This window comes from Phaseolus vulgaris, chromosome 3 (assembly GCF_000499845.2).
Source record: "Phaseolus vulgaris cultivar G19833 chromosome 3, P. vulgaris v2.0, whole genome shotgun sequence".
NCBI classification, from domain to species: domain Eukaryota; kingdom Viridiplantae; phylum Streptophyta; class Magnoliopsida; order Fabales; family Fabaceae; genus Phaseolus; species Phaseolus vulgaris.
Window position 1 is genome coordinate 5,841,888 of NC_023757.2, and position 69,783 is coordinate 5,911,670.

General features: G+C 33.0%; 5 protein-coding genes and 1 long non-coding RNA gene across 8 annotated transcripts in view; 1 reads left to right on the forward strand and 5 right to left on the reverse strand.

Annotated features, from left to right (window-relative positions):
- Window positions 1–3,775, reverse strand: part of LOC137806422 (CBS domain-containing protein CBSX1, chloroplastic-like) — a 4,804-nt gene extending 1,029 nt beyond the window's left edge. Inside the window, exons 1-6 of the mRNA XM_068606541.1 lie at window positions 3,390–3,775; window positions 3,209–3,296; window positions 3,061–3,125; window positions 2,872–2,920; window positions 1,928–1,980; window positions 26–141 (exon numbers count right to left, since the gene is read on the reverse strand). Of these exons, the coding sequence (XP_068462642.1) occupies window positions 26–141; window positions 1,928–1,980; window positions 2,872–2,920; window positions 3,061–3,125; window positions 3,209–3,296; window positions 3,390–3,566 (548 nt within the window). The 5' untranslated portion in view covers window positions 3,567–3,775. The remainder of the gene's footprint in view (window positions 1–25; window positions 142–1,927; window positions 1,981–2,871; window positions 2,921–3,060; window positions 3,126–3,208; window positions 3,297–3,389) is intronic.
- A 6,967-nt stretch (window positions 3,776–10,742) lies between these two features.
- LOC137806423 (polyadenylate-binding protein 2-like) lies at window positions 10,743–20,807 on the reverse strand. The gene is made up of 9 exons (XM_068606542.1): window positions 19,965–20,807; window positions 13,707–13,825; window positions 12,923–13,579; window positions 12,768–12,845; window positions 12,594–12,683; window positions 12,068–12,202; window positions 11,764–11,931; window positions 11,480–11,683; window positions 10,743–11,344 (listed from the first exon to the last, which is right to left on the reverse strand). Exons 1-9 carry the CDS (start codon window positions 20,218–20,220, stop codon window positions 11,105–11,107), a joined length of 1,947 nt encoding a protein of 648 aa, XP_068462643.1. The 5' UTR covers window positions 20,221–20,807; the 3' UTR covers window positions 10,743–11,104.
- An 11,673-nt stretch (window positions 20,808–32,480) lies between these two features.
- On the reverse strand, window positions 32,481–32,834 carry LOC137806425 (uncharacterized). Its single transcript, XR_011080343.1, has 2 exons — window positions 32,760–32,834; window positions 32,481–32,638 (listed from the first exon to the last, which is right to left on the reverse strand). It is a non-coding gene; the product is annotated as an uncharacterized lncRNA (long non-coding RNA).
- A 285-nt stretch (window positions 32,835–33,119) lies between these two features.
- On the reverse strand, window positions 33,120–40,283 carry LOC137806424 (probable E3 ubiquitin ligase SUD1). Of its 2 annotated transcripts, none has more exons than XM_068606544.1 (9): window positions 39,712–40,283; window positions 38,383–39,075; window positions 36,485–37,249; window positions 36,185–36,396; window positions 35,738–36,100; window positions 35,390–35,547; window positions 35,145–35,308; window positions 34,893–35,039; window positions 33,120–33,851 (listed from the first exon to the last, which is right to left on the reverse strand). In XM_068606544.1, the coding sequence occupies exons 1-9, from the start codon at window positions 40,072–40,074 to the stop codon at window positions 33,345–33,347; spliced, it is 3,372 nt and encodes a 1,123-aa protein (XP_068462645.1). In that variant the 5' UTR covers window positions 40,075–40,283; the 3' UTR covers window positions 33,120–33,344. The 2 variants fall into 2 exon arrangements, with proteins under 2 accessions (XP_068462645.1, XP_068462644.1); XM_068606543.1 differs by having other exon boundaries at window positions 35,390–35,550.
- A 17,102-nt stretch (window positions 40,284–57,385) lies between these two features.
- Window positions 57,386–62,443, forward strand: LOC137806420 (filament-like plant protein 7). Of its 2 annotated transcripts, none has more exons than XM_068606537.1 (6): window positions 57,386–57,604; window positions 58,405–58,514; window positions 58,675–58,822; window positions 58,995–61,212; window positions 61,332–61,392; window positions 61,700–62,443. In XM_068606537.1, the coding sequence occupies exons 2-6, from the start codon at window positions 58,416–58,418 to the stop codon at window positions 62,204–62,206; spliced, it is 3,033 nt and encodes a 1,010-aa protein (XP_068462638.1). In that variant the 5' UTR covers window positions 57,386–57,604; window positions 58,405–58,415; the 3' UTR covers window positions 62,207–62,443. The 2 variants fall into 2 exon arrangements, with proteins under 2 accessions (XP_068462638.1, XP_068462639.1); XM_068606538.1 differs by having other exon boundaries at window positions 57,432–57,604; window positions 59,076–61,212.
- Window positions 62,444–67,096: 4,653 nt separating this feature from the next.
- On the reverse strand, window positions 67,097–67,844 carry LOC137806421 (small ribosomal subunit protein uS9-like). The gene has a single exon (XM_068606540.1). It carries the CDS (start codon window positions 67,778–67,780, stop codon window positions 67,340–67,342), a length of 441 nt encoding a protein of 146 aa, XP_068462641.1. The 5' UTR covers window positions 67,781–67,844; the 3' UTR covers window positions 67,097–67,339.
- Window positions 67,845–69,783: the final 1,939 nt, after the last annotated feature.

A 69,783-nucleotide genomic window follows, 5' to 3' on the forward strand; every position in this document is an offset into this window, starting at 1 on the left:
TTGGATATGTATGAAAAGTCAGTACCTAGCAGCTTCCTCTAGACTTGTCGATTCATGGACAACGAGTGGAGTTGGAGTCATCAAGTCACCAACAACTTGGCCATTAGTCTTACTAAGCAGCTTTTGTATCTCATTGAATGTCTGTCATTCAAAAACTGATTAGAGCTACAGAAGGGTAACCATTCAATAGAATAACAGCTCTTGCTAAACAATTACAATTCCCCTTCTTTTTGAGGGAAAATGAAGAAAAGAAAACAATCTGCACATATCCTTTATTGTATGGAAGAATATTATTATAGTGACACCCAACATCGTGAGTGGTTTGAGTTTCATGTGCACAGATTCATTAAAAAAATCATACGAAGATATTGCAAACCAATTTAAGAATAAACTATAAAGGGAACTGTCCCTTTCAAGTGGAACAAAAGAGGAATGCTGGTAAGACAGACACCGCGGGTATCAGCACAGGGATGAAGAAGATAAACTATATTACATAGTTTTACTATTTGCTGGTAAAAAAAATATAGTTTTACTATAAAATGAAAGAAAACTATAGTTTTGCTATAAAATGAAAGAAAACTATATTCAAGTCACAGGCTGACTTGAATATGGATTCCTAATATGAAGCAAACCCACACCAAGGATAAAGCCATTCGACCACTACCTGCCTCCTCCCTACCTCTACACTACAAGGAAATGACCCCTATCTCTCCCCACACTCCCCAATTTTCAACTATCACTTGTTATGCAACGATTTAACTGCTGATATCTCATTTTGTGCACTCACTCTTTCTGATCTATTATTTTCTTCAGATTGGACTGATACAGCAAATCAATCCCTTTGCTTACTTTCTCAACTCATCTTCCCCTTCTAGGTTTCTATTAACTTTGTTGTAATGGGTCTATCATACAGTTATTTCTCAACTACCTCAATCCTCCTCTCCTAATAGCCTAAAAATGGCTTCTTCCACATGACGTGGGAGTTCATGCTTCAAGCTTCTTCTCCTTCATGACTTTGCCGAGTTTGACTATGTACCCTAGGGTTTTGACCATCCAATCAAGGCCCAATTAAGGTCCAAAGCTAGTCCACATATATTTCTACAAAATAGACAACCCAAATATACAGAAAGGAACTAATGCATAAGTTCAAGATTGGAACTTTTCAAGAAGTTGACTTTCACAATGTGTTTAAAGCTTTGTCACGAAAGCACCATATAAGTAGAATATAGCCGCTTCAAGGTTGACTCTGGCATACTAAATGTGGATATAAAGGGATGCAAAAGCCAAAATTATACTTCACACAGAATTTTTCTTCTATCCTATAAAACCGAGGCACAAGGAAGTGCGATAAGCATGGAACGTCGATATTATTTGTTTCCCTTTCAAATCTTACATGTTTTGAGAAATATGATCTATTTGCACATCAAGAAACAGGTAATGCAATTTTGACAAGGTAAAGGGGATGGATGAAGACTCACTCTACCAATGAATATTGATCGAACATGAAAATCCAAACTCATAAAACACATGCAGACCATGAACAAATTATATGAATCAGATATAAACTGCTATATCAAAAAGGAATTGTAAACAGAGGTTTGGTATCAATTATCTAAGTATTCAATAATCCAACCAAAACGTTGCCAAATGAGAAGTGGGCTCAGCTTATGTTCGTAACTGACTTGTGTTGGGGCAGTTGAATTATTCATTATTGCATTAAAAACTATGTCCAAACATTAGTTTTTGAATTCTTTCATCATTACCACATTAGCATCTAATAGCACCATTTGGCCTCAGTTTCAGAGGAGTTATATGCAATTACCGGTAAATGATAAATCTATTCCATATAATTAGAATTCATAAGGCAGCATAGTAAATGCTAACAGAAAATCACACTGAATAAGTAGAACATAAAAAGGTCACTTACTTTCCAAGTACTATCAACGTTGGGGAACAGGTTTGCATCAGTCTGAGAACCTCCTAAAAGCCAAACATAACAATCAGCAAAATCTTAGCAGCAGCATGCAGAGAACTTATTGACAAGATTAAGCACAACAATGGGACTCCAATATTGCTGTTACAGACTTGGCAAAAAAGTTAAATACTCTCTTCATTTCAAATTATTTGTCATAATTGGTAATGCACATATCATAAGAGTTGTTCATTGCACACATCATAAGAGTTGTTCATTGCACCAATTATTATGATAAAAAGTTTTTGACTAAAATGCCCTTCCAAAATTGTGGGACCGTAGTTGTGAATTAATTAAAGAGAAATGCTAGCAACAAAATTTACTATTAGCTGAAATTCTATGGAAATTACAAATTTTTATAGCCCCTCTTATTTATAATGAGTATCTTATTATTTTGTAGTATAAATTTTAACCAAAAGTAGGGAATATGTTAGAAGCGTATTAGAAAGTGAGTTACTAACTTACTACTAATAGCAGTCATCTCAATTAAATACATTAAATATTTAGATAAGTTACCAACAAGTGAGGGAGGAGTTTGAGAAAAAAAATTAATACTTTCTTGATTTTATAAAGTTAGAAATTTAGAAATAAAAACTCGCAGATAATTTGAAATAGAGGGAGTACAATTAGCCTCGTTACTCACCAACCAAAACAGAAATTACTAACTCTCCGACTAAAGCATGTTAAAACATACGGTATCTTCAATCTCACACCCATAAATCAGTAACAACACACAAACATTGAAAAAAATATGAAGTATAATCACTCCCATCGACCATTCAACCTATATAAACATTGATTTGACTTTGTAGATAGCAGAAACTTTGCTACTCTAAATGTAAAACAAAAGTAGTACAACATGACATTTTTAAATTCTGCATCCTTGATATGCATAGTACCTGATATCGAATCAATAGCTAATAAATCGTAATCTGAAACAACTCCAACCTGCAGCGTCACAAGAAGTAGAAAAGGTTCAAGGAGGAATTGAATCCAGTCCAAAATAGAAACCTTTAATTTTCTTTAAGCATTAAATTACACAATAGGGCAAAACAAAAAGAAAATAGTGAGGGGAACTAGAAAATTACCAAATTCCAGTTATCATCAATTACCGGAAGACCACTGATTCTGTTGTTTACCAGAGCCTCCAGAGCTGTAATAAAATAAATAAAGATATATAAATAAATAGAGTAAATTCAGATGATAAAAGTGCATACAACATTGAGGTAGAGGTACCTTCATCAACGGTGGTGGTGGTTTTCACAACATACAAATCTTGCTTCTTTGTCATGAAATCAGCAACGGTATAGGTTCCATTCCCACGCTGAGAAGGTAAAAGCGCAACCCGCAAAAGAAAAAGGGTTAAGGAACACGGTAGCGTAAGAATGACGGTTGATCCAAAGAGAAGAAGACTTACGGGAACCGAATTCACGGTTGGAGTTGAGGCGAGGCGGAACCCGGAGGAGTGAGAGAAACGACGCCGTTTGGGTACAGCGGAGGAACGGAGAGGATAATGGCATTGCGGAAAAAGGGACGGAGGAGAACAAGACCGAAACGGAGCAGCAAGAGTGTTTATGAGATGAATCGAATTCATTTCTCTCTCTTTTTTTTTCTTTTTTTTTTCTTTTTCTTTAATTTACTACGTAATGAAAACAATTTTTTTTTATTTGGATGATTTTCTTGTAGAGAGGTTGAAGGCTGAAGAGAGGGAGAATGAAAAGAGATCTAATGATGAAATGGTAAAGTAATGGTGGTGTGAGTAGCAGTTTCGAAGGGGGAATGATAAATAATTGAAAAAAAATTAATAGAAAGTGAATGAGTATTATAATAATAAAATAATAATAATAATAAAAAAAAGAAAAAAGAAAAAAAAGGAAAGTGTTTGAAGGAAAAAGAGACGTGAGTATCTTTACTTTTCCGTTGAAGGCGGTGGAATGCAAACAACGTTGACACTTGAACATAACAGTCGGCGTCGGATTCAGCAACGGCGTCGTTTGGTGTGAGACCATTGACATTTCCAATTTTCAAAGTTTGTTTGTTTTGTTTTTACGTCGCTTGTGTTTCCCTGTCCGTTGAAGAAGCACGTGGGAACCTTCCGTTTCTTTTGAACCAACTGTTCCGTTTCTTTTCAAGCAACTGTTCCGTTTCTAAATCTTCTTCCGTCTAATGTGTTCATGCCTTACAAGAAGAAAAAACCTCTAAAATTGTCTTATAATGTGTTTTAAACGCGTCTTATAACAAAATAGAAAATAATAAACAATTTAATTGATGAAAATAGTTTTATCATTCTATTCTATCCTTATTTTATTTCTCAAACTTTGTGACTGTGTTATTGAATACCCTAATTCCAAAACGGGATTGAATGAAAAACTTTATGAAAAATATTATTCAAATTTTAAAAAATGGTAAGTACTTTACATTGTTCTGGTTCAAAAAAAAAAGGGATTTTAGATAGAGTAAAGGGTTGAACTTTTTTCCATGAATCAGTCCAAAACAATTTTTCGATCATCTCCCTCTCTTTAGTTTTCTTCTTTATAAATTATTCTTCCAAAACAATATCCGAAAAACCAATGTTTCATAATAACAGATTAAATATTTGTTTTAAAAAAATTATTTCTATTTTTGGTTGAATAGGTCCTTTTTTTTAATGATGAAATCTTAGGGTGGATATTATTTTTTGTTTTATGGATTTTTGTAGCTCAATTTTCATAACCTAATGTTACACGTAATCGGAAACCGAGTCATTCCCTTGGGATTTTACCAAGGTAACTTTTTAAGTCATGGACCTTTTTAAAATTTCGAATAGGTCTAGGACAACAAATAGTCCCCAGTCTTAAGCCGAAGAGGTGAAGAGGCTTGCAAACGTGGAGGTCTTATTTTATTATGAACATGTGTTACCTACTAAGAAACAACACTCGGAATTGTGCTTGTTTATCAACTAGTGATCCCAAGATTTTTGAATTATACTCACTCGTCAACTGGTCATCCCAAGATTTTTTAGTCATAATTTATTGTAATCGTGATTTATTCATTGAAAGGCGACCTTCTTAAAAGGTATTGAGAAAAACTCAAGGAAGAGGAGTGTCGAACCACATCACAAAGTTCAATGAAATAAAGTGTTCAAAACATAAAAAATAATTTTAACTATAATAAAAACTTAAACTTCTCGTTCCAAGTCTGTGGCACTAATCCGCCATCGAGGGTCTCCAACTGATACGCTTCATTGTCGAGCACTTGCCATATCTTGAATGGTTTTGTCCATTTGGGAGATAATTTGTTCTCAAGTTGGTGTAGTTAAGTCTTCCGAAGCACTAGGTCTGAAACTTTAAATTGTCTGGGACGACCTTACTCTTATGTCTCATCTCCACTCGTCACTTGAGGGCCTCAAATTGCAATCGAGAATTTTCGCGAACTTCATCCAGTATGTCAAGCTTGAGTCAGATTCCCTCGTTGGATGCTTCAAGAGAAAAATTATGCATTCTATGGGACAGATCCATTATTTTGATGAGAATCATTGCATTTATTTTGTAGACCAAGCTGAAAGGTGTCTCCCACGTTGTTGAATGTGGGGTTGTATGGTAAGACCACAACACTCGGGGGAGTTCCTCTGGCCACTTGCCTTTAGCTTTCTGTAACCTTCTCTTTATTCCTCGGAGGATTATCCTATTTATCAGCTCGACTTGTCCATTTATTTGAGGATGTTCCACATATGAGAAGATTTTTCTAATGCCTATCTCTACACATTTGTCTCATCGGTTTGTTGGCGAATTAGGTGCCATTGTCTGAGATTTAGAGCTTAGGAACACCAAACCTGCAAATAATATTCTTCAACAATAAGATTTGGATTTGTTGAGCTGAGATGGTCGTCAGGGGCTCGATCACCAATATGACTTCCACACATTCCCAATGATAACTTTAAAGGCTTGGTCTTCGTTAATGCATTTGAGTAGTGGATGAGAAAAACTGTATCTGAACAAGTACCCATTGATTAGAGTAAATTTGTTGGGGTTTTGCTACAATTCTTTCGCAGTCAGTTTATGTATCGGTAATATACTGTCAGTTATAAAATAAAGGTATGAGGTCATCCACGTTTGCTTCCCCGATATCTGTAAAACTTCTAAACATTCTCTTTCAGGGTTGTTGCTTGCTTTGAAAGAAAATTATAGTGACTGCTTCAAAAGAACTTCATCGCGGCTCGTAGCAAATGTCAAATTTTGATAGCTCGATGGCCCACTTGATCATTCTTCTCGTGACATCTAGTTTTCATAGTACTTGCCTCGGTCATCACCACTACTGAGTAACTTTGAAAGTAATGTCTCAATAGCCTGGTATCAGATCTCTGTCGCTTGCAAAATCTTGCTCACATAATAGATCAATTTTTTCCCTTCTTTTGTATCTTGGACAACGAATGAACTGATAACTCGATCCATTGCCGAAAATATAGTCCAATGGGAATTCCAGGTTCAGGCTTGCTAAGAACTAGCGGATGGGATAGGTATTCTTTCCATTTGAGGAATACCTCCTCACATTGCTCTGTCTAGATGAAACAATCATTCTTTCATAGGCACTAAAAGTAGGAGAAACCCTTTCCCCTCCTTGCAACAAGAATCGTGACATGGCAACTATCTAGCCTGTTAGTGAATGTGCTTCTTTTACGCTTGTTGGCCTTCTTATATTGATGATCGTTGAACACTTGTTTGGATCTTGTCAGTAACTTCTCGATTGCTTAGAGGTCACCACCATGTTGTCGACATAGGTCCGCACATTCCTATCGATTATGAGATGAAGTATTTTATCCATTATGGTAGGTGGCTCTTGCATTCTTCAAGCCGAAGGCATAACCTTATAACAGTAATTGGTAGTCTCTGCCATAAAGTTATCTTTTCTTCATCCATCGGGTGCATCTTATCTAATTATATCCTGAAAAAGGCATTCATGAAATTGATGAGCCTGCACCCCAAAGCATTATCAACGAGCATGTCTATGTTGGGCAGGAGGTACAAATCTTTGGGACATGTGTTATTAAGATCTGTGAAATCGACAAACCTTCTTTTTTTGCTCGTTTTCTTAACCAAGACTACATTAGCTAGCCATTGAGGATACTGGATTTCTCTAATGTAATTAGATATCTCGAATTTCTGGGTTTCCTCCCAGATTGTGATGCATTTTTTATCACTAAACTTACTTCTTGGCTTGAGCGTCAAAATTCAATCGATGGCATAGGTAGTAGGGGTCGATGTCAGGCATGTCGATGGCTAACTAGGTGAAGGCTCTCATGTTTCTTATCAGGACTTCCCTCAATTCCTCTTCTATTCGACATTAAAAGATGTCTCAATGTGAAATTGTTTTTCATTCAGAACAAGTTCTCATGTATTCTCGACGGGTTCAGGATGTATGTCATTTCTCTCTTCCTGAGGATTTGCCTCTATACATATGCTCGATCCGACCTTTGCAATAGTGTATGTTCCTCAACAAGTTTTCAAACTATTATCGTAATACTTTTTGGTCATCTTTTTATCAACTTTTAATGTGACAATCCCCCCTTCTAGAGGGACCAACTTCATTTTCAAGTGTTGAGTCGACACAACTGGCCTGAGCTTGTTTACAGATGGTCGCCTCAATAACAAGTTATATGAAGAGGGGACGTCCACCAAAATGTATCTTAGCATGATTGTGTTCGTCGCCATGCCATTTGAGAAAATAGTTCGAAATTCTACATGGCCTCGAACTTTCACTTATTCTTGCGAGAATCCCAAGAGGGTTCCATCAAAGGGTTATAGTTGATCCTGTGGAATGTTTAAGCCCACAAGGTCTCCCAAAACATAACATCTACCAAAATTCCCTAATCAACTAAACTCAATGCACATTGCAGCCCATGAAGATTTCTGATACTACAATCAGGTCATTTTCATGAGGTGCTACATCATCCAGATCGATCACCGAGAAACAAATAGGGAGAGCTTGTGGTAGTCTCTGAGCTTTTAATGATAATACCGATTAGACGTATCTCTTTCGACTAGACGAGGTTACACCTCCTCCCAAGAATCCTCTAACTGTGGTGATGAAATCTCCGAGGATTGGGCTTCATGAGTGGCTCTCTAGGTGCAACACCTCTCGTCGATGTCGTCTACTTTCGTTTACCCGACACATATAAGTACCTCTATAGGGCGCCATGTGTCCGATGAAACTTACACCACACTTCTCGGTGATGGCCCACCAGTTCGCCTGGATAAATTTAGCTTGTTTGCAATCTCGGGATCCCTCGAAAGTTGATTCCAAGGGACACTCATCAGTGGACATTGAGGGCTTCTATTTATTCATTGTTCTGTCTGGTGACATATGACACATTCGGGCTTCCTCTCCCCTGAGTGTTTGCTACTATCTTGTTTTCATGTTCACTGAATTTGGAGCGTGCTCGCTTCTCCTCCTCCCTTTTTCTTCAAAGTGTTTTTTCGACTTCAATGTATGTTGAGTCACATTTTCAAACTTCCACCATTGACTCTGCTCGATTCTTGAGTAGCGATTCATTGAAAGGACTGGCTTGTAGTCCTTTTACAAACACATCTACACATCTACAACCATATCCTCATTTGGTTATTGAATATGTATTAACACCTCATAAAAGTGATTGAGATAGCTCTTCAAGGTCCCCCTCATCTTGCTTTATATAAAACAGATTTACCATCCATGGTGGCTTGATTTTATTTGCAACAAACTATTCTTCAATATTCTTACAAAAGTGTAGAATCAGGTGAAGGTGCCACCGAGAGTTATTCTGGTGAATGTGTCAACGAACATCTTGCTACGCATCGAGTTCAACCCCATGAAATCAACATCTGGGCTCGAAAGGCTTTGAGGTGATTCTCAAGCCCGAATGGACACCCTAAAATGTGAGGGCATCATCATGATTTACTTGGAGAATGGTTGGGGATCCTCTTAGTTTAATTGGGGTTTTCACCTCCTCTCCTACCTGTTAGATCATAAGTTATCTTCCTAAAGCTTCTTTCTCCCTTTGTATCTTTTTGGGCCTTGATAGCATCATCCATCAACTTTTGGGCCATTTCTACATCATCCTGAGTTTCGTTTATTCCTCGTGAGTTTCCTTCTATTGACACTCATCCTCTTCTTGTAACTTTAGGCGCATGCATTCTTGTGCAACGCTAGATTCCTCTTGTATACGCTCTTGCACCCCTTGAAATTCTTCTTGTTTTCTAGCCTCTGCATTGTTTTGTTGAAGTTCTCACACAGTTTTCATGAGTTGTTGGACGGATGACGTCTCATTCTCCATCTCTATCGTCACATTTGGTTTTGGGTGCCACATTACGTTGTAGAGTAATTTTACCTGCTTCACGATGAACATCACCAGGATCAAAAACTTTTTTGAGTTTTAGAGTGATTAAAGGGTTGAACTTTTTCCTAAACCCAAAATAATTTTTTGATCCTCTTCCTCTCTTCAGTTTTCTTCTTTATAAATTATTCCTCCAGAAAAATTCTGAAAAAACCTTCCACGATAACAGACTAAGTGTTTGTTTAAAAAAATTCTTTTCATTATATATATATATATATATATATATATATATCAGATTTATTTGGGTAAGCTAAAAGAAAATATTTCATTAAAAGATAAAACTATAAAAATGAATGTTAAAAGGTGAAATAGTTTTAATATATGGAATATATTTAACCAAATTTTTCTATAAGCACTTTAAAAAAATGAAAAAAATTATAAACTAAAATCATCACGAATTAAAATTAACTTTTAAAAGTTAACAATTTTATTTTATAGAAAATATTATTAAAAATTTAAATCATTTAAACTATTAAAATTATACTTTTGGACATTTAGTGGCGTCCATACTTAAAATATATAGTAATAAATGAATATTCTCAAAGACCAAATTTAATATATTTACTAATATAGATGAAAAGTAGCATAAAACTAAGAAAATCAAAAAACTAAAAATAAATATAAATATGAAAAACTAGACCAAACATGAAAAAAAAAAATTGATTGATAAAAGATCATCTTATTGGTTTGCTATTCACTTTGGAAGAACATTTACGTATCCTGGAGGTTTGAAGATTCATCATTTTCCATCTTTCCAATCCAAAACTTAACTCAAAACTTAAAGACCAAATTGGTTCCTTCTAAGAAACCAATTAAAGTTTTATCAAAATTAAACAACTATAGTAAGATTTAACAATTTATATTTTAATATATTTTAAAAGAATATATTAAGTTGATTTAATATGTCTTTTTAAATATCATCTACGTGAACAAAAAATTCACTAATAAACACTATATATACACACACACACCGTATCTAAATCTAATTCAGTTTAAATTAAACACCAGATAAAAGTTCAATTAGGGAAAACAAAAGGATTTTACCCAATTTCTGACTGATTGATCTTTATAACAAATCAATTCGACTTACTAGGCAATCCGAAATTTGTGAATACCCTCTTCACAGATACAACTGAACTTGGAAATGGTTGGTGAAACTATTCCTTAATTAGAACACGGGGGGAGAGAAGACAGGACCCACACGGCATCTCATCCAATATGATACTCAGTGCCATGAAAACGTAATAAATCCATAGTTTTTACCATCAGTGTACCAAGTACTCCAAACGATCTTGTATCTTAGGTTCGATAAACTAGCACATGTTTTCCACCACGTGAATTTTAGAAAATGATGCAATCTCTTCATAAAAGCATTGCAAGTAATCTTCTTGAGGGTTTTTTAATTGAGGAGAAAAAACAAGATTTGTCCCTAACCTGCACTTCTCCAATACATGGAGCAAAAACTTATTAATAAATCCATCATGAGTTCGACAAGAACAAGGACAAAAGACGAGGATTCACGTCCTCACAAAAACACAGGGCCACTGATAACCGGTAACCCATCATTTATCCAAAAATCAAAGTCCTTCCTCACCCAAACTCATGTAGTCAAAGATAAACCAACAAATGATTCCATGTACCAAATGCAAGACATAAATAAAATCAGTGTTGAAGTATCCTTCAACCAAAAGAAGGAGGTGCACAACAAACCAAAAGTGTCTAATCTAAAGAAACAAACTCAACCTGAAAACTGTATCAAAGCCAGTGCCGAAAATAACAATCCATCATGGGTTGTCATTAAGTGATAAAGAAGCCAGCTGATCAGCAGCACCACCAGCCTGCTGCTGCTGAGCAACATTCCTTAGGACATCCATCGCCTCAGCCACCTTCGCTTTCAGCGCTTCTGGTGACTCGAGCAAATGCAGAACTTCAGTCTGGTCCATCTCAAGAAGCATGCCTGTGACTTTTGCAGCATTATCAGGCTCTAACTGTTCCACAAGTGGGTAGAGATTCTCACCCAGCATCTACAAATATATAACAAACATAATAGTTAGTTACAAATTGGACAAGGCAGTAAATGATGTTCAGGCACACCCAAAACTTTACAACACTGATTCAAGTTTTAATTACATAAACATTAGAAGGAGTGAAAAGCTTACCGTCCTCTGCTGCTCTGGAGAAGCATTAGCCAGAGCCGATGCCAAAGCCCCAATAGGAATTTGCTGGGAGTGTGATGCATCACGCAGTGGCATCCCACCCACATCATATGGAACAGAAAACATACCTCCAGCAACCCCAGGCATAGGAACATCAGGAATACCCCTGCCGGGAGGATAACGATAGACACGTCCCCTAGGAAGCATCTGCCAATCTCAAAATTATCAGGTAAATGCTCTAAACAAGATAGATGACCCACAAATTATGAACAAAGAATTGCACCAACCTGCTGTGGCATCATTGGCACTGGCTGCTGAGACTGCTGGACTGCACGCCTTCCACCAGGGCGCTGACCCTGTTGTCCCTGCTGAACCATTGGCACAAAGAAATTTGGCACAGGAGCTGCACCTGGCCTCATACCAGGCACAAGTTGTTGTTGATAACCAAATCCAGGCTGAGAAAGATTTTCATGGTCAGATAGGAGAATGATCAAGAAATTACTCCATTGAGCAAAGTCAGTGTAATAACAAGCATAATTCAAGATATCACTAATTTAAATCCATGTAGATAGACAGATTAGAAGAGATTACCTGGGAAGGAATGATAGCAGGAGGGCCTTGATAAAATATTTGTTGACCAATACCTGGACCACCTGGAGGATACATTGGAACACGAGGACCAACAGATGGTGGCATTCCAACAGGCCGCATTTGAGCAAACTGAGCCTGCATAAAGAAATTATTCCAACATGAAAACATATTTACAGCCACAGATTCAATAATGAAATACAGTGCAAAGCTATCATAATTGAATTTATAATCATTAGCAAAGCACAGCAACATTGCTTGTGTTATTGATCTCATAACCTGAATTAGCCAAAGGAAATATATATAATTAACACAAAAAGAAAACAATTATTAAACAACCCATACTCTGCTCCAATTACAATTATCATTATTGTAAGATAGTTGAAAGAAATGGCAGAAAGACACTGGTATGTGCGTGCATGAGCTAGAGAAGACAGAATACATCAAAGATTTAATCCAGCATTGTTAATTCATAATTCCACCAACAGAGAAAAGTTGAGAAGAGATCAGCAATTAAAACAAGCCATACCTGCAGTCTAGCTCTTCTATCTTCTTTCCTTTGAGCTAGAGTCACATACAGAGGTTTACTTACCACCATTTTCCCATTCATCTCAGCGAGCTACCAAAAAATAGAGCAAACAAAATCATTTTCAAACTAAAAACCAAGTAATACTTTCACGATGAATATATCCCTACAACTTACAGCTCTAGATGCCTCCTCAGGAGTTGAGAATGCAACAAATCCTGATCCTCGACTTACGCCATTCGGGTCCCTCATAACCTTTCAAGTGTAGAGCACTTAATAAAGAGATATTACAACAAACAAAGATTTAGTGTCAGGCCAATTATACTACTTACCTTGCAAGAGGTAATGGTACCAAAAGGGGAGAACAGCTCCTTAAGTTTATCATCACCAATGCTATCATCTAAATTTTTGACATACAAGTTTGCCCCTTGATATTTATCAGCAGCTTCTTTCATGCTCTGCTCAAATCGTTGTTTCAATTCATTCTCCCTTTCAGATTTCTTCTGAGCTTTTCCAACATACCATTCCTTATCATCAAGTTTTTTGCCATTGAGAGCCTCAACAGCCCTAGCAGCATCATCAGCATTCTCAAAATTCACAAACCCAAAGCACTTTGATTTCCCATCTCCATCCCTCATCACTACAGCACTAGTAATAGTTCCAAATTCACCAAAAATCACCTTCAATTCATCATCAGTAGTTGATTCTGCTAGATTCTTGACAAAAACATTATTGAATTTTGCTTTGTCAATAGCACCTTCTCTCTCTTGCTTGCGAAGAAAGGGTCCCACATACACTTGCTTATCATTCAACAACATACCATTCAGCTTCTCTATGGCTTTTTGGGCAGATTCCTCATTATCAAATTGAACAAAGCCATATCCTTTTGATTGCCCAGATGAATCTGTAGCTACCTTGCATGAAAGGATATTTCCAAATGTAGAGAAGGTATCATGTAATGCCTTGTGGTCAATTGCCCTATCCAAATTCTGTAATAATCCACAAATTGAAAAGAAAACAAATGAAAAAGGGAGTACCAACTAGGGTATGCAATATAGAAGCTTGGCAAAAATCCTTCCACTACCAAACAATCAAGAAGCACCAAGATATTCATACCTTGATAAAAATATTTCCTGCCCCACTTTTCCGGATACTGGGATCACGATGTGAATACATAATCCGGATGGGCTTGTTATTGAGAGGAGTGAAATTCAGAACATCTAATGCTCTGGCAGCTGGCAGGCACGAAAAATGTTAGAAACAGCAAGAAAATAATCTATATAACAAACATGGGGGGTGAACTTATGGTTATCACAACATCAACAGCACAAGAGAAAGTATTATTTAAGCATAGAAAACTACAAGGACTGTAAAACGAAGATCAGATTTATGGGAAGAAAGAGTTAATAAGACAATTGAAGAATAAAATCATGATTTTTTATGATAGTGATCAATCACGAAAACAAACCCCCTAATGTAGAGTAGTCCTGGCCATTTTTCCAATAACACAAGGGAGTATCGTAACAATAGAACAGAAACCATCTCCCAGAATATTTAAATCATGCATCTGGCATAATAAAATGATCATAAACATATCTTATTTTGAATGAGCAGAGTCATCAAAAGACCAATTTTTAAGAAATGTATGATATGGCATGACTATGTTACCCAATCAAAAGAATAGCTAATTATTATACAGTATTGTGCTCTATGAAATACCAGAGATGCGCTACAAATTCTAGAAGCAGATTACTAGATATTTGGGATAATTCTAAAGGACTTGGTTAATTAAAGATGACAACGAATCCAAGATATGAATCAAAAGGCAGAGATCAACTACGAGAGATAATAGAAAGATTTAATATCAATGACGAGCATAAGAGAAATTCTAAATGCATCTTTTGCAGATCCATCAATTTACAACAACTAGAAACTATTCAAGTTCTCTACAATATCCTATCAATATGAACAAAGCATGCTAGAGAGTATGCTCTCCGTAGGTAAGATACACTTACATCCAGTCTCTTGCATTCTAAAACTTACAAGATTAAATATCAAAAAGCATTTATGAAACGGGCTTTAGATACTTCAAATAAGCAAAACAGTAACTAACAGAAATGGAGATATTCCAAAAACATTGAAGATAAATTCATAGAGTTTTAGCTAACGCAGGATTAATACTGCAATGCAACTATTAGATTAACTCATGTTTTCTAAAAAGCATCCATTCACGAAAGGAAAATATGTCAGGGTTATATTAAATTCATCCAGCGGGGCAAATGCCTTTTGACTGATACTTTCAATTACTATAGATAAAAGAATGCACCCAGTGGAAAGAAATAAGTGAAATATATTTCTGAGATATTTTACAAATGTGATTACAGTCTCTATTTATAGACTGTTTTACAACCTAATTAAAGAAAGAAATAATAGGCAATGAAAGCCAGAAATAATGAGTGTTTAAAGCTGTACAAATCAAATCAAATCACTAACAAATCTGTCCTAATAAATATAAAATAGAATCTGCACTTAATTATAACATAATTCTCCTGATTATGCAACACTCCCCCTCAAGTTGGTGAATGTATATCTATCATTCCCAACTTGCAAGTAAGATCTTCGAATTGTTTTGCGGGAAGTCCCTTAGTAAACATATCTGCCAATTGGAGTCTTGAAGGGATGTACTCAGTGGCTATAAGACCATCATCCAACTTTTCTTTAATAAAGTGTCGGTCTATCTCTACGTGCTTTGTTCGATCATGTTGAACCGGATTGTGTGCAATACTGATAGCGGACTTATTATCACATGCCAAACTCATAGGAGCTTCATATTTTATTTTTAGGTCATCAAGTATGATCTTCATCCATAAGAGTTCACACACCCCTTGAGCCATGGCTCTAAATTCTGCCTCTGCACTTGATCTTGCAACTACATTTTGCTTCTTGCTCCTCCATGTCACCAGATTTCCACCCAAGAACATGCAGTAGCCTGTGGTGGATCTCCTATCAACAATCGATCCTGCATAGTCAGCATCAGTATATACTTTCATGGATAAGTTTTCCCCCTTTTTGAATAGCAATCCTTTTCCTGGAGAGGCTTTTAAGTACTGAATAATTTTATCTACTGCTTGCAAGTGTCTTTCTCTTGGATCATGCATAAATTGACTAACCACACTAACTGCATAGGCTATATCTGGCCTAGTGTGTGAAAGATAAATGAGTTTTCCCACAAGTCTTTGATATTGTGTCTTCTCCACTTTTGGGTTTTCCTCATCATTCCCAATCCTATGATTTTGCTCTATTGGCACTCCAGTGGGCTTACAACCCAACTTACCAATCTCTTTGAGAAGATCAAGGATGTATTTCCTTTGAGAAATAAAGATGCCCTGTCTCGAGTAAGCAACCTCTATCCCAAGGAAGTACTTCAGCTTCCCAAGATCCTTCATTTCAAATTGAGCAGCTAGTCTCTCCCTCAAATTTTGTTTTTCAATCTCATCATCACCTGTAATAATCATATCATCTACATAGACCAAAAGTAGAGTGAGTTTACCATTCTGAGAATGTTTTATAAACAGAGTATGGTCACCTTGGCTTTGTCGGTACCCCAAAGATACCATAGCTTGAGTAAACCTTCCAAACCAAGCACGAGGTGATTGTTTAAGACCATATAGGGCCTTCTTAAGTCTGCACGCCTTATTCCCTTCATTAACAATACCATACCCAGGTGGAATCTCCATGTATACTTCTTCCTCCAAGCTTCCATGCAAGAAGGCATTTTTAACATCAAATTGATGCATTGCCCAACCAAAGTGTGCCGCCAGGGAGAGAATAATCCTGACGGTATTCATTTTTGCCACTGGAGCAAAAGTCTCCTCATAATCGATCCCATAGGTTTGAGTGTACCCTTTTGCAACCAACCTTGCTTTATACCGATCCAGTGTGCCATCAGACTTATACTTAACTGTGTATATCCACCTACAACCCACTGCTTTCTTATCTTTTGGTCTCTCTACAATCTCCCAAGTCTCATTCCTTTCTAACGCGCTCATTTCTTCATTCATGGCTCGAATCCAGTTATCATCTTTTAAGGCTTCTTGTACCGATGTAGGGATTTTGATAGAATCAATAGCTGAAAGAAAACTCTGGTGCTGCATAGAAAGTTTTTCTGTAGACACAAATTGGGATATAGGATATTTGGCACAAGATCTTTTTTCTTTTCTCAAGGCAATAGGTAAATCATTTAGGTTAGGTTCAAAAGCAGTATTTAAGGTGTCCTCAAGAGTCTCACTGGTATGAGTTCTTACCTCCGGTTCAGACAATTGAAGTTGCTGTTCGACCAGGACGGGTTCTTGTTGCCTTCGCTGATATTGTTTTCCAAAATATTTGTCTTCATTATTCTTCTCTGGTAATGATGTTGGTGCAGGGTCTTTGTCATCCTTCCTAAGAACGAAATCCTGTAACAAAGGAAAAGGTGGCAACTCAAGGTCCTCAGCTTCTTGAATACTCTCCCCCTGAAGCTGAGAACTAGGAAAGAAAGACTCTGTTTCATGGAAGGTGACATCTTTGGAAATATAAACTTTACGACTTTGAGGATGATAACATTTGTACCCCTTTTTGTAGGGGGCATAACCGATGAAGACACATTTGATGGCACGAGGATCTAACTTACCCCGATTAGGACTATGAACATGGACAAAAGCAGGACAACCAAAGACACGATTCTGAAGACTATTCAACATGGGAATAGAAGGATAGAATGTGGTCATAACCTGAATAGGAGTAACACCCTCTAGAACCCGAGAGGGTAATCTATTAATCAAATAAGTGGCAGTCAGGACTGCTTCCCCCCAGTAAGATCTAGGAACAGATGTTTGGAAAAGTAAAGCTCGAGTAACCTCAAGGAGATGACGATTTTTCCTTTCAGCAACCCCATTTTGTTGAGGAGTGTCCACACAGGTTAATTCATGAACAACTCCATTTTCCTCAAGGAACTTGGAAAGGTTTTGGTTCACATATTCTCTTCCATTATCAGAACGCAATCTCTTAATTGAACTTTCAAATTGTGTTTGAATCATTCTGTAAAACTTTACAAACAAGTGAAAAACTTCAGACTTATCTTTCATGAGAAATAACCAAGTAACCCGAGTACAATCATCAATAAATGAAACAAACCATTTTGTACCCGAGATATTAGGAATAGGTGAAGGTCCCCATACATCTGAATGAATAAGATCAAAAGGTTTAGAACTTTTATTACCATTGGGAGGAAAAGTTGTCCGATGGTGTTTAGCAAACTGACAAACATCACAATGAAATGACTCAGCAGACACTTTTGTAAATAAAACAGGAAATAAGGACTTTAGGGTACTAAATGGAGGATGACCAAGACGTCTGTGTTGAAGCCATATCTGAGAGGATGACCAAGATTCACGACCTTGCTGAAGATTAGAAGTGTGTGCCTGTAGTCTAGCACCCTTTTTACTTTCTTCATGCTGTAAATAATATAACCCGCCCTGCTCTTTAGCAATTCCAATAGTCTTCCCCGTGACAAGATCCTGAAAAACACAATGGGAAGGGAAAAATACCACTGTACAATTTAAATCTTGGGTAATCTTTTGAATAGACAAGAGGTTATTGGATAGTTTGGGAACATGAAGCACATTTTTTAAAGGAAATGAAGGTTGAAGGTGAATGTTACCACGACCATTAATGGGGGTAGTGGAACCATTAGCAATAGTAATATATGGCTTACCGGATAAAGTAGTGTAGGATGAAAAAGAAGAGGAATGAGGTGTCATATGATCAGTAGCACCAGAGTCTATAATCCAGATATTTTCAGTACTAGAAGCATTAAAGGATAAAAAACTAGAACTCTTACCACTCATAGTAAAGGAACAATAGCTAGATGGCTTACTAAGGGAGTCCATGAGAGTTCAAAACCAACTGAGTTTTTCAGATTGGCAAAATTTGATCCTGTTCACACACACAGGAAAAAAAATCTGCCGGAAAAATTTTCCGGTGGCGGTTTCAGGCGGCCAGCGGCGGTTTCCGGCGAGCAGTGGCAGTTCCGGCGAGCGGTGCAGTTTCCGGCGAGCGACGGCAGTGGTGGTCGGTGGTGGTCAATGGTGCAAGGTGGTGGTGGTGGTCAATGGAGAAAGGATAAGGAAAATAGAAAGTTGCAGCAATGAAGGCTGTCCAACAAATAATTGCAGCAATGAAGGCTGTCAAGGAAAATGATTACAGCAATGAAGGCTAAAAAAAAATTTGCGGAAGCAGAGTCTCCTAGATCAGGAGCTCTGATACCAAGTGGAAAGAAATAAGTGAAATATATTTCTGAGATATTTTACAAATGTGATTACAGTCTCTATTTATAGACTGTTTTACAACCTAATTAAAGAAAGAAATAATAGGCAATGAAAGCCAGAAATAATGAGTGTTTAAAGCTGTACAAATCAAATCAAATCACTAACAAATCTGTCCTAATAAATATAAAATAGAATCTGCACTTAATTATAACATAATTCTCCTGATTATGCAACACACCCTTTCCCCAAACAATTTGATACACAAAGATTTGCTTGTGACATAGCATGAAAAGTTTCTTTTCTCCGTGGAAGTTTGTCTAATTTATAAAATAAGATTCTATTAACAGTGCACCTATCAGCGTGCATACCATACCTTTGCAACATACATGATCAACATTAATAGAGTGATAATCTCACCACAAAAGTTACAACCATCAAAATAACAGACCTACTTCACAAGAAGCTCTTGCAATAAAAGAAATTAAAGGCATACCACATTAATTGATATAACAATAACAATTCTTCATAAAGCAAATAGAGTAATAAATTCCCCAGCTCCTTTCACGGTATTCAGTTTCGTCACTATTTATTAGGTTACACCAGAACAAAGCAGTATACATAAATAATAGCAGGAATCGATCTTTCCCCCCAGAGAACTAACACTGACACAGTTACAAGTCAAACAACAAATCAAAAAAAATTATTAGTGTCCAAAACAAGGTTATAAAGCAGTTTACAAAAAATCTGTTAGCTTTAATGAATCCTCCCCGAGAGAACTAACACCACAATATAAATCCAAAAATTAGGATCCAAAACAAGGTCTAAATGTTCCTGTGATAGTGCCGGAAATTGTGAACATATCCGGCTAATGTGACCACAATTGCGGCACTATTGAATATGAAATCAGGTGAAGGACGTATATTTAAAACCAATCCATTCATTCAGAAATAAGATTAAGCAAACAAATTTCATCATCAAACCACAAGGAAACGATAAAGTAAAATGGAAAAAAAAGGCACAATCCAATGCAAACACACCAGTAAAGAACTATACACAAAAATAAACTAACCATCTTGCGGGTTGCTATAGTTGACGTAACCGTAACCGAGCGATCTTCTGCTGGTCAAGTCCCTGCAAACCCTAACAGACACGACTTGGCCCAATTGATTGAACAGATCATACAGCTGTGAGTCCGTGACGTTCGGGTCGAGATCTCCGACGTAAAGCGACGTCGTCACAAACTGGTTTCCCCCACCACCAGCAGCAGCAGCAGCACCGTTGGGACCGGGCATCGCATTCTGAGGCTGAACCTGAACCTGAGCCATCTCAACCAAAAACAACAACTACACAAACAAACAAACAAAGAAACTGAATTTTCTTTTTTCCGAAAAGAAATCCCTAATTTCCCTTTTTTTCCTTTTTTTTTCTTTTTTTTCTCTTCCCCCTCCTCTTGTTATTGGTAACAATAAAACCCTAGGAAGAACAGAAAAGGTAGCTAGACTCGGGTAGATGCACGAACGATAACACAGACTTGAGAGAAAGTTCTAATTTTTTTTGTTTTGTGTGCGAGCAAGGTGAGGAGAGGGAAGGGAAAAGAGAAAAGGGGGGTGGATGCGCGGCGGATAAGGAGTGGCCGCCGGCGGAAATCACGGCGGCGCGTGAGGGAAGGGGGAGAATTGAAATAGTGAGGTAAATAGAGAGAGAAAGCGATAGAGCAGCAGATACTGCGCTGGGAAAAAGGAGTGAGAAAGGAAGAAGGTGAGAGGTTATAGGTAAAAGGTTTGGGTAAACCCTAGCACAATCCAGCCGAGAGATCTCGACCGTTGGATGAGAGAAGAGGTGGGGCCCAAGGAGTGATGCGAAGGTAGATAAGGATTGCGAAAGCACAAAGGAGAAGAATCTCAGTAACTGTAAAAACAAGAACTTCACACTGCCTTCTATTTAATCCTTATTTTTTTATTTTATTTTATTTATAAACAATTTAATTCAATTTTTTATTTTATTTACAGACTAATATCCAATACTCAATTAATCTGTAGGAGGTTACTTTTAGCTTGTTACTGCTCCTAAACTCATGTTTCTTTCTTGACCACAAATTTCTTTCATTAAATAAATTATACAGTTTCAATATATTTTACTAATTCTTTCTTTGAATGAGTAATAATACTCGTGGAAGGATATTTAGTATCTTTTATTAGCTTTCAATTCTTAAAACATATTGAATATCCTTTATGTTATTAATGTAACAAATGTTTTGAAACATATTTTTTATTTTTGCATGTTTAATTATTTTGTGAAGACTCCTTAACAATATCTGTTATTACTCGCCAGAAGTTTTTTCATTATTTAAAAATAACTTTAATTATTTTTATTATTATTAAATTTGTTCTGTATTTTAATAAATTGTTGTTTAGAATCTAAACAATAATTTTTCAGTTCAGAATCATAATAGAAGTGGAATCCTATTTAACCCAGACACTGACACGAACACTGATACGACACGGATACGGAGATACGTATAATCTCTAAAATGTAGGATACAGATCTATATATTATTTTTATGACTGGTCCACAATGATTTGTTTCTTATTTTTATAATCATAATAAAAATTTATACAATAAATTTAAGTTTTTAAAAATTAATGTATTTTTCTTTTTTAAAATTGTGTTAAAACTGTACTGGAATTATCAGAATTTCAACAAATATTTTTTGAATTTGACATTTCACAGATACGTGTCCTACAAGTGTCACACGAGTGTTGATATCCGATATAAGCATCTGACACCGACACGCCATTTAAGAGAAGTGTTTCAAGTACCTGGTTTAGCTTCACGTCAGATATGAAGCCATGCAATGGCTCCTTCATAGTTACAAAACTTCTGAATATTTTTCTACAAATGGTTACACGAGTGATAGAATCAAAACATGTTATAAACAGTCGAATAGCTTTTAAGGGTCATAATAGATTCTCCATAACTCAGCAGCAAAGAGAGTGCAAGTACTAATCATTTTGAGAAGTCCCATAAAAATTCTCCTTCACCACCCTTCACACTTGTTTTTGCTGAGAATAATGGATGACCAAATTAACCTCCATTTTCCTCTCATCATAAAACTTAAATTCACATTACTTATTTTCCTTAATCCCAATCCACCATAATCCTTACCACTCGTTACAACATCTCAAGATGTAAGGTGCAACTTCCTAACATCTTCCACTAAGAAAACATTTGTTGTGAAAACATTTGTGTTGATTAAGCGTCAAAGTCATTTTCGTCGACAAATCCACTCAAAGACGATACAAAATCATTTTTCATGAATTCTCATATAGATTTAGGACGCACAAAGAAAATAAATAAAAATAATAATAATCTTGTGTTGGTCTAACCAACGCATGATTTAATATATGTGTCGGTCTGGCCAACGATAAATTCTGAAAAAATTTATATGATGTGTTGGTTAGGTCGATGCATGGGTATATTTATTTAAAATATTTTTATTTTTTTAAAAGATTAGTTATTTTAAATTTATTTAATTTATAATATTTTAATTTTGAATAGTTTATTTATGTATATTTTATTACATGATTTATTTATTTTTAATTTTAATTTTTTTTAATATTGTAATAAATATTTTAATTTTGAATATTTTGTTTTTGAGTAAAATTTAAATTTTGATATAAGTTAGTTAAATTAAATTTATTTAGTTGATTAAGTATTTAATAATAAAATTATGTAGTGAAATTATCATTAGAAAGAATTGAAAAATGTAGAAAAATAATAACTGAATAAAAAAATTGTATTTAAATTTTGTAAATGTTATGTAAAATATAAAATATACATAAGTTTAGGAATATAAATATAACATGTAATAATTTTACTAGACTTAGTTCCTAATTATGCCATTATACTATTTTACATATGATTTCATATTTTGTTCAAAGCATTTCTATATGACACTCTCAATAAATTTTCTTTCCCAATAATAATAAATCTAACATATATAACCCCATTTTGATTGGATCCAGTATAAAATGAACTTAAAATCATGAAATGAAATTATAATCATCATATTTTTTGTTATAAGTTCATTACCCTAACTCATTGTCATTTTGGGTGAAGCATATGTACTAATTTTTTTATTGCAGTTACTAAGATAAGAGTTGAACTAAAAAAATAGATTGTAAAAGCTAAAAAAGGTATCCTGAGCAATTTCAATAACAGGTTCATTGATATAAATTAATTTTTTTATTTTTGTTGTATAAATTAAATTATTTTTTTAATTTTTATTTGACTTTATGAAGATTTAATTAAATGTTCCAAATATAATGAAAAGGGTAAATTAATATCTATTAAATTTAGTGATTTATGTATTTTTGAAAGAATTTATAAAAATATAAATTTATATATAATTTTTCTTAATTATATCTTGAATTTTAGAAATTTGTTTTTATTTATGTTGGGATTGGCGTCGTCCAGCCGACGCAAAATCCACGTCTTAGTGCATCAGTCGTGGTCGACGCATATTAGGTGCTATTTAAATAGCGCATTTTGCTGCCCCCACACTCAGTTCACTCACTTTCTCCAAATTGAGAAACCCTAATTCCTTTCACTTTCACACTTACTCTCCTCACTCTGCCCCTTTCACACTCACTCTCCGAATTTTAGTTCTATGTTGTTGTGTCATCTGTTGTTCATCGTCACTGCTCCGACCTGTCTTCACCATCGGTTTGCTCTTGTTTCTCTGTTTCTCTTCTCTTATTTTTGTTAACATTTCGTTCTTCTTCTTCATTTGAGCTCGAAGTCCGTCACGAGTCTCCCGCCCTCACTACCTCCGTTGTCGCACCTCCTAGTCTCGCTTCCATCACTATCGGTTGTCTCTTCTTTCTCCCTTTCTTTTCTCTTAACTTTTTCTTCTTCTTCCTCATTTCAACTCCAACGTGCCTTCATTACTGTTCCACCAGGTCCAACTCTACCTCCTGCTCGAAGTGGTCTTCCATCCTTCTTCCGAGGTTAATTTTTAAAATTTCTAAGTTTTTTTATAGTTGATTTGGATGGATGATATTATGTGAATGACTTTGTTTATCTATTTGGATGATTTTTTGTGAATGTGGTGTGAATGTTGATTGGGATTTGTTATTCTGAATTGTGAATGTGTTGTGAATGATAGTTTTCTGATTGGGGATTTGTTATCCTAAATGTTATAGGTAAAAATGGCTAGAAAGAAAAAATAAAATGTTTTAATTTTTGTTACCGCTTCCATATATGCGTGGGCCAAGCCCATGTAAGTTTTTTTTTTCCTTTTCCCTTAAGTTTTGCGTCGACCTGACCCACACATAACTCGACGATATTACTTCGGTTTTATGTCGAACTGGCCGATGACATTCACATCCCTTTTACGTCGTGGCTTGACCCACACAAATTGCATTGCTTGTGCTGTCTGACGAAAAAAGCACTTTGTTTCCACGTCTTTTTCGTCTGATGCTTGGCCAACATAAATTTGACATTTTTTTGTCAGTTTTGATTCATTTGCGTCCATTTTTGGCCGACGAAATACAATATTTTTTTTGTAGTGTTCCTTTTCACCCCCAACAAAATTTCCTACCAATTTTACTAATGTCATCGCAAAGGATACTTCTGATCGTTGTAGTTGTAAACATTTATCCTTCACTAAGAATGTATATACTTCTTATATATTCTTATTTGATTCATTTTGATTCATTCTACCAAATGTGTATTCTACTATTATATCTCATTTATTGATAATCAACTTATTATTGTTGTGTTTATCTTATGAACATTGTTTTAAGTTTTTCTTATGTATATCTTATGTTTCATATTATGCTTAAAACTCGCATAATGTTGTTATTAAATGTTTTCGATGTGATCTTGATGGTGAGTACACTTCTAATAAATCATGTGAATTACTTGTCACAGATGGTATCATTCATCAAATTTCTTCTACAAATAGTCATAACAAAATGGGGTTATTGAAAAAAAAAAACATCATCACATTCTTGAAACTACTGATTTTCTTTCATTGGTTGCTTCAAATCTCATTGAATTTTGGGGTAAAATTGTTCTTATTGTTGTCCATGTTATCAACCAAATTTCCTTTTCTCTTATACCAAGTATATTCCCCTTTCAAAAGATGTATGGTTGTGTTCCTGATTACTCTTCCTTGAAAGTTTTTTTGGTTTACTTACTTTATTCTTCGTCACAACACTACTAGAAAATCATTAAATAAACACCAAATCTAGAGACAAAAAATAAGTAGTTATTATATTGATTAAATTGAATACTATTTTAGAAATTAAAAAAATTATTGGTACATAAATTATATTATTGATAAATAGTTTCTAAATTGGTATCTAATTACAAAAATAAACATTTTTTGTGGTAGTCACCTAGAGGTTGTAAAGAGAGACTAACTCTAAGTAGACTACCAGGAAAGAGAGGTGAGTCACAAGGACGACTTAAGTACCAAGTCTTTCCTAACCAAAATGCTCCTTATATAGTCTGCACAAAAGACCCTTCAAGTAACTTCGAAAATAGTTTCCAAAAACTACTAAAAGTGTGTGTGTGGATATGCAAATGAACCTACAAAACCAAAGAAAGGTTTAAAGAATACTAAGAAAGGAAACTCTCCTAATACCATGGATACCTAAAACCAACAACAATTAATAAAGGAAACAATAGAAATAGTAAAAGAATTTAAAAGCAAGTGAAATGAAATTAGGTGTTTCCTAATAGAAGTGCAACTGACACTTTGAGCCAATTGACACACTTCTAGACTAAACATAACTACTAAGCAATTGTTCAATGAGATTTCCTAAAAGGCATTTGACTAACACTTTACAAGATATAAAATTAAATGCTCAAAAATATACTTAATTGTGTTAGAAAAGATGGCTTTAAACTAGAGGGGGGTGAATTGTTTAAAGGGGTTTTCACAAACTTTTCAAAGCTAGAATGAATTTATTTCAGAAACCAATTGATTCAGCAATTCAGTTAGCCAAAACAGCAAGCAAAAACTGTAATACTAGAAAAAACAATCGGTTGTTTATACCAGCAAACAACAAACAAACTGAAATTAAAGAGTTAGGGATAGAGAGATTGTACACAGTTGTTTATACTGGTTCACTCCAAACCAGAGCTACATCCAGTCTTCTCAAAAACCCTGAGAAAATCCACTAAGCAACCACACCTTGATCACTTACACAACAACCAAGAGAATGACCTTAAAAACCTCAAGAAACACACTCTCCTTGGCCAACACTAAGATTGCTGATCTTGAACACCTCAAGAACACACAACCAATCTCAGCAAAACACACAAACGAATTGTTCAGCAGTTTACAAAGATTACACTTGTTACAGATGAATATCTGAAATCAATACAAGTAGAATCCTATTCCAGCACCTTGATCAATCTCTCAACTCTTAAGCAATCTCAGAACTCTTTGAAAAACTCTTAGTTAAAACTTTGTCTCAAGATTCTTAATCCTTAAAAACAATTTTTCAGAATATATTCAAGGATATAGTTTGTTATCAAATCTTAACAAACTCTTAATTGCATTCAAAATAAATTGGTCAAAGCATTTAATGACTGGAGCGTATTCAGTTAAAGCATTTAAAGCTCAGTCAAAGAAAACAGTTTTTCTGTTATGGTTTCAAAACAAACAATCGATTGTTTCCTCGAATCAATCGGTTGTTTTGTTATTTAACAGATTTCACCATTCAAAAACATTTTTCAAACTTTCTCAAAACACCTAAGTGTAAACTATCGGTTGTTTCAACTTAGTTTGAAAAACATTTTACTTTGATAAAGATTGAGATGCTAATTGCTTGAGATTTAATCTAAGGGTGGATTACAACATTAAACTACCCTAGAACAAAGCTTAAACCAACACAGCAACACCAAGCAAAGCATAGGCTTCAACATCCTTCAAAGGATTTGGATTCTTCAAAACATTGAACACCACTTGGTTCAACAAATTGTTCCATGGTATAGCCAACTCAAATCTTCACTTTTCTTGATCATTTTGTGCAATCCTTGGTGTGTTTGGAATTCCAACCAATCCAACTCCCTTTTTAGTCTCTTCTTCTCCTTTGATGGCACTCTAAAGGTCACAAGAAATCCTAAAAAATGCAGCTAAAACGTTGCCTAAACTTCCTTCTAAGAATGTTCACACCCTTTTCTCTAAAATTTCAAGAAAAGTTAATTTAAAAAAGCTAAACTCAAAGTTCATAAATATATGTAGACATGACTGAAATGAAGGTCAAGAAATGACAAACAATAATTAAGGCACAAGTAAATAGATGGCACAACAAAAAGAATCTATCAAAGGCACTAAAGTAGATTAAAAACCAAAAACAAACTAGATTTGTCAGTGGAAGGAGGCTTCCCAAACTTATGTAAAACATTCTAGATGGAATTGGGATCTAAAATTTTAACCAATTGCAACTAACATCTTAAGAATAATTCTCTCAAAATTTCAAGTCAAACATACCACTGGATTATTTTTAACAAATCAAACACCGAGAGCAAACAACTCTCACTCAAACCCAATTTTCAACACTGAACATCCTAGCTTTTCAAATTTATCATAATTTTTCTATTTGGAATTAGGACGTGTTTTTTTAACCCAACATCAAAGACATATGAAACAACTTAGATATAAATTTCAATTGATTTGGACAAATATTTGGATCACAATAAATTTTCCAATCGAGAGAAATTACACATAATTTTGACAACAAGATAGAACCTCTAAGTCATTCCTACTCAAAGAATCGACTGCCCAAGAGGACTTCTCATCACTCTCGGTATCACTAGAACTAGCATCTAAGGCCATTGGCTTTCCCCTACTCGAACCTCCTGACACAGATGAAAATAAACCGGTGATGGAAAGGAAAGACATTAGGGGTGGCAATGCGGGGCAAGTCATGCGGGTCGGCCCTCTAACCCGCTTTGATCGGCCCACATAACCTGCAACCCGTACGAGGCAACAGCGGGGCGGGGCGGATTGACCCGCTTGCCCACGTAAATAAAAAAAATTATTTATTTATTTATTTATAAAAAAATACCCCATACATCCATTATTGTAGTGTGACATTTCTTTTATTTTATTTAAAAGTAATAATTTAGTGTACTAAAAAAATGAATGTTTTATTTTAATCATCAAAAGAAGTTAGTATTAAGAGTGAAAGTGGATTTAGTTGTAAGTAAAGTCTTATATTTAAAATTTGTTAATAAAAAAATAATATAGAGAAGAAATTTCAATAGGATAGTTAAAAAATTAGTCATCTTCATTAAAATATTTTGTAGCAAAACTTTAATAAGATTCTCTTATACATTTACACACATATATAGAAAAAAATAGATGCAAAGCAAAACTTTATTATTTTTAATCAAATCTTCTAATAATCCTGGTACTTGAATTTTATTTTATTTTTTAAAAATTCTTATGCGGGCTGGCTCGCTGGTTCGCGGGTTACTTCTTATGCGAGTTGGACCAGTGAAATGAGTCTGCACTTCTAGTGTGGGGTGGGCCAACCCGAACCACATTTTGCGGCCAAACGCAGGGCGGGCTTATGCGGGGTGGGCCAACCCGCATTGCCACCCTTAGAAGACATGGTTACCTCTTAAGACTCTTCAACTAGTACACAGATTATAACACTCACTTGGCTCTCGGATTCTCAGAGCAAATTCATGGATGACGCGTGAGAAATGGAAACCACCAACACCCCTATTTATAGGTGGAGGGAAGGGTTACGAACCGTCACATTCAATCTCCACCGTTAGATCAACTCGACATCAACGACCCAGATCACGCGACTCTGCGCTTTCTGACAGACTGTCACATCCACGCGCCTTGAACACACCAAAGAGTTTTCCCAACTCGGCTTCCAAAGCATACACACAATTACTCGACATAACGATCACGTGGAACAGGCGCTTATAAGGCCGAGAAGATTAGAAGACGAAGACAGGAAGAGTTACTCTAATAGGATCCGACTGTGTAAGAACAATTTGGATTTAAATGATAAGTTTGATGTAAGGCGCTATTAAAGCCTTCCTCGTGCCCTTCAATACTCTTCGAGGTTAAGTCAACATTATCTTGTTTTAACTCGACATTTTCTCGTTTCAGCTCCTTCTCGCTCTTAGGTAGATGTTCTTTACCTTGATATGACCCTAACTTTAAGCTAAAGCCAAAGCTTAGGAATGCAGAGTTAGATCCACCTAGGCCTTGTTCTAGAGCAGCTCTTGATTTTGACGCTCAAGGGTGTTCGTCTTCTCCCACCCTTTAGATCCTTGGACAATCACGTCGTTATACCAATGAAGAATGGCCATACACCTTTCCAATATAACCTTAGCCCATCAAAAGAGTTTTTGGGACCAATGAAGTCTATGAGTTCGACATCATATCTGGGTGATATCCTCAGCTCGGGATGAACCCGCAATATTTAAGCGACTGGTAGTGGTGAGAATCTTGATACGCTTCGCAAAAGGTGAAGCAAAAGAAGGTTCATCAACCCGTTTGATGGTGACCAAATTGGAATCCTTAAAAGCAGCTTCCTTCTTCAGCAATATTTCCATATCAAAACTTTTGCCCATTACATCTAAATGCACATAATAACAGGTCAATTATCAGTTAAAAACTAACATCAAAGCTTAAAATAATGTTTTTATACCTATGAAATATGCCTCGGGATCCTCGACAAAGGAAACATTGAGGAGGTTCCTATAGCTAATAGGCATCGACAACGCTTTATGAATTTTACACTTTTTTTTTTGATGCTCGACCATTAATTTGAACTTATCATGTCATTAGAGAAATTTAGGACATTGGTTGGAGAAAAAGAAAATTATTTTCTTCGGGTCTTGGCTTGGCTTGAAAAACCTATCTTTGAAATTCTTATAGAATGACAAGTAGATGGTAAAAAGAGGCAAAGTAAACTTCATTTAAAGAAATCCAACCAAGCCCCGTGTTTAAGTTGGTAGAAATACATAAAAATATTTATTGTTGACTTTATATGGAGACGATGACATGAAATTTGGAAAGCCTTTAGAAAAGCCCAATTATTCGAATGAAGTTCGCTTGGAGCCACGTTCATCGCAGTTAGCATTTGGCATTTAAAAAGAGGAAGTGAAAAGGTAATATTAAGATCTTTGAAAAAGAACTTGTATACATAGGTAAAATTGAAACCATTCCAAGAAGGTTTCATGTATACTCGATCAGAGCTCAAACAATGTCTGATTGATACAAAGTTGACCATCGACTCTGATTTGAAAGGAAGAGAGAAGGTCATCCACTTGCCTCTTAGAAAAATAAAGAGATGCATAATGGTGGACCTCCCAGAGTACCCAAGAATATTCAGGATTACAAATAAGAGGGTACTTACCCTTCCTAGCAATCTTGCGATTACATAAGCCTCTATGACCACTAAAGAATAAGCTTTTTTCTTTGGTATGGGTACTATCAAAAGTAAACCGATGTGCAAAACGATAGCACCAACGAAAACATCATGTGTGGAGGCGTTTTCAACCTCCACAACATCGTTCTCTATAGACAACGAAGGAGTATGATTGGAAGAGGGATCACCCCCAATGGGACTAACATCCTCATTCCTTAAAATATGACTATAATCATCAGAAACAAAGTTCGTGGAAGAAAAAAAGGAAACCATGGAACATGTACCTCAAAGAGATGAACATGACAAATGGTGGAAGAAACACAAACAATGAACACTAAAATAAAGGAGAGAGAACAGAGAATGCTTACAAAAAGATGAAGAAGATGAAGGAAGAAGAAAAATCCCTTAAACCTTTATAAACCCTTAGACGCGAAACGACTTTTTTCAATCTCAAATCGTCGTGTCTCTTAAAAGTGACATCACTCATACTAACGTGTACTCTAAAAAGATATAAATTAACCTAAAAAGACTCTGTCACGATCAACCCAACAAAACATCAAAATCCCTCATTAATACCTCATAATTATTATTTATTATTTATATTTACTTCTATTTATATTTTATGTTTAGAATTTATAAAAATATATGTTAAACTCTCCCAAATGTGGAAAAGCTTATATTCCCTCGTGTCGAGTTAAAAATGATTTTTCATAAATATCAAAAATCATCCGAGCTTGGAGAACTTAGGTACTACTTCATAGCTAAAAAATATGAATTTATAATACATCACGTGTTAATGGATGAAAATTGTTAAAATAATTATGACAATTCACCTTATAACTCGACAATAACTATCCACACTCACAGCTCAATCTTAAATGGCAAGTCACCTTAATAATAGGGCACATGTAAGGAAGAATTTGCCTTAAACAGTTACGATAAAGTAACCACTTCATTGAACCTCTTGGTAGATACACCTTAATTCTCTTCGAAAGTATTTCTATCTAATTATTCAATCATCTACATTCTTACTTAAGCGTTGGAACATCTTCGCATTATCAATCAGTGAAAAAACTCGAAGAATTTACAGTTTACACAGTTCTCACATACACCTCAGACAAAAAGAATAACTCATCCTTCATAAGACTATATATATATATATATATATAAATATTAATTGATTGAAAAGATATGAAAGTTAGATTCAATAAAATATTAAACATGTCTATTCAATTAAATTGTTACTTTTACTAGGAGATTACATCATAATACATGATAGGTAATAATCATATTACTACATAAACTCTTGTCATGATTCATGTGATTAACTTCTTAGATTGAGCATAAAGCTTTTAGAATTGAGTATATGATTAACGTGTGAGAAGTATTGCACCAACGGATTTAAGTTTGGAAATCAAAATTTAGACTATTTTCCATTTTTCTCTCTTCTGTAGTAGGTCACTTTATTTACATTAACAATCGTACTGTTGAGTGAAATGTTGGTTTATCAACATCACGTATAAATAAATGTATAATAAAAGCCAATTACTTTGATGGACCAAAACTAAACTCTATAAATAACAGAGTCCCTATTTAAATACGTCCTTAAATATTATATCCATTAAACATTATGTATATTGAATTTTAAAGCACAACTTTGAAAAACACTTTTTTACTCCTTTATTCTCTTTATGGCTAATAATTAAAGATTATTTTACATACATTAATCAACAAGGTACCACCTTGTAAAACAATTTTAATGAAACGTTCTTATTCTTTAAATAAATACATTAATTTTAATGAAAAAATAATTAATTTAAGGACAAATTAGGAAGAAAAAGAAATTAATGTTTCATTGATATGTGAGAACATTAGTCAATTTAAATTTCTTTTAGATGACAAGCTACATTCATTGTGGGATGGAAGAAGTAACTAGAATGTAATTTATGGAAATTGTAATTTAAAAAATGAAAGGTTCCAAATGAAATTTTCAATTTATGAATATTGCTTCTTCATTTTTTATTTTATTTCTAGTATTTATAGTGAGAGCAGCAAAAGAGGTTAATGTTGTCGATATGCTTATATTGGGTAGACGGTTTATCTACCGGATTTTTGGGGGTGATTATGAGGGAAAGAGGCAAAAAATAAAGAGGAACTCTCAAAAACCAAAAGTGAAAAGGCAGTGAGCATATTTGGACAGAAAGTTATCAGTTATCATCTCTCAGCCATAGAATTGGCTTCTCTCTACAAATGGTTCCAGCTGATATCCCAGGCACACTCCCACAAATTGGCCAAACAATCAATTTCCTATTCGCTTTATGCCAAGCTATTTGGAGACCATGAAAAAAAATTAGCAAACAATTCTGCATCATGATGGAGCATGGTGGACAGAAAACAGCCAAATAATCCATATTTTAAGAAATTTCTTATAACGTTTGTGACAATACCTGAACTGATAAAATTGATACTCAGTCACCCAATATACAGTTGAATCAGCAGCCCTGTATCAAACCGAATTCAACATAGACTCTACACCAGACGTTACACATTGAAATTTCATATATATATATATAAAATGTTTGAACTTGAGTTGTATTTAAACTTGAGTATATAATTTATCATTGACTTTGTGCCTTTGCCCTTTTGCAAGGATGTATATTAGGGTACACAAAGTTCAGCCACGTTTAACCAGTTAGAAGTATCAATCAAACTAGTAACTAATAAGTAATTATCATAACAATTAACTACTATAACTATGTTGTTAAGTATCTCGTAGCATGCCTTCCGCTTCCCTATTTCACAAAGAATTATTTTGAAAAAATGCGCTATCAACAATTTTATTTTCCCCCTTTTAGCTAAATTTAAACAAGTAAAACACGCACAGAATTGTTAAATTTTAACTACAGCACAGGTGTGTCATGACGAGGTGATATAATTACCCAAAACAGGTGGAGTATACATCAGATTTACGAACCATGTCTGCCCCAGAAGCTTCACCAACCTACAGTGGCCTTCCTACCAGAAAATACATTTCAGCCTACCTGTTGATGATTTACACGCCTCAACCGTAGTCCAACATCTGCATCATGATCTTGTTGATTTAAGCCCGTACCAAGTAAGATAGTGTCCTGCAACTCTGTAGAAGTTCCTGCTTCATTTGCTTTCTCAACATGTTCTCCATAGTTATGCAACCTTCGGCCAATGAGATACCGGTCATCGCGTATGGAGTTATGAAGATTTGTGAACCAGACATGGAATCTCTTGGCACAGAAGCACAAGAAACTGAAACATAGGCATCCCAACCATGCAAACCGATAAACAGCAGAATTGATCACCAACGGATACCCAAGAACTGGAAATACACCTTTGGCCAAAACATAAGGTACACATAATGCCGTCAACAACTTCATTATGATCGGAAGTACAATCTCCCGAAGGACCCATAGACCTTGCAACCTGGAGAACCCATCTTCTCTCACCCTCTCAAATTTGACTCGCCAACTTTCATCCACCAGAGGCATCATGTGGTCCAACATAACCTAATGAAAGAACCAAGTCAACAATTTAAAAATAGCAAATAGATACATTCAACTCAATCATGTAACAAACATTTGAGAGACAGATAATCATTTACAAATGGGACATGCCAAATAAATTTCACATAAAAGGACAGAAAGAGCAAAAAGGGTCAACTCAAATTGTTAGTTGGGTATGAAAAGATTTCCGCATCTTCATCAGTTGAATGGAAATTGATCATATGACACTTGTATATGCTAAACAAACTACGTCGTAGTTCATCAACTTAATCTCTAAGTAAAACGCTTTCCTCTGATTACAATTCCAAGAAACCAAGTAAACTCACCCAGACTTTTCCCTCTAAACTCATTTTATCCAATTCAAATCATTCTTACCAACCTACAATAAATCATTCACAATTCAGTATTTATCAACCCTTGCCAATTTGACCCCACCCCCCTAAGTTGATAATACACTATTATGTTTTTTTTTTTAAAATCATACCATGTACAAAAAAAAGTTATGCCAGAAATATGCTTTACCCCAAAATGGTGTAAGCAACATCAATGAAACATGTCATTGGCATTATATACTACCTTCTTCGTGATTTGAGGCCAATACTTACAAAACCAGTCCCAAACTCCCCAGCCCAGATTACAATGAGGTTTAAGTTAGGTTGTCAGCAACGAGCAGTTAATCTTCATGGCAATAATAGATGAAGAAACAAACAAGAAACAAACGTAAACAAGAAGTCTTAGACTAAGTGTGTAGGGGCTACATGAATCACATAATGCCACTGGGATGAAAATAAACATATAGGAGAAACATTCCAGAAAATTGATACCATAAATACCCATGCAGCAAGATAAACTTACCAAAAAGAGTACAGCAGCAGGAAGATTTTTTTTACGCAAAAAGGAGGTTTTCTACATCATGTCACTCAATATATTTTTGTACATAGCATTCAGTATTTAATAAGCTTGTAAAAATTTTGCACCAAAAAAATTAAAGACAGGAAGGAAAGCTGACAGAGGAATGCTGATAATAAAAGGAAACAAACTCACCAATCTAGTCCATATCTTCAGAAATATAAGGCCTAATGCCCAGTCTTGATAAAGTAGGAATACTGGACTTTCATCAACCGGAACTCTCATTGGCACAATGACCAAAAGCTCAAAGAGAAGACCAATTAGCACTGGGATAATGAATATCTGACAAAAAATAGGGATTAATATACTTACAAGCAAATACAGATATATGCAAACTCAAAAGGGCAACTTCAGTAACATAGTAATAAGCAAGAGGATCATCCTTACCCATATAGACAGAAGTGCAGAACTCTTCACAAGAATGCCGCACCATTTCCATACTTGGCCAAACAAAACAGAAGCTCTCCTTCTTCTTACCTGTTCAATTGAGTATCTAACTCCAGCAACGGCAGTCCAGATTACATAGCTTCCAATGATAAATGCATACAGATCTGTGAAAAGAAATAAGGTTATAAGCACATGCAAAGTTATAAAGGCCAGCGACTGGAAAGCTAGTTCAATCATTTACATACCATTGCATTTAATGCCATGAGTTATGGGAAGACGAGGAATAAAATTGAAAAGTGCCCGTCCAAGTGAAATTGGTACAACTATCAGAGCAGAGTTGAAGACAAGGAGAGTCATCCAAGCAATCACCAGTAAGAGAACTATGCGAAGCACAAAGGCATAACTGCTATAGTCATAGCAAAATATTTAATTAGATGGTGACAGGGTAACTAACAACAGCTAAAACAAGCACTGCAAAGAAACTGATGACTTTACTAGATTTTTTCACACATTGAGTCAACTAAATAAATTGGGAGAATGAAATATAAGATAATAAATGATAGTTGTAGGATTTCAATTAGCAAGGAACTCACTCAGAGTCGGATTGCTCATCATTATCATAATCCTCTCCAGCATTCAGTTCTCCCACTGTAGTAACAGCCCTGTTCAAATTATCACCTGCAAATGGCACCAAACCCAGATCATGCACTCCAGCTTGTACTACTTGTAGCCTTTCTTGCCTACCTGGCTCCCCATTTCCATTATCTTGATTTACACTGTCATCAGGTCTAGGCAGTAAGAAATCAGTTAAACCAAGAGCCCAACCAACAGCAGTAAACCAATAGCGCAGTAGGGATTTTATAGTTGTCCTCAATTTAAAATGCTCAATAGCAAATGGGATACAAATCTGAAAGAGAAGCATGTCAGCTGGAATTTCAGTGAATGGATCAGATACCCTGCAAAAACATTCATATTCACAATTTAAAAATGTGATACATAATCCATGGAAACTACTAAAATTGATTAAGGGGCTATCTTACGATATGTCTAGTGGGAAAATGGAAGGTGCCATCCGCATGGCAAGTTTGACAGGCAAGAATACCAGCATCACAATCAGACTCCCATAAACTGCGACAGATAATAGAACCCTGCGAGCATGTTTGTGCACGGGATCATCTATAAGATCACGAAATGGATTATAATTTGGATCCGCAGGGTCCCGAAGGAAGTACAAAACTCCATTACGTAAAACCTGCCATCGTAAACAAATAAATCATGTGAAACAGTGAATAACAATATAAGCAGGACTCTAAAAATCATATCATATGACAAGAAGTTACCCCTCTAAGAAGGCTGACAAATATGCTAATTTGTAGCATGTACACAATCCCAACAACCCAATGAACCAATGAGCTTGCTAAAGGGGATGCAGAGAAGAACTGAACTCTGTGAACCATTGTCTTCCCAAACATCTGAATGGTACAAACATCAAGCCACCATCCACACATCAAAGGAAATACCCCGAGTTCAATGATTAAGAGGAAAGCAACCTTAACCATGGTCATCAAATGCTTCATTGCTGCCAAAAACTGCCTGACGAGAGATGGAATTGTTTCTGCTATAGAAGCAATGCCATAAAACCTTCCCATGGTCAAAGGCTCACCCTTTGTGTAACGAATTACAGCAACAATCCCGAAGTAGCAGAAAATTAGAGTAAGAATAAAAACATATCCAATAGCTAGAGTGGTAACATCAGAAAGCCTTGAAGTTCCAATTGACCCTCCTTTCAAGATAACAGCTGAGGCAGATGTTATGTTGTTTGACATTTCACTCAATTCACTAGAATTGGCTTTCATCATTTCTGCAACCTGACCAATTGGTCCACTTTCTTGAGTTTCAGATGACAAGTTTTTAACAGCTGTTAATGCATTCTTTAAAGTAATATTTGCCAGAGAAAGAGATGTGTCTGCAAGGGGGGCCACAGCTGACAACACAGGACCACTAGCAGTTGAGAAGAACCAGGATAGGTAATGGAGTATGATACGACCCAATGAGAATGGCACAAAGATTACAACACCAAGGAAAATCATATTGCTCGCCAGCACCTGCTTAGAGAAAATAAATTCAGTTTGAAGTAAGAAATGTGATAAGTACCAAATTCATTTCTCCAAAGAACAAAACAAAATTATTTCAAACAAAATTAATCAGAAAAGGTCACAATTTACAAAACATAAGAATTTTTTGTCAATAATATACAATGAACCCTAAGCATGGGAAAATAATTAGAGAAAGATTCTTAAAAGATAATAAAATTTAGACTACAAAGAGTAGCATTAATAGCATGACCAATTAACATAAGAAAAATAATCATAATAAGTGAACTAATCATTCTTTCTTTAATGATAACAAATTCACACCGCAATCAATTTTTGAGTAAACAAACCTCTTAAGAAAGTGAAACTTAAGCCTAATTCAACCTTACAAAACTAACTTATAAGATGAAATTTATATCCACTTATATGCTATAATTTGACCATATCTTCAATAGATGTAAGATCTCCAACACAACCCATCGTGCCGAGAGTTGGACATCTAGAGTGTGGGATTAAGGAAAATTGGTAGCAGGTGGAATGATAGGACCAACAAACCTCGCTAGAATAAGTTCTATTGTCATCTTAAGAAAGTGAAATTAAAGTTTAACTCAACCTCACAACCAGTCTATAAGATGAGGCTTCTCCCTACATATATGCTATAATTTGACCATATATCTAGTAAATGTAGCATCTCAAACAAAACTATTGAGAATCATGCAACTACAAGTTCCTAATTGAAGTTTTATAAGCACAAGTACTTAATATTCATAATTAATATTAAAGAGACAACAAATTTTCACTAGCTTATATCATATGAAATCCTTCCATCCACATGGAATTACAAATGTTAATTATCAAGAGTACATCTCATCCATTACCCCAAAGAAGCAGACCAAGAAGATCATGTCTGCATACACAACATAAATAATACTTGAGTAGACAGTAGAGCTTGTCTTCTTCCATAAAGTGATTAAAATAATCTCATACATTTTGATAAATGCTACTACGTAATGGAATTTAGTATTTTATTAAAATTAATTAAATCAGAAGTTATTTAAAAATGAGTTGAACCTATGCAGTTTTAACTTTTCAAAAGGCTTCCTTCATCAAGCTCAGTTTCAATAAAGTCATGTTGATAGACTTACAGTAAATGCATTTTCAACCAAGTGAAAAACTGGACCCTGCATGCCAACAAGTTCATCAAAGGGAACATCTTCTGCTCCATCAGCATCATCCAGACCATCAAACATCTGTTCAACATGTGCCTCAAGTCGTGCTGCTTGCATCTCCCACCGTGCAGCAACGTTTTCAGCATTTCTCCTAATTACTTGACCTGCACCTGCAATTCCTTGCGCTCCACCAGCATCTTCACCATTCCCGTCAGCATTGGCATTACGATTAGCTTGTACAGGAGGCCTTCTAGCCATTCGAGCACCATTTCTGTCCACTTCATCTTCTCTATCAGCATCCTGTCCCCCAATTTCTCGCAAATGCCTAAAGTAATCTCTCAAAGAAGTGGCCCCAAGAAAAATGAAGACAATGCTTGCAGAAAGTAGAAAACCATGGAGGCAATCGGTCAGGATAACTGCTGTCGATAAATGGCTTAAGAATAACCTCTGGGCTTCACCTAAACTCCTCACAAAAGCTAATCGCCATATCCAGAAAGTTATGAAAGGTATAATTAAGAGCCACACAGATAGCACAAAACTCAGGCGCAAAAAGAATTGAAGAACATGGCAGGCTTTCATTGCCATTCCAACCACAAACTCTTGAAAAGGTAACCTAGCCGGGGCATTATCAGCATAAACAGGAGAGAATGAAAATGCATGTTTGCAGACCTGCAGCACATATGAAGCACATTTAGAAGAAGAAAACATCCCAATAAGGAAGAATCAGGTACATAAAAATGGGGCAGGGAGGGGTTACTTCACTTTTGACAGATTTGTATTGAACATAGCATTTGCATAAGTTACAAAACAAATCTACGGTGTGCTTAATTAACTATTGTAAGACCAAGGTGATTTTTTTTATTCTCTTTTTGTTTATGCTATCAAGTTCAAAATTGAAAATTGTTGTGCCTCAGCAAAGGACTCTTAGCTTTCAACTATAAACATTAGGCATAAACGGGTATAATACATTTCCAGCATTAGCGGTTCAATATTTTAACATGAAGAAGACAGCAACCATTTGGCAGCCCCTATTTGGTTTCTACTTTCCATCATCCTTAGCAACAAAAATGACAAAATAAGAAATTTCTGAATCTTTAACTTCATCACTTGACAACTTATTTTAGCACAAGGTAAAACCTAGCTTCATTCATCAAAAGAAGCAGTACAAGATACACGCTACTCTACGATAAAAAAATAACTATTACCACCTCGTTTAAACAAGAACAAGTCCCAGACACAAAAGAATCGGATCAGAAATCCAACAAAAACGTGTTAATTCACGTTGAAGATCAGATAGGGCAAAACCTCGCATTGGCGCGCGTTGCTGTGATTAAGCCATTGAAGGAGACAATCCTGATGCACAAACTTGATGCTCCCGCTGCACGCGCACGGATACCGGAGTGGATTCTCGGCGTCACCAGGGTTCCGGCAAATCCGGCACACGTCCTCTTCCTCCTCCTCCTCGTCATCGTACTTGGCTGGCGCGGCTGCCGTCCCCGTCGCCGAAGCGGTCGACTCGACCTCCTTTCCCTTGGAACCGCGCGGCGACGAAGCGGAGGAGGAAGAAGAGGAGGAGGAAGGGGAAGACGACGAGGGAGAATTGGCGAGTGTCTCGACGGGGATGGGGCCTCCGTCGAGGGAAGGAGGTGGCTCGTGAGCGATCTCCATGACGGTTTAGACCGAACCGGCCGGGGACCGAGTCGGCGGTGAGTCAGGGCGGGTCAGGGAGAGAGTCGGTGGGGGCGAGAAAATGAAGGGAGAGAAAAAAAGGGAGAAAGAGATGAGAGAAAATGGAGAGTGATTGAAGATTTTGGCGTGGAGATTTAGGGTTTTCCCGAGATTGCCCTCGTTCGGTGGTTATACTACATTACGCCAATGTGTTGGTATTGGGTGACGTATATGGTTATGTGGGTTTTGGATCACGTGGCACCTTCTCATTGGTCCTACCTATTTTATGGTGCTGCTCTACGCCAAAATCACTAATTCTTCTAATGTCATTAAAACTATGTTTTGACTTTTTGTTGATTTTTCTTCCGATCAAGATTAATATTGAATCAATCCTACATTCTTTTAATTATTGTATTTTCTGTTCAAATTTATTTTTAATAATCATGTTCCTGTAAAATATTAATTTTTATATCTATAACTTTATTCATCAGGATCACCTTCTTTTAATATTTATTTAGTATTCATATTTTACTCTTTTATTTTACGACATAATTGAATATATTTTTTACACAAATAATTATACGAAAAGTTTAATATAAACTATTTAATTTTATTTTATTTTAATGTTTTTTTTTTATAATTTTCATCTATTTTTATAACTGGAAGCCGAAATACCTTTATGAGCATTTTATTTTTATTTTAAATAGGTATATTATTATGTGTATTCATATTTTCTAAATACCAAATATCATTAAGTAAAAATAAGATAGAAACATTTTCTTTCATTATGAGTTTTAACCTACTATATTAAAAATAAATTCAAATTTGTAACACAATAAACATAACCAATTTTTATTTGTTGTTACTAACATAAAATTAAAAAAGAGAAATATAACAATGAAAAGACAAAAAAAAAAAAAAAATAAGACAAGAAACTTAACAAACCTTAAAAAAATATTTATTTTCTAATCCATTTCCTCTTCTATACAAGAATGTTATATTCAAAACGCATTCATCCTCTTCGTCCACATAAAAATGATGTCAAGATAACTTTATACCTTAAAGCAATTAAGTAATCATTATGGTGAACTTTTGATTTGTGGTTATTAATATAAAACTAAAAAACAGAAATATAATAATAATAAAAAAGAATAAGATGAGAAGCACTGTAACAAACTTTAAGAAATATTTATTTTCTAATCAATTTTCTCTACTCCGCAAGAATGGAACGCATTCATCATTCTGTCGATGCCACATCAATAATGATGTCTAAATAACTATGTACCTTAAAGCAATTACGTCATCATTATGGTGAATCACTAATTTTAATTAGTTGTTACTAACATAAAACTAAAAAAACAAAATATAATAATGAAAATAAAAACAAGCAGAGGAATAAGATGAGAAACTTCATAAAAATATTTATTTTCTAATCTTTTTCCTCTTCTCTCACTGATGCCCACATCAACAATGATGTCAATATAACTATGTACCTGTGCAATCTGAATGTTTTGTATCCCGCCATGAAAAACAGAGTAAAATAAATAAAAATGAGCAATTAAACAACTAAGAAAAGAAAATTCATTTACAGAGATTAACGTGGGATACATGCTCTTCTTCTGACTCTTATATTGAAGAATGATTTTTTTTTATCAAATGGAAAATCTCAAAAATTCAAATTGAAAAAAAACTATGAGTAAAAATTGAAGAAATAAAAATATATTTCAAAAACACTAGATTCAAATCTGTTTTACATTCAAAAACTTCTTTCTAATAACTATTTTCCATTCAAAAACTTAATTTTAATAACTATTTTAATATTGAAAAAAAATTACAAAATAACAAAAAATAATTTTTTTTATATATATAAAAACAGTTAAGTGGAGAAATCCCCAGGTATAGAATAACTATTTTAATATTGAAAAAATTACAAAATAATTAAAAATAAAATTAATTTTGTTTATATATATAAAAAAAAACAGTTATGGAGATGAATCCCATTATATAGGTATAGATTAAAGTTAAACATTATTCATTTTTAAAGCATCATTGAAGGTTAATTTTGAAAAAGAATATATTTGATTTGATAAAATATTCATGAAAGTTTCTATTTTTTTTACATTACAATAAATTTATTTACATATACATATATTAATTAAATAGTAGAGATATAAATGATAAAAAGTCACTAATATTTTTTAAAATTTAAAAATAATAGTTGGATAAAAAAATAAAAGTCTTCAAAATAATTCTTTTTCAATGGTTTAAAAATCATAATTTTGTAATTCTTAATTGTATTGAAGTAAATCATTACTCCTTTTTTTGCCTTTTATGTATTGTTTAACGGTTTTATTTATAAATTAAAAAATGTTTAATTTAATGGAATATTTATAAGATTATTTTATTTTTCCATTTTTAATTACAATATATATACATAAACTAATTAAATATGATGATAATGTCTTGAACATTAATAATAAATAGAAATAAAAATGGTTTACGTAACCTTTTTTTGTTTATATATTTATTAAGGTAGCATGGATCCCTTAATTAGTTTAACCTTTCTTTAAAATTCTACATTTAACACTATTCAGATATTTAAATCACGAGATCTATTAATAGCTTGGGGCATTGTGTGTTTTGTGGTTAAACAATGTAATAAATAGTATTCAAATTCTTCTTTTTATAGGAAAACCATGAGGCATTATTTTATTTTTATTACATATTTGTTAGTTAACTCGTTCACTATTGGTTTTCTTTTTATATTCTTGCCTTTATTAACTACATCCACTTTTATGTAATTTCCAATAATTATAACAAACTAGTTTAGTAAACAAAGTACTTTTACTATTTTTAATTTAAAGATGGCAATTTATTCTCCTGTTAATTATAGTTATACTGTTGATCACATTAAGTAGATTGTTATGCTAATCCATAGAATTTTTTTAATTATTTATTTATGTGTATAATTGTTTGTGTATTAATTATAATTGAATGTTTTGATTTATTATTTTATTAATATCATGTTAGTGTATATGTTTGTTAATTCTTGAAAATTAATTGGATCATAAAAGATTGATCTATTCATAAGTGAGTTTACTTTGGAGTATCTTTAATTATTATGAATAATTAATTTATATTTATATACAGTTATATAGTTAAAAGTATAAGTCTAATTTCGTTATATTTTAATTTTCTTTTAATCTTCTGATTTATACCGTATGCTTCCTCATTAATTTCTTTATAAGGAAGGACTTTAGATTTGAAATGGAAAAAATTATTAATGATTTTTTTAAAACTTTTTTTCTTTCAATTTTTTTCAAATGTGCATATTATTAATCCATAATTATGCAAGGCAATTTAAAGAAAGCATGGAACTCATCTAGTCACAACATCCACAGAATAAAAAGGATAAATACCTAGAGTTTTCTTTGTATATTTATTAGCATAAATGAGCCTAGTTGAACTTTCATCTCCCTTCTGTAGGTTCAATAAAATTGATAGCTATAGGAGGAAGGAATGTAGAAAATATATTAGAGAAGATTTTCACACCATGTAAAAATATTATAGTCTTAGTTAAAGGACTACAAGAAAAGTGAAACTCGATTGGCTTCAACAATACCAAGTCCATATCTTTTATGTTGTGTTTGGATTGAGGAGGGAATTTGTGAGGAAGGGAGAGGATGTGCGAAGATATGTGAGGTTGTTTGGATTGAGGGATGATAGAGTGAATTTGTGAGGATGGTTTATTGTAAGTTTACAAATTTATCATTGTTATTAAAAAATATTTGAATAATGAATTATGATTTTTTTTTGTATAGGTTTGAATTAATTAAAATTTTCTAATATATAATATTCATAATTACTTATATTTTTTAATAAAAAAAATAAATAAAAAATATTTTTGTGTTAAATTAAAATAAAATTATTAAATATATTAAAATTTATGAAAATAATATTTATTATTATATTCATTTATTATTTTATATAACTATATATTTTGTTAATATTATAATTTTTTATTATTATTTTTATTATTTATAATTGTATGTTGTTATTAATAGTATAATTATTATTTTTTTGAAAATATAAATAAATATATGTAATATTTAATTTTGCATATTGTAATAAAATGCATGCACAAGGGTATTTGGGTAAAATACAACCATCCTACATAAATTTTCACAAATCTCTTCATTTTGTAAAGAATGAAAAAAACTCTCCTCCCTCTCCCCCACTCTCAGAACCATTGAAACAAACACAAAAAAACACCCCATTCCTCCTCCCCCCTCCCTCTCAGACTTTATATAAAGTAGTTTAGAATTTTATTTGGATAATATATTGGGCTTCGGTTTAATTTAGGGTATTATATTTGGACTAATAAAAGAATGGGTGTGTACATTAAACAGTGAACACTCATATACATTAAACAGTGAACACTCAAATACATTAAAAAGTAAACACTCTGATACATTAAACAGTGAACACTCAGATACATTAAAAAGTGAACACTCAGATACATTAAACAGTTAACACTCAGATACATTAAACAGTTAACACTCAGATACATGCATTCACATTTCGACAAATTAAAAACAACTCAAAATTTCGATTGATAAAGAAATCAAAATCAACGAAACAAATAAACGAATTAGATAAACGTAGGGTGAGAGTTCAAACGAAAGAAAGCGAGGGTGAGACCTTAGCGTCGCGGTAGTTGATGATGAATTTGCTGGTTCCTCATTGAAAAACGACGCAAGCGGTCTTCGATTTTTAGTTCGGCGAAGTCGACCCGGTGAAGGACGGTGGTTTGGGGAAGCATGAGAAGGAGAGGGATAGGGTTGTGTTAAAGAAGAGTGTCGGGAGAAATGTAGGAATATGTTATATTGAAAAAAAAATTGAACACAATAATAGTATTTATGCGCAATAATAATAATATTAAACAGTGAAAACACTGATACATTAAACAATGAACCCATAAATACATTAAACAGTGAACACTCAAATACATTAAACAGTGAACACTCAGATACATTAAACAGTGAACACACAAATACATGCATTCACATTTTGGCAAATTAAAAACAACTCAAAATTTTGATTGATGAAAAAATCAAAATCAACGAAATAGATAAACGAAACAGATAAACGTAAGGTGAGAATTCGAACAAAAGAAAGTGAGGGTGGGACGGTGATTAATGAATTTGCTAGTTCCACTCTAAAGAACGATGTGAGTGGTCTTCGATTATTGGTTCGGCGAAGCAGTGACAGTGAAGGACAGTGGTATTGGGAAGCGTGAGAAGGAGAGAGTTAGGATTATGGTGAAGGAGAGAGTGTTGGGAGAAATGCAGGAAGATGTTAGATTGAAAAAAAAACTTTTGAACACAATAATAGTATTTATGGGCAATATAAATAATAATATTAAATAGTGAACACACAGATACATTAAACAATGAACACTCAGATACATTAAAAAGTGAAAATTCAAATACATTAAATACTGAACACTCAAATACATTAAGTAATGAACAGTCAAATACATTAAACAGTGAACACTTAAATACATTAAACAGTGAAAACTCAGATACATTAAATAGTGAACACTCATATACATTAAACAGTGAACACTCAGATACATGCTTTCACATTTCGATAAATTAAAAACAACTCAAAATTCCTATTGATGAAAAAATCAAAATCAACGAAACAGATAAACAAAATAGATCAACGTAGGGTGAGAGTTCAAACGAAAGAAAGCGAGGGAGAGGCCTTAGCGTCACCGTAGTTTTTGATGAATTTGTCGGTTCCTCCTTGGGGAACGACGCGAGCGATCTTCGGTTTCTGGTTCGACGAAGCGAAGACGATGATGAACGGTGCTTTGAGGAAGCGTGAGAAGGAGAGGGTTAGGGTTGTGGTGAAGGACAAAGTGTTGGGAGAAATGTTAGAAGATGTTGGATTGAAAAAAAAACTTTTGAACACAATAATAGTATTTATGAACAATAATAATAATAATATTAATTGTATTATTAATAGTAAATATTAATATGAATAATAATATTAAGAACATTAATAATATTATTATCATTTATATTAATGGTATTGATATTGTTATTATTATTAATATTAATAATATTATAATTTTGTGGGTAATAATTTGTGTGTAATGTTGAATCTAGCTACGAATACATATTTGTGGATAATTTATCTACAAATTTGTATTCAAAGGTAATAATCTGTTTGTAATGTTGAATTTACCGAAGAATAAAGATCTATGTGTAATATTTGTCGGCAATTTTGAAATATCTTGTAATGAATTTAGTATTTAATTAGTTGTAAATTTTAGAATTGTATCATTCTTGATTGTTAGACAATATCACATAAATCTAAAGGATTAGAAGTATATGACCAGGTTCATACTAGGTACAATATATCATTGGATTCGGAAATAGAAAGAACAAAGATTGAGAAAATGCAAATTGAAAGAGCACAAAAAAGATAATAACAATCACATAATTCTTGAATCAACATCAACCAATTTTGGACCAAGGCAAACTAAATTTGAAGAGATGGCTATTAATAGAGAAAAATCCTTGAATGAGCTAGCCAATCCTGAAATTTGTTATTAGCTACTATGCATTCAACTACCACATTTACGAGAAAGAACAATAAGTTATGAACTCAAATTGATTCACTTATTGCAAAAATTTCATGGTCTAGCAAGAAAGACCTCACAATTACTTAATGGAGTTTTAAGTAGTATGTTCAACCATGAGACTAGTTGATGTACATGAAGAATTGGTTAAAATGAAGGTTTACAACCAACCAAGACTAACATGAAGAGGATATTTATGAAAAAAAAAATCCTACCTCTATAACTACATTTATAAGAAAGAATTTAGTGGAATAAGACAACTGGAAGGGAAACCATTGTATGAATATTGGGGAAAAAGGTTCAATAAGATTTGTTTCAGTTGTGCAAATCATTATATCAATGAGCAACTATTAATCCAATATTTTTATGAATGCCTCCTACCAATGGAGAGGAGCATGATTGATGTAGCCAACGGAGGAGCAATCCTAGACAAAAATCCAACAACTATAAGACACTTAATATTTGACATGAAAAAAAACACTCAACAACTTAGTTCTAAAAATTCAAATAGAGAGTGTGTGACACACAAATTATTGATAATGAAAATCTAAAGACTTTATTAACTAAGTTGATTTCTTTGGTAAGACAAATTGGTATAACCCAGTGATGAAAACTCATATAGCCTCGAAACATTTGGCTAAGAAGATTGGAAGCAGAAAAATAAGCTCAAAAGACTCTCATCTTAGGGAGAATTAATCGTTGTCTGCTCTTCCATTTTTTTCTAGTTTTATAAACATTGTATAGAGTGATATATGCTTTATTTTGGGCTTGTATTTGAGCCATTTTCTCGAACCATGTTTTGGGCCAATTTTCATGGGCCATGTATTAGGCTAATTAGAGTAGGGTGTAAATAGAAAAAGAAAGAGTCGAGGTAGAGTTACAATTGAGCCTCCCCAATGCAACTCTAGACCATCTAGGGTGCACAAATAAATTACTAGAGTTCAAATAGAAAGCATGGAGTGGCAAGGAAGGCATGAAGATCCACATGTCATCATTTCAATGATAGGATTCCCACCAATGCCAAAAGTCCATTTGTCTTTATAGGAATGGAGAGGATTCTCTCCAATTAGTGGAGAACACTTGTCAACCTCTAATTTGAGAGGATTTACTCCAATTAGAGAGAGTCATTTGTCCTTCTTTGAGTGGATAGTTTTTAGGGTTAAAGTTTATACCTTGTCTACCCATATCACTATAAATACAAGTGCTAGCCCCTAGTAAATTAGCTTTGATTGACTAATGAATTGTTGCACAAATTTCAGCCTCAACTAGTCTCTTAGCTCAGTCCCTACTAGCCTTAAATCTAAGTGTTTTAGCATGGAACCTCTTAGGAGTTGGTCTATCCTCTCTTAAGCTTCATTATCATTCTCCATACACCAATACTTCATGGATTCTTTCATTCATTTTAGCCACCAGATTTTGCACTCTAAAAAAAAAAGACACAAAGCCATGCAAGCTAGGTTTGCATTACTCAGAAAGTGAATTCAATAAAATAACCCACAAAGGTATGTAGAATTTGCAATTCAGGGGAACATTTTACAAATTTTTGCCCTCAATTGCAAGAGACAACCAATCCTTCCATGGAGATGGTAGCTAGAGTTTTTTAAGGGCAAACCAACCTTTATAAACCTCAACCACAATATCCATACAAACCTTTTTCAATTACCTATAATCCTAGCTGAAGAGACCACCTAAACTTGAGGTATGGTCAAAATCCACCCCAACAAAAATAAATTACTCACTTAAAGACGAAATCCTCAAAATAAACACAACAAAAATATTTACCACCCCTAATAAGACAACTTGCACAAGTTCAAAAATAGAATCAGCAACAACAAGTGCAAACCCCTTCTTTGGAGGACATTATGAAACAATTGCAATATGTTTCTAAGAAATTTCAAGATAAATAACATTTTGGGCAGAGTAATTTAACCACTATACAAAATTTACAAACTCAAATTGGACAACTAGTAACCACATTGAATAATTTATAGCAACAAGGGTTTGGAAGACTTCCTTCCCAGCCTTTAGTGAATCCAAAAGGGAAACATGAGTGTTATAACTTTGAGAAGTGGTAAAGAGTTGATTGAGAATGACCAAACAGTCTCAGTTGACTAGACGGTCTGTAAAAAAAATCCCAACAACAAGTTCCACTACCATTTTGCCAAGTTAAAGAAATTAGAAATTGATCAAGAATTACTTGATACATTAAAAAAGGTGGAACTAAATATACCATTATTGGATGTTGTTAAACAAACTCCTAAATATGCATTTTTTTTTTAAAACTTTATACTTACAAAAAGAGTTTGAAGAAAATACATGTTTAGACGGCCTTGTCCATGTCTTAATTTAGAATGTCTAAAAAATGTGATGGTCCAGGCACCTCCACCGTGCCTTGTACTATTGGAAAATTAAAATTTGCTAATGCCATCAATTTTGTATAAAATGCTTCATTTTGAAGATTTGAAACCAACTAATGTGATCATTCAATTAGCAAATATAAGCACAACTCAACCCTTGGGAGTGCTAGAAGATGTGCATAAAAGCCAATGAATTAATTTTTCCAACTAACTTCTATATTCTTGGCATGCAAGTTGAAAGCTTTGTTCACAAATCTACATTAATTTTGGGAAGACATTTTTTTATGACTGCAAAGATAAAGATTGATGTTTATACAAGCACATTATCAATTGAATTTGGAGATGATATAGTCCTATTCAACATTTTTGAAGCAATGAACCATCTAGTGGAAGGCCAATCCATTTTATATGATCCCTCCATTTTTATGTACGATGTTGTAAAATTGAAAAAACAATGATGATGTTTGTACAAAAGTAGATGTAGGAGTAGGTGTAGACTTAAATAATGAATTTTCTCAATTTTTACAATTTACAGACTTGGATAATGAGATTTTTAAGGGTTGTATCTGTGATGATTATTTCTATGTTATCTACTACCCCATAGTGTCTACTACCAATCAGGAAACCCAAAAGGAGGATCAATCTTACATTTCTAGATGTAGTGAAAAAAAAGGTGACCAAGCTATTGATGGTTACCCAATATCAAACAACATGTGGGTTTCACATGTGCAAATAGTTTCAAAGAAATTTGGTGGGACTATTATACAAAATAAGGATAATGAACTTGTACCAACAAGTGGAGAATCTGTATAGATTATAGTAAAATGAATGAGGCCACTAGAAAAGATCACTTTCGTCTCCCATTTATTGATCAAGTCATTGAGAGGTTAGCAGGTAAATCACATTATTGTTTCCTTTCATCTTTCTCGTATTAGACCTTTAAAAGGAATCTTCTAATCTAAAGGTTTCAATGCATTTTGATAATATTCAAGCTTGATTTGGTTTTCCTCACTAACTACACAATGTACTGTAGCACATTTGTTTTTTCGTTAGACGCTCTAAAAGAAAACTTCGACTTTGATTTCTTTTGCGATTTTCAAGTTTTATAAGCATTTTTAGAAATAATTTGAACATCATAATCAATAATAATCACCATTTAATCAAATGGGTCTCAGTGAATCATATTCTTTTACTTTCAAAAATCATAAATTCAAAAAACCTTATATTCCATAAATTTTCACTAGTAATATATTTTTCAAAAAAATTGTAAGTTTGTGTAAGTTTTATACGTTGACAAGAATCAGACTTAAACCAAGATTTATTTCATCTAAATATATTTTTGAAAAAAATAAATTAAAAATATAATTGATTGTGCCTCTGGTTTTTGAAAAGTTTATAATTTAACAACTTTCTAATATTAATTTATGTTTTATTGTTTTGATGTATAGTACATAAAACAATTTAAAATCATCATAAAAGATATATTTCATTCAAAAAATCTTTAAAACAATCAAGATATAACATTTTTAAATTGCTTTGTTTTACATTTCAAAATACGAAAACTCTCCATAAATAATTTATTAGTTCTTGCGAAGGAAAGCTTTGATTTGTACGAATAAATACTGTCAAGTGTGGTTCAAAAATATTGAAGCAACGTCAGGAGGCATTCTAAGAACACCAAAATCAAGTTTAGACACTCCTTGATATGTTAGATTGTCTAACATGTAGAAGATGAAATGACTATCTAGTATGCAAAGAACGAAGTGACTATCTAACAAATTCATGATAATTCTTTCTAACTCATATTGTCTTTTGGAATTGTTTAGCATGTTGAGCATCTAGAGGCTATACAGGAGACTGACTATTTCATCTTTGTACTGTGAGACCATCTAACGAGTCTACACATAGTGGAACTGTCTAGCGTGTTAACATTATATAATTTGACTTAACTTCTCTGAACATATAGACTATCTAATGAATTTAACTCTAGAGACCGTTTAATAGTTTTAATCTTGCAGGATCGTTTAACAAGTTTAATCTTAATAGACCGTCTAATGTGTTTTTGACTAGGTTTGCAAATGAGTATCTTTGTTTGAAATCTTAGCATACCTTATAGTACTTGTTATCATCAAAACTCAAACTCTCTTATTATTAGTTTGCCTAATGAGTGTTAGACTGTCTTCTGGGTATTGGATCGTCTAGCGTCTTAACACAATTGTATTCTTGCAATGATGACTTTTCTACGACAAGTGCAGCGCATTGTCAGAAGTAATAATTTGTCCCTAAGGATGAATATCGAACCCACAAAGAACAATTGAATAATCAAGTAAAAGATTTACTAAATATAAAAACAGAATAATAAAGTTTGTTGGAATTTGTTATGATAACAATGATTAATAAGAAAACAAGTCAAAGAGTTTGTTGCTTCAATATTGGAAAAATAGGGATTGGGGATCATCTTTCTCACTCTTTTGAATTTTTGATTAGCATGACAATATTGTGTCATTTGATTGATATTGATGCCCGTATAAAAATCATTTATATTGATTCCTCGCATATAAAATTATTAAGATGTTTCTTAAATATTGATTCCTCGCATATTTATAAAACTTCGTATCATTAAGATTGGACGTTGATAGCAATTAACATTTGAAATTTATTCCTAGCATTCAAATATGTTAAGCATTATCATTTGGGTCAGGAACTTAGAAGTACTTTCTAGTCAAATCTAAATTTCGAGATCATGGTAAACTAGGCATTACAAACAAAACGACAATACCAATCATCAATCAAGAACAAAATATTATGTTTAGATATGACCACAATACATAAGAGTTTGAACAGATTACTCCCAATCCCAAAGGGTAGAAGTAGCCACACATGATGAATGTTACAAACAGGGAGAGCAAGAAAAGAAGATCCAAGATGTTTCTCCTTGACGACTGTCTCCTCTAGGGTTTCTAACACGTTCTATTCTCTCAATTGGATTACAATTCACTCAATGGTGTTTTTTTCTCAATCATCTGTGTCTAGGGTTGTGTCTCAAGCCTCCTATTTAACCTAATTTGCTTAGGCTAAGTGACTTATCGCTCAGGCATTATTGGGCTCGCCTGGGCGAGTTTCACATAAAAAGGCCCAACACTTCTGGAGCAATCTCGCTTGAGTGAGATTGAGATCGTTTGAGCGAGATCCACAAGTGGTGTCTGCCTTGGGTGAGTTTCGAAGAGCTTTGGTGAGTGCTGGTGCGTTCCAACTTTCTCTTTTTAGCTTTATATATTCTCCTTTTGTCCAATCATCTCCATTCGTTCCTAGATCCTGAAATTAACACAAATTTAGAAATAAATCGTTCTTATTCAAATTAAAATTACAAAATATATTAAAAGGTTAAATTCATAAATTAGGGGTTATTTTATGTTTATTTTATCAATTAATAGCCATAAGTACCTATATTTTAATATGAAGTATTCCTGAAATTTGACACTTATCAAAGACATACAATGACAATTCAATTCAGAATCATCGTCAATTCATCCAACATATGATAAAAATCGTTACAATAATCATCATTCAAAGTGGTATATGACAACAATTCTTGCCTCTTGTTAAAAGTATCTTATTTTCAACAACATATATTGAGGACAGTTTTATTAAAGAAAGTTTTAACTATTAAAATTTGTTTTGCATTAGTATAAATTTTAAAATTCGTATTCTTACCTTTATAAACCCACTTAATTCCGATTTTCTTTTCACTTCACAAAAAAATATTTCTCTAAATTCAGGCAACTGATCTAAATAATCAATTTTCTATAAAGACAAATGAAAAGGAAATTAAAAAATAAATACAAAAAATGTGAGGATTAATTCAGAAATATCTTGTTGAGATTCATATTTCGTCTGAATGCACCAAATTGTTTAATGGTACACGAGCGACTATCTTCAATAGAACTTTTGATGACATCCTTAAAGACTTATATCGTGTGAGAATCCACCTAAGTGACATTTCAAGCTTAGTAATGAAAACATTGTTTACATGTCTTCTTCGCTAGTTTAGGCGTTATTTACATAAATTAGTTACAATAGTTATGTCGTATAAATAAATAAAAAAATTAACAATAGTTTTGTCAACTAAGAGTTGTTGTCCAGTTGAATAATATAAAACTTAGTTGAGCGAGAGTTCATTAAAAACAAAACTTTAAGTTGCAATCTATGTTTTATAGTGAATTTTGTTATGAATGTAGTTGAAATTCGTTAACATTTCAATTGAATTGCACTATATATTTTTGTGTGTGATTCTTTTTATTCTACCTTAGTTTATATATTTTTGTGTGTGATTCTTTTTATTCTACCTTAATTTACCCTCCAACAATTTTCTTTTATGTGTTATTATTTGGTCGTTTGTGTGGTAGAAACTTCTATAGTAAATTTGTTTTGAGTTATTTCAAAACAACTAAAATGTCAAATTCTTTAAAATCTAATTTAAAAATAATTGAGAAGATGAAGGAATAATTTAAACATTAATTTTATGGAGGGGTGTGATATTAGCCGAGTTTATACCTAAGTGTCAAATTCACTGTATAGGTACGTTGGTGAAGTACCTTTTAGAAGAAGCAAAGAGAAACCCGTTCCGCCATAATTTTCTTCTTTTAATTCTCCCTTTGCAAAAAGAAAATGATAAACAAAAACCCTTTGTGACAAAGCATGCATTTCATGATTTTCAAAGTCAAAAGTATGATTGTTTATGTTCTTCACTTTTTTAAAGTTTATTTATTGCCATAGTAGCTTAACGTTGGAGGCAAAATGAAGAGTAAAAACATGGTAGTAACAGTTAATGAGCAATGCAATGAAACAATAACTAAAAGTAGCTAACATTTCTACCATAAAAAAATAAGTTTATAGACTAAATCTTTGTTATAATCAATCATTACATATAAAATATTATTCATTTTAAATTTTAATCTCAAAATTCCATCGTAATTTATTTTTAAAAAAATATTTCAAATATAAACTATCTATAATCTTAATTTCAAACAATTGAAACTAAATTCAACATAAAGTATAAACCATAAAGTATAAACCCTAAATTATATTTAACATAAAACATTATGAAACAACTAAGGAACAAGAAATGGTTGGTTAAACATTTGTCAACTCTCTTTTTCTTTTGTGTGTTCCGTTGGGCATGGGTCACATTCATAAGCAAAAGGAGAAGAAAAAGCTTTCATAGAAATCATCAATATTCTCGTAGATTTTCATGATTAAAGGGTTGGTTTTGATGGCAGTGTTACCATTTAATTCCCAATTAAAGATTATAAGATTAAGAAATTTGTTCAACCGGATCAAAGAAAAACAATTATAATTTTTAATAAACTTTAATCGATAATAAATAATGTAAATAATAGTGGGAAGTATTTCTCTTTTTTTTAATATTATGTTTATTAATGATAAAAAATTAGTATTATCATTTATTACAAATTATCGTGCATAATAATTTTTTCGACATATTGTCTCCCATGTAAAAGCTTAATTTTACAAAAAACTGTCATGTATTTGCGCTTTAATATTTTTCTACTGTTATAAATATTATTTAATTAAAAATAAATAATTATTACATATTTACATTGATGGTGTATATTCTCTATTAATAGATAATATTGTTAGCATAAAAAGATATATCTTAGAATATCATATTAATATTAGAATATTGTTAGATTGTCCAAAAAGCTCTAGTTGACTCACGAAAATATGTAGAGTCTAAAAGAGAAGATTAAACTATTCTTATAAGAATGTATGTTAAATTTAGTGTTATAATTATAAGAAAAGTATATTTAGAAGAAAAGATAATTTATGATGTGATCCTATAGCAAGAAGATCTATGTTACAATAAAATGAAGTTACTACAAGAGTTCAAGAGATGTGAAATAAAAAAAGACTTAAAAATAAAAATAAAAATGCAGAGGATATTAGAAGAAAATATGAAAAATATTTTTCTTAGTATTTTCTTTAACTTTTTTGTGAATAAAAATATAGAAAATATGTTTTCATTCTTTCAAGAGTAGAATTTTAACACACTTAGTTTGAACATAAGGTTATTTCTAAAGAATAAAGACTTTGATTGGCAAATTTTGTTCACTAACTAATCAAGCCTTACACTCTTCTTATTCAATGCAGAGTTCTTGTTTGAAAAGGTATATGCACTAACTAAACAAGTTCTAAACTTTTTATATTCATTAGCTAGCCTAGGTAAGAGTGCATCATCTCACTTTTAACATGACTATATATGGAATAAGTAATTGTAGAGATTTTCTCTCAACCTTTATGAGTTATTTTTTAGGTATATTTCTCATTTCATTTTATCTTGAATTTTCTAAATACAAGTGGTGATTTTCCTTGTGCACTTATCTTTCTTTCAGAAAGTGGCATGTTTCTTCATATCTTTCCTCTTAGTGTATTTTGTGGCTCTTAATTTTCTAAGTGTTCTTACATTCTTATCTTATAAATTGAACCATACAAATCATGAATCCATGGTTTTTAATCATTTTCACCAATTGAATTTGATGTTATTGGTTTCTATTGCATAAGCTTAATTGAATCTACATTTTAATCAGTTCAAACTTCTTTTAATCTATTTCTTAATTGAATTAGCCAAATATAATAGGATGTTGATGGTTCATAATTGATTGAAAGTCATATTTGTTAGATTCTAACTTCTAACACACAAATAGACATTAATCAATTTATACATAGCAAGTTAGGTGCTATACAGAACAGTGTGTAACCTAAAAGACTACCAACCTTTACTAAAGTTATGACATATGAATAAAAGATCTACACACAACCGTCAATGATCATATTCAAAACACTTATAAATAGAAGTCAATCAAAGTAAAACCAACAAATGTTCCTATGTGAAATTATACTAAGTGTTGTTTAAGTTGATTAGTGTTACTAAGTGTAATTTCTTTAGATCGTCTAGTTGACGTAAAATAAATAGTGATCTTTCATTGTAAATTCTTCACTTTTGTGAAGTTCTCTCAAGCAAGGAATGTTTATTTTTATATCCTCTCTTGAGACTTATCCTTATATCTTCAAACATCATCTTTCTTTGTTGTAGTCAAAATTAACGATTATAAAATACTTATGAAAGTTAGAAATAATTTAATGTCTAAAATTACTTGTGATCTTATTTTAAAAGGAGATAAAGAAGGTAATCAGGGGTGACTTTCTTAGTTTTTGTAAGAAAAAAATAAAAGTGAAACGATAATTGTATAATATTCATATATACAATTATTTAAGAGTTTCTTAAAGAATAATTGAATGTAACTAAATTGGAATTAAGCAATAAAAAAAATACTCGTACAATATTTATATTATACAACTTAATATTGCATTCTTATTTATTATTTAATTACTAGCGTATCAGACATAATTCGAAGTAATTCGATTCTTACTTATTTCACATTGAAATGGAGATGAAATCATTTTTCATTCATGCAAATCCACTCATAGATTCAAAATTGCACATATTAATAAATCAGCAAAGACCATTTATTTATTTATTCTAACAACAATTTCAAATCAGTTTGTGTCTGTTTGGTCACTTGCTCAATCTAAATAGAAGTATTGTCACTCAACCAACTTTTAGGCATTAAGGATATGTTCTCGGGAAAGAGAAAAAATACCTTTCTTTGTTTACTATTATTATACGATATTTTTGTGTGTGGTGTTTGGTTGATTAGTAATTTTTGAACAGATTCTGCACAGAATATATTTGCAATTATTGTGGAGTAGAAACAAATATAAAAAAAAGGATGTTGTGGTACAAGAATATCTACACTAGTTTCATATCATTATTTCCTCCGAAGCTGGAGAAGATTTAACAGATAGCTAGACATTATGACCCACCTCTACCACTTCTGCTCAATTTCATCACTTCTCTTTCACTCCATCCAACATTCACAACTCACTTTCACTTTTCTTTTTATATCTCATTTTTAACCTTTTGGTTACATCATATTAGTAAAAGTGCTCAAAATTCTTCCCATCAAAATCCGATGATATTTTTTCATAAAAATTAATTATATATAAAACTAATTGTTTCAACAAATATTCTTAATATCATTTTTTATTCATTTATAATTATTTAATATCGACTAAAAATTCTTCTCCTCAAAACTTTATGATTTTCCACACAAAAATTACAAACCAACTCACATTACTTACTTTTTTTTCTCACCAATAGTTTCGAACATTTTTTCCACCAAACCTTCCATAGATATTTTGACCCGAAGGATTTTTAACCTTTGAGTCCTTTTTAATAGGATAATACAAATATATATATATATACCTTTGAGACAAGGATTCGTAGGTGTCGGTGCAAAGGGTAAGCATCCTATGACATCCGTTGGGATTTTTCTCATGACTTATCTGTCTGTTCTTTTTCATTCACCTCCAACTCCCATTGGTAGCTAGTTGGAGTTTTAAGAGTGCTTTTTTAACTCTTGTTCATGCTAAGTTCTGCCAGGTACAACAACCTTTTTTTTCTTCCCTTTCAATTGTTCTCATTATCTTAATAATGTGTTTTCTGCTGCTTTTTATACACTGTTTTCATCTGCCATGAACACTGGGTATGATTACCATTTTACTAACATTAGCTTAGAACTGTATGGAAAGACCAAAGTAAACACCAATTAATGCAGAAACGTGGACGTGTGAAAACATGTATGTATGTTAGTCCAAGTATCCATGTTAGATAATTCAACATTATCAACTGAGTTTTGAATTTCAGCACGAAGAAAAACAAAAGGAATGGGTATTGAGTGCTAGATTTCATTGGTGGGTCTTAATAATTTCAGAATATTAACAGAACGAAGATCACTGAAGCTGATAAAGTTCTTACAGTATATTTAGGATCCCATTCGATTAGATTTAAGCACACTTCTTTTTTGCACTCGTAACAATTCTTTTGAGTTGGTTTTTACTTTTTGGCAATTCAGAGCTAATTACCGCTTCATCCAGTCAAAAGGTTAACCACAAAGGATGAACTTTCACAATGATTCAAATGATTGATAAGATGTCAGTAAAACTGTTGAGCAACACTGTAGTTTTTCTCGCTTATCTTCAAATTATTTTAATGGGTGGAATGAATCTTGAACTTCGTGCACATGTAACCTGAACCCATATTTCTTTGGTTTAGTCTTTTTTTTTTTTCTGTTGTATTGAAACTTTTAGGATCAGATAGAGAAACCAGTGCAGGAAAATAAATTACTTTTATTGATTGTTACCATTCAATAGCATGAAAATTTTGTCTTGGTTCTTGAATAGTACCTGAAATCATGAACCACAAGCCGTGGCTTTGGAGGAAAAAATCTATGGAGAAAACAATCTTGGCAGGGGACAAAGTTGTCAGTCCTTCTAGACCCATTGAAGAAGAGGTACTCAAAGTTTGGTTATCTATTCTCTCTTTTTTTCATTTTTCTACAAATCATCAGAAATGTTGATTACTCCCTGCTTAGTTTTGCCGAGGTGTTGATACTGGATCTGAATTCATACAAAAAATGCTTGATCTGACAGACGGTAATCTATCTTTTTCAGGTATACAAACTTCCATTAACTAAAGAATCTGGATCGGAAAGATCATCAAAAAGTCTGAATGAGAAGTTGGCAACAGTCCTTCTTGATTCTCATTCTGGAGATGACCCTTTAGCAAAACATGTCCAAAAGTCTCAACAGGAAATTAAAGGTATCTTATTGTCACATTTTCCTCCACCTTCTTTTACCACCATTATGGTGCTTCTTTAGTGATTTCTTTTTTAATGAGTGTTTTCTGCTCATACCCTCATCTTCCTACACGATTTTGATTCTTATCTTTCAAATCTTTTGATTAAAAGTATATATATAAATATTATATATAGGCAAGGACAAGACAAAACAGGAAGTAAAACCTGTTAAAGACTTCAATGAAAAAGCGTCTACTGTGACTGTTTCTCCTGTAGATGCAACATTGAAGGAACATTTGCAGCCACCAAGCTGTGTTCAAGAAGAACAAGAGAAAAAATTGAGTGGCGTCATTCCAAAGATATCAATAGAGGATGAGAAGATTCAGAAAGAATTGGAAGAGAAATTGAGGAAAACAAGTAAAATGATAGATGACCTAACTGCCGAGAATACTCATCTTGCTAATGCCTTGCTAACCAAGGAAAAATCAATTGGGGACCTAGTAAAATGTAAGCAAGAAGCAGATGCTGAGTTTAGTACATTGATGACTAGGTTAGACACCACAGAAAAGGAAAATTCTTTCCTAAGATATGAGTTTCACGTGCTGGAGAAGGAACTTGAGATCCGGAAAGAGGAGACAGACTATAGCCGTCAGTACGCAGATGCCTCTCATAAACAGTACCTTGAGTGCTCTCAGAAAGTGTCATATTTAGAAGCTGAGTCTCAAAAACTCCGTCTTATGCTACAAAAAAGATCACCTGGTTCTGCTGGTGTGGTGAATATGAAGAATGAAGTTGGAATGATGAGAAGAAGAAAGTCAAATTCCAACAGGGAATTGATCTACAAAGACAATGATGCTGATGTATCTGAGAAAAGTTTCTCCTTAATGATGAGACGCTTGCAAGATCTGGATGAGGAGAACAAGGCTCTCAAAAGAATTTTAACCAAGAAAAACTCTGAACTAGAATCTTCAAGACTTATGTATGCTGAAACAGCTTCCAGATTATCACAGGCTGAGATTCTACTTAGAAAGGTTTCTGAAAATCAGAAGTGTGTGGAGCTATCTCGGTGTTATCCCACATCAAATGAACTTCCTTTGATGTCAAACTGTGACATTTATAGTGATGATGAGGCTATCTCTTCTGGATCCTGGGCGAATGCTCTTATTTCAGAACTTGAACATTTAAGAACTTCAGAGGCTAAAGTTCGTAAGAGCAGTAAAGCCACTGAAGTTTCAGACATGAGTTTCATGGATGATTTTGTTGAGATGGAAAAACGAGCTATAGTTTCTATTGATACACCTAAAGGAGGATGCTTCTCTGATATAAGTGGTAGGGAGCTAGTGCCAGTTGAACAAGATCTTCTTGGCTTCAGTGAGAGGAAAAAGGAGATCCAATTCAAACATACAACTGAAAAATCATTTGACTGGCTTCAGATTGTTTTGAATGCAATCTTAGAGGAGAAAATCGTATCAAAACGAGGTCTTCATGAACTGTTTTATGACATAAAAATTGCTTTGGATTGCATGAATCATCCAACTGCTTGCAAACCTGATACAGAAGCAGAAAACAAGCAACGCCTCAATTCTAATTTGAGAAAGTCAATCCACAGGATTATCAACCTCATTGAAGGTATTGCTCCCAAGTCATTTATGTGCAACAATTGTCCAGATTGCTTGGGGGAGAATAAGCATTCAGACATATCCCAGTCACCAACACCCAAAGACTATTTTGTTCATGTTTTCCAATGGAAAGTAACAGACTTAAATCCTCTCCTGCACCAACTTGTTCACACCTGCAAAGATTTGTTGACAGGGAGAGCTGACTTTGAAAATTTTATTGGGGAAGTAGCATTTGCTTTGGACTGGAGCGTTAATAACTGTGCCACCTCCACAAATGCTGCAATTGCGAGGGATAAGATCAAGAAGCATTTTAGCAGTCATTTTTCACAAAATGAAAATAAAATAGATGACGAAGATAAACAGTCTTCTCAATCAGCTTCATATGTATATCTAGAAGATCAGTGTGAGCTCTTGAACACAAAGAATAGTCAGTGTGATCTCCTTGAAGATATTAGAAAGTTAAAAGATGACTTGAGGAATGCAAAAACTGCGAAGAAAGACTTGGAACAAAAGCTGATGTCAGTAACTGATGAGAGTCAGAACTTGACAAAACAATGTCAAGGAGCACAGAATAACATCAGAGGTTTAGAATCAGAAATAGAGACACTGAAAGATCAGATTGAGAAACAAAAGATCGTAAATGAAGATCTTGATACACAGCTTACAATGGCCCAGGCCAAGTTAAATGACATTTTTCAAAAGTTTTCGTCTTTAGAAGTTGAATTAGAGGATAAAAATAACTCCTGTGAGGAATTAGAAGCGACATGTCTAGAACTTCAACTCCAATTGGAGAGGTAAAGATTCTATTCTTTTCCTCTCTTACAAGTTACCTGGTTTCTAATCCCACTACAATTTTCTTTAGCCATGCATGCACTATGAATCTGACTTTGAGAACATGAAAAAATATTTACAGCATTGCAAAGAAGGAATCTCCAACATATGGCAGATACGAAGTAGAAAAGATATACCAAACTGTAAGTAGTTCAACTCCCAGCTAATTCTATATGTATCATGTATGACTATGACACTGTTATCTTAAACTGTTATCATTGACTCTGGTAGGTTCTGTACTTTGCAAGGGCATGCATTCTTTTGGCATTATCATTCATCAATTTGAATCAGAAATGAATAACTCATGCATATTTGTTATAAATAATGGATGGGTTGGAATATCAACTGATGATCTATTCATTAACAACAGAAATTACTTCTTATACTCATGTTCCTTTTTGAAGGGTAATTCTATCAACTTTTGAACACTTAAATAAATATGTAATTCAGGGCTGGGAGATCACAACAGCTTCATCAAAGTTGGCAGAGTGTCAAGAAACCATCTTAAACCTCGGGAAACAACTCAAGGCACTTGCTTCATCTAGTGAAGTCTCAATTTTTGACAAGGTTGTCTCCACAGCTAGTACTGTGGCCAATCCAACCCAGAAGAAGAACTTGATCAAACGATCCTCTCTACGCAATCAAATGCAAGCTGAGGATGAAGCTAAAGGAATTATCTATAAGTCTGTCCAAAATGAAGAAAGTAGGAGAGAAGAAGATGTGCAGATGCCACCCCTTGTTCAATCTGAAACCGAAAACTCTTTGCAAAGTCCTAATAACTTGGTTAATTCTCCAGAAACAAGTCTCACTTCAGAAAAAAATGAAAGAAGCAAAGGCACAGGATCAATGGCAATGGTGGCCGGTAAGAAACAAGTAGGCTTTGGTTTTCTGAGAAAACTGCTGTCAAGACAGAAGAAAGGGAGGGCTAAGGGAACCAAGTTATTAGCCAAAGCATGACTAAGAAGGATCTTGCACAGAATATTAAGACATGCTTATGCTATAACATGTTTTTTGTGTTTTGTTAGATTCTAGTGTAACATAACATGTTTAATCCGTTTTCTTTGATTGGAGATGATTGAGGTTGGAAGTTGAAAGCAAAGGTTTGGTGTTGTAAATATAACTGATGTAAATATGTGTATGGAATGTTTTTTTGTTTGCTTTTATTATAAGATGATATTGTTTCCTTTTTACAAACAGCTCAAATTCTGTTCAAATAACTTAAATCATTGATATAATTTTTAGTTTTTTTTAGACAACTGCAATTTTAATTTTAATTTATGGAAATGGATAAATTTTTAAGAAAATTTACCCAAGTGAAGTAAGTCCTGTTTTTTTAAGTATGTATTTAAAATAAATTGTGCTTTTTCATTTGACAGAAACATTTTTTTTAAATATATTTTTATAATTTAATTAATGGATTAAAATTTAAATATTATATTTTTCAAGATAGTCACATATATTTTTTTTAATCAATAAAATTCACTTATATAATTTTAATAATCAAAACATCCAAGAAAAAAAACCTCAAAATAAAAAAAATATATACTTATGTAAAATTTAAGAAAGCACACAAAATTTGAAAATGTATAAATTAATCTTTTTAATTTATTAATCAAATTATTATAAAAAATCTATAAAAAAAATGCTTATATAAAAATTTTAAAAAAATATAAAAGATTTAAAATTTTCATTAATCAAATTATTAAAAAACATTTAAAATAAATAAATAAATATATATAAGGTTTTTTTTTCACAACTTTCAACTACATGACATTGTTTATTAAGTCTAGGTCAAGTAGTTTCTTTCTAAAGTTGAGTAAAACAAAAGTTCTAACACAATTTATTGCAGGACTGACGCTTTTTCAAAAAATTTGTAAACAAGACATTTTGCTTTTTTCAGAAAATTTGTAAAGAAGTTGTTTGAATGCAATAGTCTAAGTGTGTGAAACAACATTAGGTGTTTTCTACAAAGGATGAACATTCTGTGGATGCATAAAATAAACATTTATAACTATTTGATGTGTATCATGAAATGCTTTAAAGTTATCGTCTATCAAACAAAGTATACTTATTTTTTAATTAAAAACTTATTTGACAAATATAAAAGTTTGTATTTGTCCAAGCAAAAGCTTATCAGATGAAGTAAGTATGTGTATGTTTATCCAAGAAAAAGCTTATCAAACAAAATATATTTATTGTCTGTTCGAGCAAAAACTCATTATATGAAACCTATAACCAAACCTCTTGTGTATGTTTGTTCGGACGAAGTCTTTGCATCGATTGAGATTTTATGCTTATAAAATCATGTTTTATACTTTGTTGTTAAGCACATAATCAAAACTAAAGGTAAGGTCTATTAAATGTTGATCTAACAAAAACTAAGGAAAGTCACTAAAACATTTTCACTTGAGTGAAACTATTTCGTGCAAGCGAGACCAACTTTCTTCATATTGAAATCTTCTTATTACCTAAGCGAGAAACAAAGCTCCAACAAGAATGCACTTCCTCAAAAACATGTTTAAAGTAATGTGAATATTTTTTTTAGGATGTTTTCTAGTATGGTTGAACCCAAGAGAGAAACATGTGAAAATGAAGACGAGAAGGGTAGAATGTTCATATTCTTTGTTGGTTCACGTTTTGGATGTGTTTAATGGTTGTCACGAGTAGTTAAATCTCTTTTGGGATCTAACAAAAACTAAGGAAAGTCACTAAAACATTTTCACTTGAGTGAAACTATTTCGTGCAAGCGAGACCAACTTTCTTCATATTGAAATCTTCTTATTACCTAAGCGAGAAACAAAACTCCAACAAGAATCCACTTCCTCAAAAACATGTTTAAAGTAATGTGAATATTTTTTTAGGATATTTTCTAGTATGGTTGAACTCAAGAGAGAAACATGTGAAAATGAAGACAAGAAGGGTAGAATGTTCATATTCTTTGTTGGTTCACGTTTTGGATGTGTTTAATGGTTGTCACGAGTAGCTAAATCTCTTTTGGGATCTAACAAAAACTAAGGAAAGTCACTAAAACATTTTCACTTGAGTGAAACTATTTCGTGCAAGCGAGACCAACTTTCTTCATGTTGAAATTTTCTTATTACCTAAGCGAGAAACAAAGCTCCAACAAGAATCCACTTCCTCAAAAACATGTTTAAAGTAATGTGAATATTTTTTTAGGATATTTTCTAGTATGGTTGAACCCAAGAGAGAAACATGTGAAAATGAAGACGAGAATGGTAGAATGTTCATATTCTTTGTTGGTTCACGTTTTTGATGTGTTTAATGGTTGTCACGAGTAGCTAAATCTCTTTTGGGATTGAATATAATTATCAAACTCTTTCATATTTCGATTGGTTCATATATATATATATATATAGTTGTTCTTCATGGTTATATGTCTTGGTGCTCTTATTGTTTTATTAATGCTTGATTTTGATTTTATCAATCTTGTCCTGATGTAAAAACTGTTGACCTTGAAGATCAAAGTTTCATTTGATGTTTCCAAATCCTACATTGAAAATTGTCAGAAATGTGTGTCAAGGTAGATTTTGATGTAATTTTTTTTTTCTTTCTAATGCATTATGATCTAAGTCCTCTCTAAGAAATGTTTTAATTTCCAAAATTGCTAAGTATTTTTAATCTATTGATTTATGATATCAACATGTTAAAATTACTTGACCTTTTTTTTCTGTTTTTAAAAGATTTTATTTGTCAAAATTGTTACTCTCTATTTAGTAAAATCAACAAGTTATTTCAAAAAATGAATTTGTTTAAAAGTTGTTGATTTTCTATGTTAAGAGAAACCAGTTTATTATTTCGAGAAAATAACTTGATGAATCTAGCTATTTTTCTGTTCTTGTAATAAAATTGTTTTAAATGATTAAACCATTTTTGTCTTTAATAAAGAAAACTTTAAAAAGAGCTTTAGTTGTACATTTCAAGTTACGAAAATTAATCAGAGAGAACAATTATTTTGCTTCTGAAATCTTGGAGAAACTCTTTGCTATTCTTGGATTATTCTTGTGTTGAAAAGAAGTTGCATTTGATTTTGTACAACATTGGTGTTACTTGTTGTTTCATAGGTGTTATCAACCTTTTCTACATCTTCAAGTTTGTGGTGGGTTGTTTTGTGTGTATAAGTATAGGTTCTCCTAGAGTTTTTTAGAATTATTCTCTTGATTGTATAACTTTTTTATCTTGTGTTTAATGAATTCGTTTTATGTGAGTCTTTTTATCCCTCTTTTTACTGTTTCAATTTGCTGCATATATGATATTCATTGTATTTCAATTGATTGAATTAATATAAATCCGATTGATATCATTTATAATCGGTTGAACAGAATAATAAATCAATTGATTTTATCATAATTTCTAATTTGACTTCTAGTTTTACGAAAATCTTTTGAAAAAAAATTATTCTCCTCTTGTTTTCGACCATCTATTCTAACAAAAACATGAGTTATAACTGGAAACTATTTCTTAGATTTGGATCTGAATGATATTACTTGATATATTAATAGTCTAGGAATAAATCTTAGTATGTTGATCGTTTTAAAGCTAAATTTTAATGTTGAATGAATTGATATATGTTTCGGGAATCAATATGTAATCAATTTGTTTGAGAATTCTATACTTGAGGAATAAATATAGATGATGAGTGAGTGTTGCATTCAATCTAATAGTTGTGGTGGAAGTTGAGACCTTAAACAATATTCCTAGAAAGTCTATTGAGCTCCTAGACGGTCTTTTGAGACACTAGACGATCTATGACCCGAAAATTATATGTGAAGTTTATATTCTTATGTTTTGATGATAATAAAAATCAATTGAATTACCTACTTGTATCTTGAAAGTTCTAAGCAATGTTTCTACAACTGGAATACTCAATAGACTCAATGATTGTTTATAACATATGTTCGTGATAGATGATTTAATAAGACATGTTAATTGCATAATAGAATAAAATTCATACTCAATGTCTTATTTGTGATTTAAATAATATTTTAAATGATAGTTAAAATCTTATATATATATATATATATATATATATATATATATATATATATATATATATATATATATATATATATATACTAAACATGAGTTCAATCAAAGAAATATTTTATTCAAAAATAAGAATATTTTACTCTATGTATTTTGTGTAATGACTCTATTCAACCTTGCTTTTTTTATATATTTCTAAAATCTCTTTTCCTAAACAAATTTGTTCAAATTAAATATTGTAAATATATTGTAAATATCTCTAATTTTTTTTAAGAGTATTATCTAGAATCACGTATTATAAATATTTCTCTTCATTTTAATAAATATATCATTACTTTTTTTTAATTTAAGTATAATTTTTTTTTTAATTTAACCGAGTCTTCATGTCCATGTCATGGACATTATAAGTAAGCTCACGCTATATTTTAACTTTTAAACCATAATATAAACCTAAATTTGCAGATTTAAACCACTAAAAAATTGCATTACTATAAACCTCTTCGTGCCTGTGATTTGTTGCGATAAAATAAAGGACCCTGTATCTCTAGATACCTTTGGGTCCTTGTTACATTCATGGTACTTAATATGAAACGATTCAAGAATCCCATCTGTAAAACGAGTTCCGTTGAATGAATTCTAAGAATCCCAATTTCAATATAGGTTTAAAAATTACTTATTGACGATTTGATCCCAATTCAGTTACAATTATTTCAATAAAAATAAGCTCAACCAATAAATTATAAATTAGGCACTCATCATCTAAATTCAAGGAACAACACGCACCTTGTGCCAAGCACACAACCTTATACTCAAAAGATTAAAACACTCGTAAGAAAAAAAAAGTTATCAGTACTAAATGGCGTTTAATTCCAACATTCCCAGAACAAGGGGTAAACAATTTAACTCCATCATGCACAAGCAGAAAACCAAGATTTCAATTCGTCCCTATTAAATAAAAATATCCAACCATCCAACAAATAAGAAAAAGCCATCAAAATTATAGAACTACCAAAATCACCAACAAAATTGTTTTCCACAGCATAAAACATGAACCGAAACAAAACACGAAAACACCTTCCTCCTCTCTCAACGGTAAGACTTCTGGAACCTGGCTCTGGCACCGCGACCACCGAACTTCTTAGGCTCGCAGCGCCTGGGGTCCGCAACGAGCAACGTGCGGTCGTAGCGAACGAGGATGTCCTTGATCTCCTTCTTACTCTGTTCATCGACATACTTCTGGTAGAAGGCGACGAGAGCCTTGGCGATGCTCTGACGAATGGCGTAAATCTGGGAGGTGTGGCCACCGCCCTTGACGCGGATTCGCATGTCCACGCCGGCGAACCGGCTCTTCCCGAGAAGAAGGATCGGCTCAAAAGCCTTGAACCGGAGGATTTCCGGTTCGACGAGCTCGATGGGGCAGCCATTGATTTTGATGAGACCGCGCCCTCGCTTGCAGTAGGTAACGGCCACCGCGGTCTTCTTGCGACCGAAGCATTGCACCTGCTCCAGCTCTTGCCCCTGCGACATTGTTCTTGTTTCACTCTCCCAAAAACCCTAATTTCGCACACTCACTCAAATGGGATTTGGAAAGGGCCCGGTGGGAGATTATATACCGTTATGCTATCAGGGTTTTTGGACCAATAAAAATGGCCTTTGCTAATCACACATGGGCCTAGCCCAAAACTTTACAGCCCAATACCTATATAACTCACATGTTGTCAAAACTATTAGACTCCCTTAATATAATTTAATTTTATAATGTTTTTGGATGAAAGAATTTAAGAGAATAATTCATTTATTTGATAAATTAAATTATTTTTGGAGTAAATGAGTTGTTTGGACGAGGAAAATAAAAGAAAATTTTAGAAAGTATTTTAAATAATTAAAATAATAAAATTTTAAATTCACTAAAAAGGAAAAAATTGAAATTCCATAATTAATAATTTTTTCTTTATAACACATGTTGAAAAGAATTAAATTGCTAAATATTATTTAAATATTTAAATTTGACTAATATTCGTTTGTAAAGTTTAATTTTAAAATTTATATTTTAAAATAAATATTTTTGGAATGAAATTTTATCTTAAAAGAATAATTCAATTACTTTATCGAAATAACAAATTTGAAATACAAAATATTTTTATTATTCTATATATAAAAAAATATTTAAAAAATCAATCATAAATCATTTTAATTTCTTGAAATTGTTGAAATAGCTAGATGAAATGCAATGTTAAGCTCTATGCACATAAACACAACCAATGGATTTTTTCCAACCTTGGTAAAGAAAAGGTATCACTCTGTACTCTTCTTTATATAGAGTAAACAATATGGTTTGTCTTTCTAATTATGCTAGTTAACTAAAATAAATTAATATGGGTATGCAATGGGTCGCATCTGGTAGAATTGAAGTTAGGGCTAAATATGTTTTTCTTTTATTAATTTTTAAATTTTTCATATTTATAATAAAGAAATTATTAAAATATATTTATTATTTTTTTATATGATAAATAAAATGTTAAAATATTTTATACTGATTAATCTTTGATATACATATTATAATACAGATTATACAATAAAATTTCGTTTATAACATTAAAAAAATTCTGATAAATATCTATTTAAATAGTTTCCTTAATACATGTATAAAAAAATATAAAATTTAGAATATAAGTAAAAATAAATTTTAAGAAAAAATATATATTTAACTCTTAAAATTATTAAAAAAATAATTAAATAAAATACAATAACTTGAAAATAAGAGAGCTATAGGTAGGAATATGTTTGGTAGAAAGTAGGAAAGGTATTGAAGGCGAAATCAAAAGGTGAACAAAAATAAAAATTCCGGAAATAATTTCTGAGTGTTTTTTTTTTTTTTTTTTTTTTCATACTTTCAATGTGTCAATTAACCAATTAAAGTGAATCATATACTAAAACCCAAAAAGTAAATGATTGAACAGTTAAAGTCATTCAATACTAGTTTATTTCCTTTTCTTTTAGTACAGGAATTATGGGCAATTTTATTCCATAATATTGAGAGTCCACTTGGAAAAGTGATTCTTATATTCTATGCAACATTTTTCTTGCTTAAATCTGCTAATACATCACCAATTTCATCTCCATCTCTCTTCATGAAAACCAGTTGAGTTGGTTCAACTCATTTTGTCAATAGTTCAGTCCTTAAAAATCTCATTTCCGATGTATTCAACTCTTTAATTATTTTTTGGTCATCAACCCTCATCACAATAACTACACAAGTCAACATTACCTAAAAAAGCCTGTGTATGGATCTTTCAACCAATTTTTTTCATAAAATCTTTTAAAAAAATGAAATTAACTTCTGATTTTTTAATGTGTTTATTTTTCTTTTCCGATGTTCTTATGAAAAATTGTACAAAGAGAACTCAAGATAAAGAGTACCATATCAATGAAGTCCAAAATGAGAGAAAATGAATCTTTTGATAGTACCTAAAAAAAACTCACTCCTACTTTACAACCCATTTTATTACTTTTATATTTAATAATTTAAT

Bases quoted from the DNA above. Each gene is read 5' to 3' on its own strand.
- LOC137806423 (XM_068606542.1), bottom strand. From the start codon at position 20,220: ATGGCTCAGGTTCAGGTTCAGCCTCAGAATGCGATGCCCGGTCCCAAC. The intron at 12,684-12,767 runs GTAAGTTGTAGG...ATTTTTTGGTAG, and splicing joins CTGAGGAGGCATCTAGAGCT to CTCGCTGAGATGAATGGGAA. The intron at 11,345-11,479 runs GTAAGCTTTTCA...ATATATTTGTAG, and splicing joins CTCCAGAGCAGCAGAGGACG to ATGCTGGGTGAGAATCTCTA.
- LOC137806424 (XM_068606543.1), bottom strand. From the start codon at position 40,074: ATGGAGATCGCTCACGAGCCACCTCCTTCCCTCGACGGAGGCCCCATC. The intron at 37,250-38,382 runs GTAAGTCTATCA...TTCTCTAAGCAG, and splicing joins TGGTTGAAAATGCATTTACT to GTGCTGGCGAGCAATATGAT. The intron at 35,309-35,389 runs GTATGTAAATGA...TTCTTTTCACAG, and splicing joins TCATGGCATTAAATGCAATG to ATCTGTATGCATTTATCATT.
- LOC137806420 (XM_068606537.1), top strand. From the start codon at position 58,416: ATGAACCACAAGCCGTGGCTTTGGAGGAAAAAATCTATGGAGAAAACA. The intron at 58,515-58,674 runs GTACTCAAAGTT...TATCTTTTTCAG, and splicing joins CTAGACCCATTGAAGAAGAG to GTATACAAACTTCCATTAAC. The intron at 58,823-58,994 runs GTATCTTATTGT...TATTATATATAG, and splicing joins GTCTCAACAGGAAATTAAAG to GCAAGGACAAGACAAAACAG.
- LOC137806421 (XM_068606540.1), bottom strand. From the start codon at position 67,780: ATGTCGCAGGGGCAAGAGCTGGAGCAGGTGCAATGCTTCGGTCGCAAG.